The sequence below is a fragment of the Lycium ferocissimum genome, chromosome 11 (assembly GCF_029784015.1).
Source record: "Lycium ferocissimum isolate CSIRO_LF1 chromosome 11, AGI_CSIRO_Lferr_CH_V1, whole genome shotgun sequence".
Lineage (NCBI taxonomy): Eukaryota > Viridiplantae > Streptophyta > Magnoliopsida > Solanales > Solanaceae > Lycium > Lycium ferocissimum.
The window spans coordinates 55544882-55616970 of record NC_081352.1 but is presented as its reverse complement, the minus strand read 5'-3'; the positions used below and the strand labels follow the sequence as shown (position 1 = coordinate 55616970).

General features: G+C 38.6%; 1 protein-coding gene across 1 annotated transcript; it reads left to right on the top strand.

Moving 5' to 3' along the window:
* Nucleotides 1-37753: 37753 nt before the first annotated feature.
* Nucleotides 37754-58334, top strand: LOC132037449 (protein CTR9 homolog). The gene is made up of 24 exons (XM_059427972.1): nucleotides 37754-38154; nucleotides 40296-40362; nucleotides 40687-40881; nucleotides 41507-41607; nucleotides 42076-42129; nucleotides 42357-42473; nucleotides 42670-42733; nucleotides 43071-43285; nucleotides 43402-43486; nucleotides 44102-44202; nucleotides 44382-44474; nucleotides 45018-45086; nucleotides 46228-46320; nucleotides 46433-46771; nucleotides 49316-49396; nucleotides 49559-49717; nucleotides 49953-50048; nucleotides 54472-54573; nucleotides 54654-54761; nucleotides 54851-55075; nucleotides 55917-56183; nucleotides 56261-56332; nucleotides 56983-57300; nucleotides 57879-58334. Exons 1-24 carry the CDS (start codon nucleotides 38014-38016, stop codon nucleotides 58005-58007), a joined length of 3291 nt encoding a protein of 1096 aa, XP_059283955.1. The 5' UTR covers nucleotides 37754-38013; the 3' UTR covers nucleotides 58008-58334.
* Nucleotides 58335-72089: the final 13755 nt, after the last annotated feature.

Genomic DNA, 72089 nt, shown 5'->3' with positions numbered 1-72089 from the left:
CTAGTGTCCTAACTGGACACCCGTACGTACCTACCTAACAGATCTGGCGTACCAAACAGCTAATTCCGTTCAGACATACATGAATCCATACAGATATCAAATGCATCGCACGAACATACATATACATATATATATACTTAAACCTGTACAGAAGCCGTTAGGGCTACCATAGTAAGCAGAATTATTCAGATCGCAGACTCGTACTCACTTACCAGAACCGTGACAACCCACAACCCACAAACATGTCTACAGGCCTCTAACATACAGAACAGAATCAGAAGACGGGACAGGGCCCCGCCGTACCCAAATGATCATATGTACAAAGCAAACAAACAACAGAAGGTATATACCAAAAGTATAAGCTCCGGATCAAGGGGAGCGACTCCAAACAGCAGAACAAATATCCTATGCTGGCGGCGTATCACGCGGTGCGTGTCATACCGCGGGCATGTAGCGCGGCCCCCGAAAACAACAATCGGTACGAAAAATGTATCGAGTATGTAAAGCGGAAAGGTAACAAGTATAATCATAATCAAAGACAGGAGTACAGAAATATAACAGACGGAACTGTGGTTAGAATCTGAAGTACAAAAGGTAATACCTTGTCCGAGACCTCAGAAAACATAGTGCCTATCAGATCATATAATATCATGCAAACATGTATCGTGTCCCGGCCCTCTGATAAGGGACTCGGTAAGTAAAGTCATGCATAACAAAATCATGTATCATGTGTGCAGATGACGTGTCCCGGCCCTTATTAAGGGACCCGGTAATATGAAATCATGTCCGTCAAAATCATATGTCATGTATACATAACGTGTCCCGGCCCTGCAGCGGGTCTCGGTGAATAATAATCATGTGCCATCCCCGCCACCATCCCCGTATCATCACATCATAGTCATATACAAATAACGTGTCCCTACCCGGAAGCACGACGGACTCGGTGAATAATGCAAAGAAGTGCGCACGAGAACATGTCCTGGCCCGGGCTCAGTGAAAAGACATATCATGACTTGCACGAACAGAGTGATGCAGAAACATATGCATGTAAGTCCTGACTCAATAGACAAATCAAACAATACGTCATAATACGTACCTTTCGGATGACATGGCAGATTATGTCGAGGTAACTTTTGAGATTGTTCGTACGTAACAAATATATCACAGGCTCACGGAATATTCAAGATGGTCGTCTTTTAACATATGGAGCAATTCAAATGACATATCACTTCAAAGAAGTCGGACAACAATCGTAGTATATACGTAGGCCCTTTTTTGGGATGGCACGATTACCATCGAGTCATGTTTCTAGGATCATATCACATATCAAAATATATAATAGACTCGTCGTATTTATCATTCGACAACGGTACAATGATCAAAAGATTTCTTTAGGCATTGTGTAGAACTAAATCAATTAAAACCATAGTAAGAGGTCTCGGATTACTCATGGGCCCACCTCGCGAACCGAGGGTGGTGAGCTCAAATTATGGATCATAAGCCTTATGGAGTCATTCATGAGAGTTTTGGGGCGATCCGAGTCCATTTGCGAAGGTTGCATACATACAAATCACTTTGATGACAATTTGTAAGGAAACTAGTTCAATCGTACCGAAAGAAATGGGATCAATTTCGACTTCGGGTTTCGGGAGACAGAATCATATCTAAGGTTCGCGTCTGATCCTAATACGTTTAGAACATGCCAAAGAAGGAAAGGGAAGACTTTACATACCTTTGTTGTGCCTTACGCTCATCCAATTTCGATTCCTGTTTCGTCAAAAATCTGCAAATGGTCACCTTTACTGAGAGTTACTATTCATGAGAGTTAACATTTCACTCTTGGGTTTATACTTAGCTACCGAAATTTCGGCACTCTCCCCTATAAATGTGACACCCCGAGAATTTAACTCGGCTCAAAATAACCAATAACAAGCCAACAACAACACCAACAATCATAACAAAACACAATATAACACAACTAGCCCACTTTCCGACATAACACAGTAACTTCCATTCCGACTTCACATTTTCAAACCAACACCATCATACTCACATTCATTACTAATCAAAATCGTTACGATGCCATTCGGAAGCATTTCATATCATTTCTACAATATATACACAAATTATACAAAATATACAACTTTCCACCAAAGTCATAATTTATCCAAATCTTCTAATCTTCAACATACATATTCATAACATATTTCCATCTTCCAAGTTCATCAACAATCATCATAATTCACACCTTAACAACTTAATTATCATAATGACATGAAATCATACTAAAACGACATAAGCCTCTACATTCCTCTTCAATGCAAACTTTCATCATTTTACTTCCATTTACACTATAAAGATCGCAACAACACAACTAACATATTAAACAAACTTAATTCATTTCCATTCCAACTTCAATGCACCACACGGCTATACCCTACATTTCCCTATTCCATCAAATTCATCCAACTTTCATTTCCAATATAAATTCCATCATAAACACAACTAAAATTCAACATAAAATTCAACATAATCACATTATACACTAATACATATGCACGGCCACTTGCATGCATTTACTTCCTGTTACATCCCGTATTTTGAACGACGGGACGATTCGGGTTAACTATGAAAAGTTAGGATTAAGACCATTCCGGGATACGAAGTCGAGACGTTTGACCTTCGATTTTGTCGTAGGACCTAAGTGCGTATGATGTTATGGGTATGGAAAAATTAAAGAAACTTTGGGACCAAGATGGAATATGTGGAAGTTGGCCAATAATTGAAAGAAATTGAGGAAATAAAATAGGCCATGTGGCCGGCCACCTTTGAGTGGGCCATGGCCACATGGTTGGCCATTATTTGAAATTAAAAAGATGACAAAGTCATCTTATTCCATCATCTTCATTAGCTAGAAAGATCAAGAAAATTGAAGAGCAAGAATAAGCTCCCATTCGGCCAAGAAAAAAAAAAACAAGTCCAAGATTTAGCCACCAAAAAAATATTTCTTCAAGCAAACCTACTAAGTCAAGAGTGCTTATTAGCGTGGAAGCGTTGTTGGAAGCGTTGGATTGTTCGTTTTTATCCTTGGCCAACTTTGGACAAATTGAAGGGTTGTGAAGAAAGGTAAGTTCTAATCTTGTTTTATGAGTTATGGAAGGTTTATGTGTGTTGTTGTATGTTGTTTTGGATGAAATTCATGAAGACTTTGCATTTGAAGTTGAGGCCGTGTACATGGAAGGTGGCCGTGTATGTGTGTATTATGTTAAGAGTGATGAATTAAGTTTATGTGGCATGTTTGATTGTTGTAATGTGAAGAAAAGAATGAAATTATCCTTATGTGTGTAGGGTTGGTGTTGGCCGAATATGGCCTTCATGTGTGCCAAGAAATGAATCAAATTTCTTGAAGTTTTGGTTGTTGTTGTTATGTGGATTTTATGTTGGAAATAAGAGTTTAATGGTTCAAATTGGTATTGTAAGTGTTAGGGGCTAATTTGGAAGGTTTGGTGCATTTAGTGTAATTTTTATGTTTATGGAAATGGCATGGTTGGAGTATAGATTGTTGGAGTAAATCATGATTTGAAACCGAGAAATGTGTTAGAGTTGAGGTTCTCGGGTTTGGGGACCATTTCGGGTGGATTGGAGTATTTGTTGGGTTGTTGGAAATATTGTATGAATTATTTAAAGAGTTCTTGAATGTTGATTGAGTGGTTTTGGATTGATAATTGAATATGCGTTAGTTTGATTACATATTGGTTTGTAAGTATGTAATTGTAGTAAGCATAATTGGAATGTTGTTGGAATGTGTGGAGAAGAATCTTTAGTGTTCAAATATGTTTGAATTGATTATGGATATTATTGGAATGATTGTTGGTGTTGTTGTGTGTTATAGCCCGTATATTGTACGTTTGGAAATTCCAAAGTCGTCGTGGAAAGTTAAGGGTGAGACCATTTTCAGAAATTATCTTAATGAACGAGTTGTTATAAATATTATTTATGACTATTATTAGTATGGAAATATTGTGAAAGGTTAAGGGCAAGAAGAGAGATTCGCAAAATGGGCCGTGGAGATAATGCGGAAGGTTAGGGACAAAATGGTAATATTGAGGAAAGCCGAGGGGCAAAACGGGAATTTCACCCAAGTTTCATGAAAATTCCAAAGAGGCCATATTTGGCCATGTGACAAAAAAAAAGAAAGAAGGAAAAATTAAATAAAGGGATAAGATGACAAAAAAAATAAGTCATCTTTTGCTAGGAAATTTAAAGAAAATTCTAGAGAGGCATGTGCCTCTCACATGATGGGGGAAATCACATATATATATATATACATGGTCTTCTAATTTAAGACAAAAAAAAGGATGAACAAAAAAAAAAGAAGAGAGAAAGAAGAGAAAGAGGCTCACGGCCTTGGAGAGAAAGAGGAAAAAAAAAAAAGAAAAAAATTTCCAAGTCCTTCAATCTTGATCCAAAAATCTCTTTCTTCTTGAATTCTTACTAAGCTCGAAATTCTCTATAAAGTGGTATAATTAGTTTGGCAAGGAAGTATTTGTGTTGGCAAGGAGAACTTGTTGGAAGAGGTAAGAATTTAATCCTTTTTACTATGTTATGAAGGTTTGTTTGTGTTATAGTATATGGGAATGAGTAGAATTTATGGAAATATGGAAGGTTGCAAAGTGGGTGTGAATACATGCATGTGGCCGTATGTGTGTGGTATGTTGTATGGTTGAGATGAGTTGAATTTTATGTTGTGTTCTAGTTGTGGGTATTGCGGAAATTATATTAGAAATGAAAGTTGAATGAAAATTGGATGAAGTTGGAGAATGGCATGTTGGCCGTGGGTTATGTTGTGATGGAATAATGATGGAATTAATTTTGTTTAATGTGTTAATTGTGTTGTTGTGACCCTTATAAGGTGAATGAAAGTAAAATGGTTTAAGTTGGCATTGGAATGGAATGTAGAAAAATTTTGTCATTTTAGGGTGATTTTATGATATTATGGAAATGAAGTTTTCAAGGTGCAGATTATGATCATGGTTGATGAACTTGGAAGACGGAAACGTGTTACGAATAAGTATGCTAAAGATTAGAAGTTTTGGATGCAATATGGCTTTGGTGGAAAGTTTGTATAACTTGTATATTTTGTGAATATTTTGTAGAAATGATTTGAAATGTTTCCGAATTTTATTTGAATGGTTTTGGATTGGCAAATAAATATGGGAACGTTGACATGAAGTTGGAAGTGTGAAATTGGAATAGGAGTTATTGCATAATGTAGAAAGGAAGAGCATTTATGCTAAAACATATTTTGTCGTGATTCTTGGTATTGTTGGTATTGTTGTTGGTGTTGTTGTTGATATTCTGGGCCGAGCCATATTCTCGGGACGGAGTAATTACGAGAGGAGATGCTTTGCCCAAATTTTTGTAGACAAGTGAAGAATGGAAGAGTCGAAAGCAAAAAGTCTACTATTGACAATTGGTAAACATGACCATTTGCAAATTAAAGGGCGAAACGGATTCGAGATTGAACGAGCATAAGACGTCCGAAAGGTATGTAAGGCTCACCCTTTCCTTCCTTTGGCATGTCCTAGATGTACTAGGTTTGGGTCTCAGTCTCGGGGATCATTCTGTTCTCGGAAATACGAGTTTAATGTTGGTTACTATTCATTCAGTACAATTGAACTACCTTTCTCCCTTTTGTTGGAAAAATGTTCAAACTTCCATAATTTTCCCAAACGAACTCGGATTACTCTGAAACTTTCATATATGCTTTCATAGAATCTAAAGTTCGTAAAATTCTATACGCCACCTCGACTTGACCCGAGGTGGGCCCGCTAATTCCGAATCTGCTCCTATTGTGTTACTAATTTGTTTGAGCAATAGTTAAAGGAAACTTTTAGATACTCTCTCTCAATAAATCACGATAAGTGTCTTGATTATCCCTTGATTCTTATGACATAGTTTGAAGTATAAAACGATCCTAGGAAGATTATTTGGATATGACTCGTAGGCCCTCTCTGATATGAATGGTCCGATACGAATAATTGATACAAGTATTCTGATGTGAATATTCCGATATGGACATGCGGTTCGAAATAAGAAATCAGTTATAAGTAATTTAATGTAAATATTTGGCAAAAAGTACTTTACTATAAGTATTATAATATCAGTACTTTGATGTAAGTATTCTGACATGAATTACCTGATATAAACATTCCGAAAGGTATATGATATGATGATTATTTTGTGAATGATTGTTTGTTACTGGAATACGTATTTGTTTGCCGAGTTCCCAGAGTGTTAAGAAATGATTTGTATGTGTGTGATGTTATGATTTATGTGTATGTCTGACCGGGCTCGGAGTGCTGTGGTATCTGTCCGCCTCCGGGTACCGTGGTTATGTGATAATGCGTGGCCGGGGTCTTTGTGGTATATATCCGCCCCCGTGCTATGACACGCGACCGGGTGCCGTGTGGTATATGTCCGCCCCCGAGGCACCGCGATGTGCGACCCGGAGTCTTTGCGGTATCCGTCCGCCTCCGAGGTATCGCGATTATGCCACGATATGTGACCGGGGAGTCAGAGGTATATGTCCGCTCCGAGGTATCGGAGTCTTCGCGGTATATGTCCGCCTCCGAGTATCGTGGGTAAGTGACCGAGAATCTTTGTGGTATCATCCGCCCCCGGTATTTTGATGAAATATATGAGATTGGCATGTGTAATATGATGCTGTCTTTGGTATTCGTTCGTTACGCACCTCCGATTCTGTTTACGATTACGTTCGTTAAACCACCGTACTTACGATTACGATTAGGGTTACGTTGGTTATAGACCTACACTTCGAGTACGATTATGATTACGTCCGACGTACTTTTGTGCCCTATGGATGCTTTTGATTTGCACTATTTACGATCGAAAGTAAGTGTTTGGATACTGGATAAGGTACGTATTTTACGTACTTCGACTCGACCACGATTCTGTATACCAACCTCCCGCACCTCTGATCATAATAAGGCTCTGTCCGATATACTTCGATTATGAATCGTTAGTTGCATTCCCGTACATTTGGATTGGTTTATGATTTTGTTACACTATTTCCGGCTTTACATACTCAGTACATATTCCGTACTGACCCCCTGTCTTCGGGGGCTGCGTTTCATGCCGCGCAGGTACTCCCAGATGATTAGCGGCCATTACAGAAGATGTTCCAGCTGGGTTGGCAGCTCCACTTGCTCTTGGAGTGTTGCCGAGTCAGAGTTTGTATGATGTGCTTTCTGGATGGATGTTAGAGACTTTGCAGACAGTGTCGTGGGTGTTGGCTGTCAGTCTGTAAGCGGCTCCATCAGCCGATACGTTATATGTATTGGTTCTGTTTGACTACCGGTTTTACGTAATTTGAAAGCAACGAAAATTATTATCTCTGAAAGTTATATTTTGCATTTTATCTTTATTTGAAAAAAAAAAATTTAATTTACGTGCGTAATAAGAGTCTGTGGGTTCGCTCGGCTCCGGATGTGGGGTCGGGTGCCCATCACACCCTAATAAGGTTAGGGTGTGACATTGTGTTGTTGAATTTGGCCGAGTTGAATTCTCGGGGTTGGTCTATTTAAAAGGAAGTCTTTGCCCAATTTTCCGTAGGATTATGTGTTAGTTGGAGATGAATTTCTAAATGCTTGGTTGACGTTGGTATTTATTAATGTCATGTAGATCTTGGAGAGTTCGAGATATAAGTTTGATTTGGATTACCGTTGTGTGCAAGCGAGGTATGTAAAGCTTAACTCTTCTTTCTTTTGGCATGTCTTAGTTCAATATAGGCTACGATACTAGCCTCGAGGAAATTCCATTCTCATAATCCGAGCATGTCTATGATTCGCGTTTGTCTTTTGGTACTCGTATGTTGATGTGAGAAAATATTGGTTTTTGATGTTGTTGGAAAAATTGATTTTAAAGTTGCATAAAAACTTGGTTTTCAAAAGAGTTCTATTTTTAACGATGTTGAAACTACGAACGCTCATAACTTTCGGCTAAGGGCTCGGATTGCCTCGATATCGTCGTGGGAGGTTGTATGACGTGTGATGAGTATGATTTCCATAGGCGGGCCCGGCTCGGGTTGACACTCGTCCATGGGTCCCGCGACCTTCCTTTGTACCTTTATGATGACGTTTGAGAGAGTTTGGTACGACGATTTTCCCGATTCCCAAGTACGGTCATTTTACTTACTTTTTGAACCTATGATAATGATTTTATGCATATGGTTACTCACGACTCTGCTCGTGCGGTTTGTTGGTACATCGTTCGCCGGTTCCCGGGCCGGTTTTGTTGTCGTGCGCACTATGATATATTCGGTGTTATCTTGTGTTACGGTTCCGAGACCTCGCCATAGGGCCGGGTTCCGTTTATGAAGTTATCTTTGTGATATGGCTTATGAGGTGTTGTGATGATGTGTTGCGTTCGGGGTTGTACGGAGATTTGAAACCTTCTGGTGTTATGCTGTGTTATGGCGCCATCGACAGGCGGGCGACCATATTTTCTGTGCCCTTTGCATGCTTTCTATTTTGAAAATAAACGTTTGGCATTTGGAAATGTACTTACTTTCGGTACTTCTATTCGAGTGTGACCCAGATTTATTTACTATATTTTTACGCTTTGCATACTCAGTACATATTTCGTACTGACCCCCCTTTCTTCGGGGGGTTGCGTTTCATGCCCGCAGGTACAGACGACCAGTTTGGCGATCCGCCAGTGTAGGAGACCCATTCTGCTGTGTTGGAGTGCTCCTTCTATCCCGGAGCCTATATCTCGGTACATACTCATTCGTTGCATATGTGTGCGTGTGTTCGGGGGTACGGCGGGGCCCTGTCCGTCATATGATTACGTTGGTTTGTTTAGAGGCACGTAGATGTATATGTGGGTTGTGTGCCTACCACATACGGCGTGTTTGTATATTATATGTTTTGGGCCAGTGCGCCATCGGATAGCCTTATCGGCTTTCGATATATGTATATGTGTGTTTGAGTTTGAGATGTGTTTGAAGTAGCGTTTGATATTTGTATCGGCATAAGCCAGCTGTGTGTGATTCGGGTTCGATGAGCGTGTTTGAGTGCCCAACTCGGGCACTAGTCACGGCCTACGGGGTTGGGTCGTGACACTTCCACCATGCAAACTTCCATATTTCTATATTTTCTTCTTATTTACATATACTACAACGCAAACAAACCTTCATAACATAATTAGAAGGGATGAATTCTTACCTTCCTCTTCAAGTTTCTTCACTTCACCAATTCATCCAAACGACCAAACCAACGGTTATCTTCCGAAATAATTGCACCACGTTGTAGAGGGACCTTGAATTAGTAGGAATATAGCAAGAAAACAATTTTTGGAATCAAGATTTGGAGGGTTGGTTTTCCACTTCCTTGGCCGAATGGCCCTTGAGTTTGGTTCTTATTTTTCTCTTGTTTTTTTCTCCTTCTTGCCTTGTCTTGAATTTTCTAGAAAATTAATGAACCTTGGCCCCTTTTATTCTTAGCTTGTCACATGACCATGCACATGGCTTGAATTTAATTAATTTTTCCAAGCCATGGCCTACCACCCTTCTTGGGTTGGGCCAAATTTTCCATTTTTTTTTCAAATTCCAAGCCCAACTTCCTTAGCCCATGCTTGGTAATTCCCGAAACTAATTTCCAAAATTCCAATTTTGCCCTTAGACTTTTCCGTTATTTCCACATCTAAATTTTCCATAACCAACTTATGAACCAAACAAGATCAATGCATTTCATTGTCCTTAACTTGTCTCGAAAATTCCGAGATTCCCAAAGGTGAAAAATACGGGTTATAACATCCTCCCCCCCTTTAGAACATTCGTCCTCGAATGTTCAACTGACCTTATGGGGTTTCATAACACTTCGGGAGGTTTCCTTCTTTCCCAACACATTTTGGAGCTTGATCATTCTTACTAAGTCCGATTTTCCAATATTTCTTCCATCCCCTTACTAGGGCTGTTCGGGGTCCTAAATCGGATATACGGAACGAATCTTTGTCGGGACACAGACCAAACGGACGTCGGACGAGTCACATCCGAATCGAAAGTACGTAGGTACGACGATAATCATAATCAACGTTATCTTACAAAAATCGGAGCCGTACGTACGGGAGCCTATCGAACAATCTCCATAATCGAATCGTACGTGCCGAACTATATTGGATACATCCGTAGTCGGAGTCGAGGTGGTCCACGTATAGCCTCCAACGGTCGGGGGTCGGACGTTCGACGTATATCGGACGGATCCGTAATCGATCGAATATCAGACAAATCCGTATCTGAGTCGGATGTACAGAGATGTATCAAACCGATTTGCGATCAGAATTGAACATACAGAGGTACATCAGGTAGAAATATAATTGGATTCAGGAGTACCGGGGTATAGTAAACAGAGCTTCACTCACGCGCGAGAAATATGGCGTAGAGAATCGCGATCGAGGCGAACTACCTTTACTATACTTCGTCCTTTCGGAAATTTCCTTGTCATCCTACTTACAAACATCTCCAATCGCCATTCAAATTTGCTTATTTTCGAACCGTACTACTCTTCATTCTCCTCCGATCTCGTCAATCCTTAATCGGTGTAACCTTTGTAGGATCTCTAATCCCTCCACGTACTCAAATTCCACTTAAGTTACCCCAAATTCTCATTTAGTCTCCATATCCATATGTGTGAAAAATTCTTGACATACTTCCCAGGGGGGTCACCCATCCCAGGATTGCTCTGGTCTCAGCATGCTTAACTTCGAAACTTTTATGCGTTCTGATGTGTTATTGCTAATATAACTGCGTCAATTGCCCCACACGATCTTTGCCACGTAATTTAGGGCAGTTCAGCGCCTTAATAATTTTTTTCCAAAAACTTTCATAGTGGGTCCCACCCCGGTCCAAACCACACAATTACCATATTGCCCTTCTGATTCCTCAATATCTACTTCCACTTGTACTCATAATTATTTTCCGCTCGGGTTTCTAAATTTATACCTGTGGCGGGGGCATCTCGCCTCGTCCTCTTATTACGGATAATATCTAAAAATCATACACACAGGAAATTCTAAGAAACTCATATACTTATAAAATAATCAATTTCGAGTCGACACGGGAGCCGCCGCGAGAACTATGTCCATCGAACCCATCCGTCCGCCCCCACCTATCCGGCCCCCGCTATTTCCCACATCCGAATCGGAGGAATATAAATAATCGATACAATTCCGGCTCACAAAGATCCGGAACAAGAATCAGAAATCCATATCTCCGAGGTGGCGGGTAACGGGGTTCTCCCTCACAGGAGCAGCTGGCGCATACCTGAAAATCTCCTCCTCCGTCGTCCCAGAGGAATGCTCCGATGGGTCTGTCTCATGACTATCCTCCTCCGTGGAGGTAAGAGACTCTGGAGGAGTCATCGCCGGATCCTCCGAGAGATCTGTATCATAGCCACCCTCCGCGGAATCCTCTGCTCCAGGGGCCAGAAACTCTGGAGGAATAGTAGCTGGGTCCTCCGACGGATCCGTATCGTAACTGTCCTCCGTGGGATCCTCCGAAGGATCTGTCTCAATCGAGTAGCTGGGGCTCTGTCTACTTGGCCCCGGTGACATCCTAGGGGCCTTCTTAGCACCCCCATCCCCCTCGTCAGGAGCCGTCCTTTTCATCTTCGTCAACCTACAATCACCTGCAGGGGTAGGGTCAGAAGCAATTTCCCAAAATGCTGACACTATTGCTCTTTTGGAGCCTCGCTGTAGACACAGCAATTCGTTGGGAGGAACCATCCTAACAATACAGCTCTATCGCACGATCTAAGATTCCAAAAAAAGGGTAACATAACATCCTAGATGTCCTGTAGCCTCCTGTTTATAGATGTGGGGCCCAACACACCGATAAACAAGACTCTACTAGACACGGCCTATACATTCCGAGGACTGACCGCTCTGATACCACTTTTGTCACGACCCAACCCCGTGGGCCGCGACTAGTGTCCTAACTGGACACCCGTACGTACCTGCCTAACAGATCTGGCGTACCAAACAGCTAATTCCGTTCAGACATACATGAATCCATACAGATATCAAATGCATCGCACGAACATACATATACATATATACATACTTAAACATGTACAGAAGCCGTTAGGGCTATCATAGTAAGCAGAATTATTCACATCGCAGACTCGTACTCACTTACCAGAACCGTGACAACCCACAACCCACAAACATGTCTACAGGCCTCTAACATACATAACCGAATCAGAAGACGGGACAGGGCCCCGCCGTACCCAAATGATCATATGTACAAAGCAAACAAACAACAGAAGGTATATACCAAAAGTATAAGCTCCGGATCAAGGGGAGCGACTCCAAACAGCAGAACAGATATCCTACGCTGGCGGCGTATCACGCGGTGCGTCTGTACCTGCGGGCACAGCGTGCCCCCGAAGAACATCGTACGAAAATGTACCGAGTATGTAAAGCGGAAAGGTAACAAGTATAATCATAATCAAAGACAGGAGTACAGAAATATAACAGACGGAACTGTGGTTAGAATCTGAAGTACAAAAGGTAATACCTTGTCCGAGACCTCAGAAAACATAGTGCCTATCAGATCATATAATGTCATGCAAACATGTATCGTGTCCCGGCCCTCTGATAAGGGACTCGGTAAGTAAAGTCATGCATAACAAAATCATGTATCATGTGTGCAGATGACGTGTCCCGGCCCTTATTAAGGGACTCGGTAATATGAAATCATGTCTGTCAAAATCATATGTCATGTATACATAACGTGTCCCGGCCCTCTACAGCGGGTCTCGGTGAATAATAATCATGTGCCATCCTGGCCACCATCCCCGTATCATCACATCATAGTCATATACAAATAACGTGTCCCGGCCCGCAAGTACGACGGACTCGGTGAATAATGCAAAGAAGTGCGCACGAGAACATGTCCTGGCCCGGGCTCAGTGAAAAGACATATCATGACTTGCACGATGATGCGTAAACATATGCATGTAAGTCCTGACTCAATAGACAAATCAAACAATACGTCATAATACGTACCTTTCGGATGACATGGCAGATTATGTCAGAGCAGAACTTTTGAGATTGTTCGTACGTAACAAATATATCACAGGGCTCACGGAATATTCAAGATGGTCGTCTTTTAACATATGGAGCAATTCAAATGACATATCACTTCAAAGAAGTCGGACAACAATCGTAGTATATACGTAGGCCCTTTTTGGGGATGGCACGATTACTTACATTGAGTCATGTTTCTAGGATCATATCACATATCAAAATATATAATAGACTCGTCGTATTTATCATTCGACAACGGTACAATGATCAAAAGATTTCTTTAGGCATTGTGTAGAACTAAATCAATTAAAACCATAGTAAGAGGTCTCGGATTCTGTGGGCCCACCTCGGGTGAACCGAGGTGGTGAGCTCAAATTATGGATCATAAGCCTTATGGAGTCATTCATGAGAGTTTTGGGGCAGTCCGAGTCCATTTGCGAAGGTTGCATACATACAAATCACTTTGATGACAATTTGTAAGGAAACTAGTTCAATCGCGCTGAAAGAAATGGGATCAATTTCGACTTCGGGTTTCAGGAGACAGAATCATATCTAAGGTTCGCGTCTGAGCCTAATACGTTTAGAACATGCCAAAGAAGGAAAGGGAAGACTTTACATACCTTTGTTGTGCCTTACGCTCGTCCAATTTCGATTCCTGTTTCGTCAAAAATCTGCAAATGGTCACCTTTACCAGTTACTATTCATGAGAGTTAACATTTCACTCTTGGGTTTATACTTAGCTACCGAAATTTCGGCAGCACCTCCCCTATAAATGTGACACCCCGAGAATTTAACTCGGCTCAAAATAACCAATAACAAGCCAACAACAACACCAACAATCATAACAAAACACAATATAACACAACTAGCCCACTTTCCGACATAACACAGTAACTTTCATTCCGACTTCACATTTTCAAACCAACACCATCATACTCACATTCATTACTAATCAAAATCGTTACGATGCCATTCGGAAGCATTTCATATCATTTCTACAATATATACACAAATTATACAAAATATACAACTTTCCACCAAAGTCATAATTTATCCAAATCTTCTAATCTTCAACATACATATTCATAACATATTTCCATCTTCCAAGTTCATCAACAATCATCATAATTCACACCTTAACAACTTAATTATCATAATGACATGAAATCATACTAAAACGACATAAGCCTCTACATTCCTCTTCAATGCAAACTTTCATCATTTTACTTCCATTTACACTATAAAGATCGCAACAACACAACTAACATATTAAACAAACTTAATTCATTTCCATTCCAACTTCAATGCACCACACGGCTATACCCTACATTTCCCTATTCCATCAAATTCATCCAACTTTCATTTCCAATATAAATTCCATCATAAACACAACTAAAATTCAACATAATCACATTATACACTAATACATATGCACGGCCACTTGCATGCATTTACTTCCACCATGCAAACTTCCATATTTCTATATTTTCTTCTCATTTACATATACTACAACGCAAACAAACCTTCATAACATAATTAGAAGGGATGAATTCTTACCTTCCTCTTCAAGTTTCTTCACTTCACCAATTCGTCCAAACGACGAAACCAACGGGTTATCTTCTGAAATAATTGCACCACGTTGTAGAGGGACCTTGAATTAGTAGGAATATAGCAAGAAAACAATTTTTGGAATCAAGATTTGGAGGGTTGGTTTTCCACTTCCTTGGCCGAATGGCCCTTGAGTTTGGTTCTTATTTTTCTCTTGTTTTTTTCTCCTTCTTGCCTTGTCTTGAATTTTCTAGAAAATTAATGAACCTTGGCCCCTTTTATTCTTAGCTTGTCACATGACCATGCACATGGCTTGGATTTAATTAATTTTTCCAAGCCATGGCCGGCCACCCTTCTTGGGTTGGGCCAAATTTTCCATTTTTTTTTCAAATTCCAAGCCCAACTTCCTTAGCCCATGCTTGGTAATTCTCGAAACTAATTTCCAAAATTCCAATTTTGCCCTTAGACTTTTCCGTTATTTCCACATCTAAATTTTCCATAACCAACTTATGAACCAAACAAGATCAATGCATTTCATTGTCCTTAACTTGTCTCGAAAATTCTGAGATTCCCAAAGGTGAAAAATACGGGTTATAACAGTTATTATAGGCAAATTCAACCAGCGGCAAATGGTCATCCCAGCTACCTCTGAAATCAATAACACAGGCCCGCAACATATCTTCCAGCGTCTGAATAGTGCGTTCGGCCTGTCCGTCGGACTGGGGATGGAATGCTGTACTGAGACTCACCTGTGTCCCCAATCCTGCCTGAAACGATCTCCAGAAAATTAGCCGTAACCGGGCACCTCTATCGGAGATAATAGATATAGGAACTCCGTGAAGTCGCAGAATCTCCTTAATATATAGCCTGGCATAATCCTCAGCCGAGTAGGTAGTCCGGACCGGAAGAAAATGGGCTGATTTCGTCAGCCGATCAACAATAACCCAAATGGAATCATACCTCCGTGGAGTGCGAGGTAAGCCGGTAATAAAGTCCATATTAATGATTTCCCACTTCCACGACGCTATCTCCATTTCCTGTAATAACCCACCGGGCTTCTGGTGCTCGATCTTAACATGCTGACAATTCGGGCACTGAGCGACGAACTCTGCTATGTCTCTTTTCATACCATCCCACCAATATAAACATCTGAGATCATGGTACATCTTCGTCGACCCTGGGTGAACAGAATAACGGGCATAATGTGCCTCGCCCATAACCTGTCGCCGTGACCCTGCAACGTCAGGTACACATAATCTGCCCCTGTATAATAGTACTCCATCGGATGTAAGCTCGAACGGGGTCTTTTCCTTTGCCAAGGCTGTGTCTCTGTACTGTGCCAGAATAGGATCCTCATACTGACGCCGCTTAATCTCTTCTGTAATAGAGGATTCAGCAATACCTCGAACAGAAACCCCAATATCTCCAGAATCAGCCAAACGAACTCCAAGACTAGCCAACTGATGGATCTCGCGAACCATTTCTTTTCTCTCTGATGGCACGTCTGCCAGGCTGCCCATAGACTTACGGCTGAGTGCATCTGCCACAACATTAGCTTTCCCTGGGTGGTATAGAATATCAACATCATAATCTTTCAGCAACTCTAACCACCTCCTCTGCCGCAAGTTCAACTCCTTCTGCTTAAAGATGTACTGGAGGCTCTTATGATCTGTATAAATATCAACGTGAACACCATATAGATAATGTCTCCACATCTTCAAAGCATGAATCACCGCGGCTAGCTCCAAATCGTGAGTAGGATAATTCTTTTCATGTTTTCTGAGCTGCCGGGAAGCATAAGCTATAACCCTGCCGTGCTGCATCAACACACACCCCAAACCAATACCAGAGGCATCACAATAAATTACATAGCCGTCTGGTCCCTCGGGAAGAGTCAGGACTGGAGCTGTAGTCAACTTCTCTTTCAGCAACTGGAAGCTACGCTCGCAAGCATCAGTCCACTGGAACTTAGCTCCCTTCTGAGTCAGCCTTATCAAAGGCTGCGAATCGAAGCAAATTTTTCCACAAATCTCCGGTAATAGCCGGCCAATCCCAGAAAGCTATGCACCTCCGTCGGCGTCGTAGGCCTAGGCCAATTCTTTACGGCCTCAATCTTCCGGGTATCCACCCGATGCCATCACCTCCCTATAATATGCCCCGTAAATGCCACCGAAGACAATCGGGAATTCACATTTAGAAAATTTAGCATATAATTTCTGGTGCCGGAGTGTGCCAAGTACCGTCCTCAAATGATCTGCATGTTCTGCTTCTGATCGAGAATAAACCAGAATATCATCGATGAATACAATCACAAACATATCCAAGAACGGTCTGAATACCCGATTCATCAGGTCCATAAATACGGCTGGGGCGTTAGTCAGCCCAAAAGACATCACTCTGAATTCATAATGCCCGTATCGGGTCCTGAATGCTGTCTTAGGAATATCAGCCTCTCGTACCCGTACCTAATGATAGCCTGACCGCAGGTCTATCTTCGAGAAACACCTGCACCCCGCAACCGATCAAACAAATCATCAATCCCGGGGAGGGGGTATTTATTCTTGATGGTTACCTTATTCACCGCCGTAATCAATGCACATCCGCGCCGATCCATCCTTCTTTCTCACAAACAATACCGCGCTCCCTGTGGTGATGTATCGGGCCTAATAAAGCCCTTCTCTAATAAATCTCTCACCGCTCTTTCAATTCCTTCAATTCTCGTTGTGCCATTCGTATGGAGGAATAGAGATAGGCCGAGTATCCGGCAACAAATCAATAGCAAACTCTACCTCCCGCTCGGGGGGAAGACTCGAAGCTCTTCTCGGGAATACATCTAAGAATTCATTAACCACCGACCGACCGAAGAGTCGGAGCCTCTCGCTTCTAAATCATAAACACGGACCGGATGATAAATATACCCCTTTCGATCATCTTTTTCTTGCCTCGAGGTATGAAATAAACTTACCCCTCGGCGATGCTGTATTACCTGCCCACTTTATAACTGGTTCCCCTGAAAATTGGAAACGGACTATCTTCTTTTGACAATCAACATTAGCATAATAAGAAGCTAGCCAATCCATACCCATAATCACATCGAACTCAGTCATATCTAACTCTACCAAATCCGCCTTAGTACAAATGGCCTACGTATAATCACCGAACAATCTCTATAAAGGCCGGCGGCTATAACGTAATCCCCTACCGGTGTAGCTACCTCAAACGGCTCTATCGGTTCAGATTCTATCCCAATTTTATTAGCAACAAGGGGAGAAATATATGATAAAGTAGAACCAGGATCAATCAGTGCATACACATCTCAAGAGAAGACCAGTGATATACCTGTAACGACATTAGGCGACGCCTCCTGGTCCTGTCGGCTGGCCAATGCATATATGCGGTTCGAAGGACCGCTAGAACCAGGAACTCCACCACGACCTCGGCCACGGCCTGCTGGTGCCGATGTACCTCGCCCCGCAGGGCGCATAGCGACCGAGGCCGAAGATGACCACCGGCCGACCCCCCCGACCGAGCCGCGCCGCCGCACCACCTCTAACCGACGCCCTCATCGACGGTCCTCGACGGCCACAAGTAAAGCACGCACCAGTGGTACGAAAACACTCTCCAGGGTGCTGTCTCCCACAAAGGGGAACACGGAGGTCCGGGCGGTCTCCATCCGACCACCGGAGCCTCCGTCCAACCGTGAGCCTCGAAAACCTCGGAGCTCGGGCTCGCCCCCGAATATCCCGCACCCTCTCGACTCCCCGCCGCGAGCCGCGGGGGTGTGCCCCGTGCCGGGCCGGGGAGGACATCCGCTTTCACCGCCGAGGCCGCCTCGCCTCAAAATCCCCGCATCACCCGCACGATCTAGCCCTCTTGGGGACGGCCCTCGTCATCAACCCTATCGCCGGCGCCTCTCGCGTCGTCCTCCATGCCCGTGGTACGGGCTCGTATACGGGAAATATCCATACCGGCCAGCCGCCAACACCGCGCCTATCAATGAAGTACCGGGTCCCCCCACTATATATCGGTGTATCCGGCCGCCCATGTCGGCCTACATATGCAGCGCATATCCGGCCGAATCGAACTCTAAACCGTACTCCCGGGATTAGTCGCCCTCTCGCTCAACAACAGAATTTGTCTACCCTGGCCCGCCTTACCTCTGGAGGTAGGAAATGGGCCAGGAAGGCCTCTGTAAACTCACCCCATACGGCTGGAGGGGCACACTTGCCTCTAGACAAAGATCCACGACTCATACCAATTAGTCGTTACATCGTGCAACCGGGATGACGTCAACTCAACCGACTCGTCTCGAAGCACTAATCAAACGCAGGGGTACGCCGCATCCGTCGAATGAACTCATAAGGGTCCTCTCGCGGGCTTTGAAAAACTCCGTGCGGCCACGCGTCGAAAATCACGGGCCCTCGAACTGTCACGCCGGTCCGCCTGATCACCGTGCCTGTGGGCCTGCCCTGCTACCAATCTGGTCAATAACTGGACTGCCTCTCGCAGGGTCCCATCCTCTGCCCCTGGCTGGGGAGCTGGAGGTGCAGGTGCTCGAACCTCGAGAGCTGACGGTGGAGCCGCCTGCACTGGCACTGCCGTCGCTCCAAGCCCCTCTCGGGCATACCGCGGTGTAGCCGAACCGGCCGGCTTGGGCACAATATCGGTACAGGCCGAGCACGGGCCCTACTAACTCGCGGGCCCCGCCGGTCTCACCAACCGCCGTAGACTTGCCCTTCGGGGCCCGTGGCCTTCCTCGGAGGCATCGCTGAAAACAGAACATTGCGTCAGAAAGAGTCATCCTGATAACACAGCTCTATCGCACGATCTAAAATCAGAAAAAAAGATAACATCCTAAATGCCCTGTAGCTTCCTGTTTATAGATGTGGTGCACAACACACCGATAAACAAGACTCTACTAGACACCTGTCCGTAGACATTCCGAGGAAGAACCGCTCGATACCACTTCGTCACGACCCAACCTCGTAGGCCGTGACTAGTCCCCGAATTGGGCACCCAAACACATTTATAAATCCGAGTCGCAAACAGATGGCTTATACAGACAAAAATATCAAACGTTGTCTCAGATTATATCAAACTGTCGCAAACATATCTCAAACACAGCCATATATATATCAGAAGCCGACAAGGCTATCAAATGGCGCAACAGCCCAAAACATATACAATGCAAGCCGACGAGGCTTCCACGGCGAATGGGGTCGCCCAGAACATACAACATACAAACACAACAGTACAGAATGGGCATAACCCACATACATGTCCACGTACCCTAAACAGACAAATAGAATCATATGACGGGACAGGCCCCGCCGTACCCCGAACAAATATATACAAATGCAACGAACGAATATATACCAAATGCAGTTCCGGAATAAGGGAAGCACTCCAAACGACAGGTGGGTGACCTAAACGGTGGATCACCGAACCGTGCGTCCGTACCGCGGCATGAAACGCATCCCCCCGAAGAGCGGGGTCGCACGAAATATGTACCGAGTATGCAAAGCGTAAACGTAGTATACAAATCGAGTCATAATCGAAGTGAGGTACGTAAAATAAATGCATTTTCAAAATATCAAAATGTTTACTTTCAAAATACGAATCATGCATAGTAAGTACGTAAAATATGGTCGCCCGCCCGTCGATGGCGCCATAACACAAGATAACACCGTAAAGTTTCAAATCTCCGTATCCCCGTCACACATCATACACAAGATAACGCCATACACAAGATAACACCAAATATGAGCGGAACCCGCCCTCGAGCGAGGGGCTCGGTGAACCATAAACACAAGATAACACCGGAGTATATCATAGTGCGCACGATAACGTAACCGGCCCGGACTCGGCGAAAGATATAACCGTAATGCACGAACGGAGTCATGAGTAACCATATGCATAAAATCATTATCATAGACTCACATGATAAGTAAAATGACCATACTTAAAATCGGGATATTAGTCATATCATATTTTGTCACAAGTCATCAGAATTACAAAAAGAAGAGTCGCGGGGCCCACGGACGGGTGTTGACCCGAGTCGGCCCGCCTATGAAAAACATACTTATCATACACCATACAATCACCTATGAGCATATCGAGGCAATCCGAGCCTTTCTGTGAAAGATACGAGCGTTCGTAGTTACAGAACTCTTTAAAAGCCAAACTTTTTATGGAAAGGTTGAAAATCAAATATTTCAAAGACATAAAAGCCAATATTTCGTCATATCAACATACGAATTCCAAGAAACGAATAAGAGTCATAAACATGCTCGGATTGCGAGAATCGAATTTCCTCGAAGCTCGTGTCATAGCCTATTTGAAACTAAGGCATGCCAAAAGAAGAAAGGATTGAGCTTTACATACCTCGTACGCACTCAACGCTAGCTCAAACTCAAGACAAATCCAACCTACGTCTCGGGCTTCCCAAGGTCTACAAACAAGTCATAATATGCCAAACATTAGCTAAAAATATTTGGGCATTTAATTCCAATTTAGCCCTTAATTCTACGTAAATTTGGGCGATTTCCCCTGTAAATAGGCCAACCCCGAGAATTTAACTCGGCCAAATCAACAACAATAACAACAACCAACCTAGCAACATTAATAATCAATCCGAAGGGCAATACAACATTAATAACTCTCTTTTCCATCATTCAACAACTTTCAATATATTCAATTTAACGGCTTACCTTCAAGCCAACATCAACGCTTATACATTCGAATACTAACCCGAACCCATACCAACAATATTCAAAGACATTCCAAGCAATTCATACAACATTTCAAACATTCCAAATAATACTCCCACTCACCCGAAAACCGCAAACCCGAGAGCCTCAACTATAACATATTCCTCATTTCCAAATCATGATTTGCACCAACAATTCACATTCTAACAATGTCATTCTCATAATTATACAAGTTACATCAAATGAACAATAACCTCCAAATCAGTCCGCAACAATTACAACATCAATTTGAGTCATCAAACTCTCATTCTCATCATGGAATTCATAACGACAACAACTAAACGATAAGTAATATTAATTCATTCTTGGTCACACATGGGAGGTTACATTCGGCCAACATACCAACATCCACATATTGATAATTCTCAGTCATTTCTTCAAACTACAACAATTAACATACTACATAGAACTTAATTCATCACTTAAACACAACACAACATACACACACCTCACACGGCCAAACCTCATACACATGGCCTCAATTCCAACTTACTATATTTCATGATTTTCATCCATTTTAACATACTACAACATGCATACAACCTTTATAACACATGAAACATAATTAAATCTCACCTTTCTTCTTCAACTCCACAATTTGCCTAGGGTTTGCAATTGACACAACGAATGGTTGGATGACCCGAACAACACTTCCACGTTACTTAGGGACCTCAAATTAGTGGATTTGCATCAACAAAATATTTTTGGAGTGGCTAGAATTGAACTTAGTTTTTGAGGGTCTTGGCCGAGAGCCAAGCTTGTTGTTCTTCAACTTCTATCTTTTTTTTCTAAGTGTTGGAATGAACAAGGATGACTAGTTGATCATATTTTGTGCTTATATGAATATGGCACAAGTTTCCTTGGCCCACACCATGTGTTGGAGCAATAAAAATTGAACACAAATTGTGTGGGCCATTTCCAATAACCACACGGCCAAGGGCCAAATTTTTGCATGATTTCCAACTTTCCATTATTCCAATTTTGGTCCCAAATTTTCCTAATTGTTCCATGCCAACAAATTCATGAACCAATTATATCGCAAAACAAAATCAAAGGTCAAAAGTCCCGACTTTGTATCCCGGAATGGTTTTGGCCCTAACTTATCATAGTTAAACCGAATTGTCCCAATGTACCCAAAATACGGGATATAACAGACATCTTGACCCGAGTACTAGTAGAGTCCGTAATCGTGTCTAGTAGCAGTTATTCAAAGATTCTAGGTGCGATGCTTTCATGATCCGCAACAATAGGCTCTCTCTCTCCCTCTATCATTTCATTTTCTGCCTTTCTATTCCAGACATTATATTTACCTCAAATTATGTATTATCATCTTAGAACCTCTCGATTCATATTGCCAGATTTTTGGGCGTTTATTTATTATTCCGTATTTATTTATTTAAGATGCCTTTATGATTTAATTGTTTCAAATGTTTACTTTTTGTCTTACTATAATGGAAATGGTTTAAAACTGATGCGCCTACCAAGTTAGAGTGTAGGTGTGACATCCCGGACATTCGGGCTAAGGTTTGACACGTAAGATGGGAGTATAATGAACCCAACATGAGTGTACAAAGGGTTTTGAAATCTAATCAAGGCATAAGAAGAGTCTTAAGAAAAAGTAAACTCGGAAGCTACTTTACGAAGCATGTTTTCAAGTGAGTTTTCACGAGGCCTCACTTCAAGTTAGCATAATCCCTTTATTAATTGGGAATTTGGGAAAACTTCCTTAATGAAAGTTGTAAGATTGTGAAATACATTTCCATCCATATAAGGACCAGGCTAAATGGAGCATTGTACAAAAAATTATGATCGTCTTACTGAAGGGTCGCAGAGCAGCCTGCTGGACACACGTATGCGACGCAAAATGCATTCTGTGACGTATTTTGGACCAAATTTTCATCCATAAGTTTCTAGCATTCTGTTTCAATATGCTATAGCATCTGCGGCAGCAGAATGCAATCTGCGGCGCAGATGCAAACGCAGGCACACCCTAGATTCATTAAAGTCGCATTTTTTTGAATTTTTATTACAGTTTTTAGTTCTTCGAGCCTTAGCACGACTTTTTCTCCTCTCTTCATCCTCCCACATCAAGGTAAGTCTCTCCAATGTATTCCTAAGTAATTCTAACACTTATACATGAATTTTTCACAAGATTCTACGCTACAATCTTAGGGTTTAAAAAAAAACCTCCTTAAGGTTTCATGTTTAGATTGTTGGGTTTCTTCTTCAAAATTTTAGACCTTTTCTTCAAGTTTTGAAGAAATTAATATATGTAGGGTTTCTATCCACATATGGACATCTTTGTTCTTCCCCATGCCACATTTGATCCATGAAACACTGTCACACCCAGAACCATGGCCTTGGCGTAACACGGCACTCGATACCTTGCTGCATGTGACAGGGTGAACCACATGGCTTGCTGAATCAACATGAGGCATGTACTAATGCGGAATAAACTTTATAACGTGAATATTCTGGATACATGAGTTATCATAATACTAATGAAAATACTATTTAAACATGATGCGAAAATAGTGTGAAAATATAATAAGTACTGAGCCAATACTAGCTATACGACTCTGAACATCTGACATGGCATAGCTGAACTAGTCTAGACTATGAAACCTCTGACATGAGCCTGACTGCTAGCGGGACAAGGCCCCCGGCATACCTTAATTGCATAACTGACATGAAATAAATAAAGATAAAATCCCGAATGAGATGGGGCTCACCAATTGCTGATGCGTGAAAGGTCCTAACGAGCTGATCTGTCATCCTGTAAATCTGCATCGTGAAATGCAGGCCCCCAGGAAAATAAAAGGGGATGTCATTACATTCGAAGTGTATTGGTATGTAAAGAAACATAATGAAATAAGCATGGCATATGAAATACCAGAAATGAAACTATATCTGCAAGCTGAACATGAACATGAATATCACCTAACATGAATATGTATAACATGAATAAAATATTTTAAGTCTGTAAAGATACCTGTGGGAGAGCATTAATATAACAGACATGTAACCACCACATAAGCACGCAACGTCTGATCTCTGCCCGATTAGCTAAGCCATCTCGTACCTTTCCTGGGTACAAGACATGAACATGACATGAATGGATCCAATAACCCACAATGGGGAAACATGAAGGAATCGTCCTAAATGGGCGGAATGATCCTTATCCTACGTTGGCATATGTAGTTTCAGGCTGTCTGAGCCTTCTAGATAATCTGTGCAACTCCCAAAATATGAACATGGATATAATTGGCTAGGAAGCCCATGAATTAAATAAATATGATTATAAACGTCATTCGTAAATGTGATATAACATGGATATAGATATATAGTATAATTTGTATGAAAACATGGAAGCATGTAGATTTTCATGAAAATAACCATAATAGTTCATATCTTGCATTTAAGAACCCATGGAATGCAACGTATGGTTTTCATGGATTACTGACAGATTCTTAATAACTGAAAGGAAATATTAAGAACACAATAACGAACTATTAATATAAACATGGTATATCATGGTACGTGCACTTAGGGTTATCGTGAACATGTCTAGAACCCTAGTTTTGGTGAACTTTCGTATAATCATTGAAGAACATGCCGTGGGAAGAACAATAATGTTCCCACACGTAGATAGAAACCCTACATACCTTAATCGCTCAAAAACATGTAAAAAGGTCTGAACTTGAGAAGAAACCCAAAAGCCTAAATCTTGAATCCTTGTGATGGGTTTTCTTGAAAACCTTAGGTTAGGAACAATGAATTCCTATGTAGTAATCATGGATATATGTTAGAATTCACTTGAAAGACTTGAAATAGGCTTAACTCAGTGTATCTTGATAGTAGGAGGAGAAAAACTTCGTTCTAGGGCTTGAGAACATGAAAAGTGGGATTAAAAACTGAACCCACATATTTATACTTATTGCTGAGTTGGGAAAAGTACGGGCACCTTGTACGGCCCGTACAGAATTGTATGTCCCGTACCTAGTGGACGTACCTCATGCGTAAAATTCCAGAAACTAAGATTTCTCGTCTTTGAGGTAAGGCTTGAGATCTACGGCCCGTACATTATTGTACTATTTGTATAAATTATACGTGGAAAAAGTACGACCTATATAATCTTGCCCGTACCTCGAATTTCAAATTCCAGTGACTTCAACTTTTCGCATGTGAGGTATGTCTTAAAAGTACAACCCATACATAAATGTACGGCTCGTACAATATGACGTAAGGTGTACTTTTACCATCTGAGGCATATTTTTTAATCCAACACTTCCGTCTTATTTTCTAAGTCCTGAATCATGAACGTAGCTTAGTTTAAAGGTACGAGGTGTTACAATATCTCTCCCTTAGGATCATTTGTCCTCGAATGATGGTTCGTGGTTAAGAACATGACTAGACATGGCTTGAGTACATGAACGTGAAGAAAACATGACTTTGAACATAGGGATTGAACTGACATGACATGGTTTCGTGAAAACATGAAGGCAGGGACATGAGATATGAATACTAAATACATGAACGTGAACGTGAACATGAAACGTGTGGCATAAATACGTAAGGGACATGACATAGATATGGAGGTTATGTACCTTGAATGTTTTCTGCTTGCTCTTCAAACAAATGAGGATATCTGGATTTCACGTCTTCTTCGGCTTCCCATGTAGCTTCTTCAACTTTTTGACTCCTCCATAGGACCTTGACTGAGGCTACTTCCTTAGTTCTCAACTTGCGAACCTGACGATCAAGAATGGCTATGGGGATTTCTTCATAGGTTAGGCCATCCTTAACCGTTATAGTGTCAACAGGAACAACCAACGACGGGTCTCCCACACACTTTCTCAACATGGATACATGGAACACTGGGTGCACAGCCGCCAACTCTTGTGGCAACTCAAGCTCATAAGCTACTTGACCAACCCTTCACTGGATTCTATAAGGTTTGATATATCTGGGACTGAGCTTTCCTTTCTTTCCAAATCTCATCACACCTTTCATAGGTGAAACCTTTAAGAACACCCAATCATCAACTTGAAACTCTAAGTCTCTACGCCGTACATTTGTATAAGACTTCTGGCGACTCTGAGCCATTCTCAATTGCCTTAGAATCAACTTGAATTTCTCCATAGCCTGATAGACCAAATTTGGTCCCAATAACTCTGCTTTACCAACTTCAAACCAACCAATGGGTGATCTATACCTTCTCCCATACAGAGCTTCAAATGGTGCCATCTTGATACTAGCATGATAACTGTTATTATAGGCAAATTCAATGAGTGGCAAATGATCATCCCAATTACCTTTAAAGTCTCGGACGCATGTCCTCAATATGTCCTCTAGAGTCTGAATAGTATGCTCTGCCTGACCATCTGTGTGCGGATGAAAAGTTATGCTGAGGTTAACCTTGGTACCCAATCCCTTCTGAAAGGATTTCCAGAAGTTCATTGTGAATTGAGCACCACGATCTGAAATAATGGACACTGGGGTCCCATGCAATCTGACAATCTCATGAATATACAACTTGGCATAATCTTCTGCTGAATCTGTGGTCTTAACTGGCAAAAAGTGTGCTGACTTGGTAAGTCGGTCCACAATCACCCAAATCGAGTCATGTCTACGGGATGAGTGAGGTAGACCTGTTATAAAGTCCATATTTATCATCTCCTATTTCCATACAGGAATATCAATATTTTGAGCCAACCCATCAGGCCTCTGGTGCTCGGTGTCAATATTTTGAGCCAACCTATCAGGCCTCTGGTGCTCGGCTTTCACTTTCCGACAATTCGGACACTTAGCCACAAAATCTGCTATATTACTTTTCATATCATTGTACCAATAAATTTCCTTAAGTTCATGATACATCTTTATGGAACCTGGGTGGATCGTATACCTAGAATTGTGGGCTTCTATCATGATTTCTCTCTGAGCCCATCCACGTCTGGAACACATAGTTTGCCTCTATACCTTAAGGTACCATCATCTCCCCCTTGTTCAAAAGTCATCGTCTTATGCTTGTGAATCCCCTCTTTCAGTTGTAATAAGTAAGGATCACTAAACTGTTTCTCCTGCGCTTCGGCCACTAAGGAGGAATAAGCCTTGATCTAAACAACAATTCCACCATCTTTAGAGTCCAAGAGTCGAACTCCTAGGTTAGCTAAGCGATGAACTTCCATGGTCATAATTCTCTTATCTTCCTCAATGTAAGCTAAACTTCCCATGGATCTCCGACTGAGAGCATCAGCTACAACATTCGTCTTCCCTGGATGATAGAGGATATCTATATCATATTCATTAAGCAATTAGAGCCACCTCTTCTACCTGAGGTTCAACTCTTTTTACTTGAAAATATACTGCAGGCTTTTGTGATCGGTGAAAATATCAACATACACTCCATACAAATAATGACGCCATATCTTAAGTGCAAAAATCACAGCTGTCAACTCTAAGTCATGAGTCGGATAATTCTTTTCATGAGCCTTAAGTTGTCGAGATGCATAAGCTACAACCTTACCATGCTGCATTAAGACACATCCGAGACCAACTCCCGAAGTATCACAATAAAGTACGAACCCTTTGGTTTCCTCTGGTAGTGTCAAAACTGGAGCAGAAGTCAACCTCTTCTTCAACTCTTCGAAACTTTGCTCACACGCATCTAACCATTGAAATTTGACCTTTTTCTATGTCAACTTAGCCAATGGAGCTAAGATAGAGGAAAATTCCTCTACAAAACATCTGTAATAGCCTGCCAGACCCAAGAAACTTCCTATATCTGAAACTGAGGTGGGTCTGGGCTAATTCTTTACGGCATAAATTTTCTGAGAATTAACTTTTACACCTTCACCTGAATCACGTGGTCGAGAAACGCCACCGACTTAAGCCAGAATTCACACTTTGAAAATTTCACATAAAGCTCACGATCTTGAAGTGTCTACAACACTATTCTGAGATGTACTTCATGTTCAGTCTCACTACGGGAATACACCAAAATATCATTAATAAACACAATGACGAACAAATCAATATAAGGCTTGAAGTGTTCATGAGGTCCATTAAAGCAACTAGCGCATTTTTCAACCCAAATGACATGACAAGAAATTTGAAGTAACCATAACGGATTCTAAAAGCGGTCTTTGGAATATCAATTTTCTTAACCTTTAACTAATGGTATCCTGATCTGAGGTCAATCTTGGAGTAACACTGGGCACCCTGAAATTGATCAAATAAATAATCTATTCTGGGGAGAGGGTATCTATTCTTAATGTGGACCTTGTTCAACTGACGGTAATCAATGCACATGTGTAAGGAACCATCTTTCTTTCGGACAAACAAGACTGGCGCTCCCCAAGGTGAGACACCTGGCCTAATAAATTCCTTGTCAAGATGATCTTTCAACTGGGCTTTTAACTCTGCTGGAGCCATTTTGTATGGCAGAATACATATCGGCTAAGTGTCAGGAAGTAGATCAATTCCAAAGTCTATCTCCCTGTCGAAAGGAACTCCAGGATGATCTTCTGGGAAAATATGTGGAAACTCATTAACAACTGGTACGGACTGGAGAGTTGAGGTCTGGGTATCTGTATCCCTAAATCGGACTAAGTGGTAGATATACCCCTTAGAAATCATCTTTCTGGCTTTAAGATAGGAAATAAATCTACCCCTGGGTACTACTGAATTGCCCTTCCATTCTATGACTGGTTCATTAGGAAACTCAAATCTTATTATTTAGGCCCTACAACCCACTGTGGCATAACATGTAGCTAACCAATCCATACCCATGATTGCATCAAAGTCTACCTTTTCCAATTCTGCTAAGTCGGCTATAGTTCTGCAATGATAGACTAAAACTGGGCAACCCCTATAAATACGTCTAGCTATAACTAACTCTACAACTGGAGTGGACACCTCAAAGGGTTCATGCAACTTGTCTGGTTCTATCCTAAATTTCTTAGCAATAAATAGAGTTACATAAAATAAAGTGGATCCTGGGTCAATAAGGGCATAAACGTCGAAAGTGAAAACTGTTAATGTACCTGTGACAACAGCTGCATGTGCCTCTATATCCTGACGACTTGCTAAAACATACAAGCGGCTCTGACCTCCGCCTGCATTACCAGACTTAGCTATACCATGCCCTGACTAAGCTTGAGAATTTCGAGGAGCGGCTGAATTAATGGACTGAGCCACATTACCACCGGTACCCTATCTCTCTGATGGACGGTCCCTCTGAAAATAGCCTCGCTGGCCACACATAGCGTATATCCATACCCGACACTCTTCTGGGTGTCTCTTACCATACTTGCTGCAGACTGAATTATCATAAGTCTTCCGCCCTACACTAGCTTGAGAATAGGAGTATGTTGGCCTGAAATTATGTCTCTTCTGGTCATTCCTGAACCTTGGGGTTGGGGCACTGGCTACAGACGAATGACCTGTTCTTGAAGAATTTCCTGCCTCCACCTCCCTCATGACTAAAGTTACCTGCAGACTTAGCTCTTTTATTAAACTCTCTGTCTTTCTGAAGAGCTTCTTCCTCTTTCATTTTGTCCTCAATACCCTAAACAAAAGCAACTATCTTGGTGATAGTCATCATCCCATTCTAGCAGCAATATTCGCACCACCATGTAAGTCGGGTAGAAGGCCCAACACAAAGAGCCTAACTCTGGCCCTCATGTCAGGGACCATGTGAGGAGCATACTTGGCCAAAGAAACAAACTTGAGATTATAGTCATTCACGCTTATTTCATCTGGCCTGAGTCTCTCAAATTTGTAGGCCTTTGCCTTTTTGACCTCAATAAGCTAGAAGTGACCAATGAAGGCGTCTACAAACTCGTCTCAAGTTTCTTGAGACGCATCTTCCCCGCGAGACTGCTCCAACATCTCATACCAAATATGAGCAACATCCTCAGAATCGATAGGTTTCCAACTCACGCTCGTCTCGCAAGATGCATGACACGAAAGACTTTCTGAAGTCCATCGGTGAAATTTTGAGGATCTTCTACCTTAACAGTCCTTATGAACACTGGGGGATTTATATGCAGAAATTCCTTGGTCCTAGAATTGTTCGGCCCTCCACTAGCAGCCATGCTATGAGCTGTTTCATGATGTTGAGCTTGATTAGCAATAATTTAGGTGGGTAGCTGGATTGCTCCCCTAACATCCATGCTCTGTAGCACCGGGTCGCGGAGTAATCGTAGGACGACGTCCTTGTGCCTTTCGTAGCCGGGTGTTCGGGCCGCAGACACTGCATTCGATGCAAGCCCCTGAGTCTCAATGTGAACCTCCTGAGTCTGGGAGTCCTCAGCAGTAGCCCTTTGGCTAGTAATTGACGTCCTTTTGGTGTACTTTTTTTTTCGTAGGCATTGTTTGAAATATGTAATACGCACGAGTTAGAAGAATTCCTGAAAACATAGTTCTAACTGCACGATCTAGAGTATGAAAGAAGTGAGAAAATCCTAGATGTCTTGGTGGTCAACTGTTTATATGTGTGGCATACACACACATATAAATGTAACCCCACTGGACAAAGTTTCATAGACTCTCTAAGACACATGAACCTCGGCTATGATACCAAGCTTTGTCACGCCTCGAACCATGGCCTAAGCGTAATACGACACTCGGTGCCTTGCTGCATGTGACCAAGCGAACCACATGACTTGCTGAATCAACATGGGGAATGTACTAATGCAGAATACACTTTAAAACGTGAATAGTCTAGATAATATGAGTCATCATAATACTAATGAAAATATTGTTTAAACATGAGTTTGAAAATATAATAAGTATTGAGCCAATACTGGCAACACGACTGAACATCTGACATGACATAGATGAACTAGTGTAGTCTATGAAACCTCTGACATAAGTCTGACTGCTGAACTGTTTACTAGGACAAGGTCCTCGACATACCTTAACTGTATAACTGACATGAAATAAATAAAGATAAATCCCAAATTAGATGGGGCTCACCAATCATGATATGTGCAAGGTCCTAACGAGCTGATTCGTCGTCCTGTAAATCTGCATCGTGAAATGCAGGCCCCCAGACAAATAAAAAGAGACGCCAATACATTCGAATTGTACTGGTATGTAAAGCAACTGAATGAAATAAGCATGACACATGAAATAACAGAATTGAAACTGTATTTGTAAGCTGAACATGAACATGAATATCATCTGACATGAATATATATAACATGAATTAAATATTTTAAGTCTGTAAAGATATATGTGGGAGAGAATTCGTGCCTTTACCCCCAGTTTGGTGAGGTACGGGTTGCCCTATTTGCCTGCATATTCATTCCTGGTTTGTGTCCCTTATACCCACTTCTTGGTTTGTTATTCTTCATAGTTTGGTTCTCTGGTATGTGCCCTTGTTGCTGATTGTTAGCCCCTTTTTGGTTCCTCAGGGAACACATGACAAAACTTCACAAATTTCTTATAGAATAGAGGTTTCCAAGCATACTCAATAGCTTGGGTAAACTGTTTGACTGTTGGATCTGTGATGTCCAACTCCTCTAGAATGGGTTGAGTGATATCCATATCAACTAGAACCCTAGCATAGGATATTCGAGCCTGCTTCCCGGTGCATTTATCCGTAGATATAGGTTTTCCCAAACCACTGGTAATTTTGCTCAATGTCTTGGAACCCCAAAGAGTTCAAAGGCAAACTGGGAAATATAGCCTAAATTGGCATGGTATGTGGAAATTCTTGCTGAAAATCAAAGGTTGGGGTCTGTCTTTCATGGTTAAATGCCTACTATTTAGTGTGTACGGTCCAGAGTATAAGATCTCATTTCTATCATGAATATCCAAAAATCTAGCAATAAAAAATCCCTCATCATGTAGGTATAGATATGGTGTTCCCACCTCATTCCAATTTCTAGGTATGTTATTACTTATAACCGTATAGTTAGGTAGCTCACCCATAGTATAGATCACTAGTACATTATTCCACAGTTCAGTTTGCTCTTTAACCTCCCATCCTTCCAATATAATCATAATTTTCCCATTAATCACATGGGGTGGGATGAAATCCAGAGCCATTCTGTAGCAACTACCCTGTTTCGAGCAAATAGTCCGGCCCAATTTTGCGGTTAACTGTTATCCTCCTCCTCCTGCTGAATTGACTCTGGTATTTGTTGTCTCGCCAGAGATTCTATCAGAATTGGAGCTTGTTGCATCGCCTCAGTTGGAGTCTTCATCAAGCTCTCAGGTGTTACACCCTTTCCCTTCACCCTTTCCCCAGTGGTTTTCAGTGTTGTACCTGAAATTCCAGCTGTCCCAGCCCCAGCGAGCTGAGTACCGGTGGTTGTCTTCCCTTCTGGTGTCTTACTCTTCATTGTTGTTTGAGTTCCAGTTGTCATCGACTGAACAAGGGGGGTTGCGGGACTCATGTTCGTTGAAACCCTCAAACTTGCCATCATAGCCATGGCTTGGTTACCCATGGTGTTGTTAGTTGCCTTTTCCTTTGTTTGTTTGGTCGTGGTTATTTTTGTGTCGCCTTTCGGTTGGTTCCGAGGTCTTCCCCAACCTCTCTTTGCCATGAATCTGGATTATCCATGCACATTAGCAAGAAGAGCTAAAATGCGCCGAGAGCATCTCTCTGTCTTATACATTGATGCTTTGTGGGGATTTTTCTTGATTTGTAAGGTTATATGGAGTTTTAACTAATGGAGAAATGAGATCTAATATTTGTCGGTGGATCTCTAATCTTCTCAATATCTTGAAATAACTCATATGTTATTATTTGTATAAGATGATATTTAGCTCCAATATTGACAGATATGTCATTGTGGGGGAACAAACCACACTAGTTTCTTTATTGTGACTCACAGGAGACAATTGAAATTGCTAAGTAGTGTGTACAATGGAGGGAAAAAAGACACATTCGCATTAGACAAACGATGTCACACAATTGTTGAAGCATGTTGTTATTTCCTTGGCATTTGTAAGGTCCGAAAGAAATTTGGTGGATCTTTGAACCAAAAACTTGGCAAAGAGAATAATAAACTTGGCAAAGAGAGTAATCCTTGAAATGTCAAGGGGGACAGGGCTAAAGCCCAGGGATTGAGGTAATATGATGGATACCCGTTTGTGGTCAAACAGAGCCATATAGGCTGTCAATATACTCTACCTATCCTATCCCTATGGCGTGTGGTAGTGTTTTGTAAGGTTCAGTTGTACTCTTAATACATAGCTTGTTATGGTGATGCTTTTGAGACGCACTTGATGGATTTACTTGAGTTTTACTCTTAATGTTCTCATAACTCCTTGTGGTGGTGCTATTGAGAAGCACTGAATGGATTCACCACTTAATATGAGAAAGGTTGAGCTTATTTTTGCTCTTAATAATTCCATAATCTTATGGTAGTCTATGTTGAAAACAAACTTGATGGAATCACCTACGTGAGTGTAAAGGTTTGACCGCCTTTTATAAAAAAACTTGGTTTTTTTTCTAGAGCATTCATGAGACCCGAGGTATGGTGCATGACCATAAAAGCACGTTGTTAGTATCGCGGAGATTGCATAAATTAAGAATATGGTATGTGTTGTGGGGGCCTCAACTTATGTCCATTCTGTTCAAGAGTACTTCACTTTGTTGATATTAGTTGTTGCCTCATTTCACTATGTGTTAGTTCAAATCAAAAGATATTAACACTTAAGTACATGTTCCTTCCTTTTGCTCAGAATTTATTCTTACTCTTTATCTTTGCATGAGCAGAGGATTGTTGGAATTAAACGTTCAAGTATTTATTCTTGTAACAACCACTTCAATTCTTCTTATTGGCTGAGTTAATTTGCTGATTTGAATCCTGCCTTTACTCACCATTTATCCTAATTACTCTCCATTGATCTCCTCTTTGCAACAACTCTTGCAATATCCTATATATATATTTTTTTAATAAAAATATCTAATCAATGATTAGTGGTAAATGCATAATTCAAAATAGTAGTCTAGTACAGAGAATAAAAAGCAAACAAAGTAACAGCAGTTGGAAAACAGTTCCAACATGCATGAAGAAAACAATAATACACAGGGAAGTGATAGCTCCTGATCTTGGAAAATACAGGATGAGCTAAAGCCTTGGTTTGATACCATCTGTGAACACCTAAAATCTCTCACCAAGTGCTATGGAATCAAAACCACATGAGTATCCTCAGGCAACAAGGTAGTCCTGCAAGTGCCATGATCAGCTGCTGATAATCATTGACTTAAACTACTTCAAAATTTTTGTGTGAGTTTAATCCAACATTCCGATATTTAATTCTCAGTCAACAGAATGAACATCATAGATGTTGATACCACACATTGGCTGAGATTTAGAAGTGGAAATTGTTGAAGCAATCTCACTGTTGATAGTTCTGAGTATTTAAGGTGGTTATCTGTCTAACTAAGAGTTGTTGTTGTTGTAATCTGTCCTTCAGATGGTCCTTCTTCATATATGAGGAAATGAAGCTTTGTCCAGGTTCAATGTTCTCCTTACTTCCACAGGTGCTTCCTGAAAAGTTGTAAACTGGAAATTTCCTATATAAGCAGTATCCTTGGTGAACATAATAGACGCTAAAAAAAAACATCTTCTTCCTTTCATCTTCTTGAGTTATTTCCTAGGCAATTGGTTTTGAGCAACCTCCAAACTTCCTGCGACTAATGCAAGTGTTTGGTAGTGCTATGGAACCTTGGGGAGCGATCGCAATTTACATCGGAGTCGGGCCGAAATCGTTTTCAAGATAGTGGTTTGCCACGACGCAACAATTTAATTCGATAAGTTTATTCTATCCTTATTTCACTTTCCTGATTGATATTGTTATGTTTTCCAGCAAAGTATCACTTCTATATAGAGTCTACAGGTCTATATAAAAATAACAATTAGTAGAATAATTTATTATTTGAAGAAAATGTAAGTAGGGTAACAAAATATCAATTGGCAAGAAAGTGTTGGATGGTGAATTTCTTAAAAATGGCGTTTTGAATACTAACCTTATAGTTGGATTCATATAAGAAAAACAAAACAAAACAAAAACAAGAAAATAACTTAATGCATTAATTTCTAGAAAAAAAAAATTATACCTTGAATTCATGGAAACCAGTTAGCAGAAATAAAGTGCTAGTGAGCACCTAACTCTAAGCAACATAAAAGAAAATTAGATTCACGTTGAAAAAAAAGTAAAGTTTTATTAAATATAGAATCAATAGGTGGTTTTGATTAAGGGAAAATTCATGCAAAAAGAGAGATACATAGGTGTTGGGTGCAAGTGTCATGAGGGAGAGGGGAAAATACAAGAGAGGAAGAAAAAGTAATGGTTTAAAAAGAGGGGAAAATAATGGTAAAACTATGAATTTTTTACATTGAAGGATTAGAGTTTAAATTTCCAAAAAAGGCAAAACGCTTAGTTTTTCCTTTTTATTTACTTAAAAAATAATATAGATATACACAAATTAAATCAAATACCACCATCATATTTAACTAACCACACTGAAGTCTCACATATGCTACAATTAGGAATAATATAGAAAATTTAAGCATAGCATTTGACACTTATCCAAAAATAGAAAGCCATAAAGGACGATTTTTGCTATGGATTTACCAATCAATCAACTATTCTAATTTCAAACTAGTTGATATGATATATTTAATACTATCTTTATTCAGATTTTCAACCACAATAATCTTTCCTTTTTTTTTTCTTTTTTTTTTCTGCCAAGTTCTGACCAACTATATTTTACAAAACTGAACTAAACTAAAAATTTAAGCCATCAATTTATAAATCTAAAAAATTAAAGCAATTATTTCGAAAGTATATGTGTTAAGTATAAAAATGAATTTTCTTAGATGATAAAATTATCGCAAATTAGAAAAATTCTTACTCAGAAGATGCAATATTTAATTTTTACTAGACTAAATTATTATTATTATTATTATTATTATTATTATTATTATTATTATTATTATTATTATTATTATTATTATTATTATTATTATTATTCTCCTTCTATCCTCCCTCCCTTCCCACCCCTACCTCCAAGAAAGAAGAAATCATTAGATGAGAAAATGATTTTTTTAAAAGTGAGGCCTAAACTAAACGAAATGTTCCATCTATTCCCGTTCATTTGTTTATTGCTCTTTCAATTTCGTCAAAGCAGAAAACTTTAGGAATATTTCTAGGACAGACACACAAATACATTAGATAAAACATATTTAAAGTAGAGAGAAATAAAAAGAATTCACTGCACGTTTACACTAACTCAATTATTACGAAAATTTATATTATTGTACAATTTCAATATTTGTTTGCAAATTTTCTTTACATGAGGAAGTGTATAACTTTATATCGAGACAAATTTATTTTGCTGTTTACCATTTTTCCTGAAGGAAAAGAATATTTATTGTTAATTTATTATTTAAAAAAAGAAGCAAAAGGAATATCGATATGATGACTTTATAGTAATTAATTTCTCCATTTGACTATAGATCCAGAATTAGGTCGCCTAAATCTTTATCTTAAGAGATTTCTCTGTCAAGAGAGTAGTGAATAAGCACAAAAAGATAAATTGTACTAAATATATATATATATATACCATTTGTATCTTAAAGTCAAATATTTTTCTTTTTTATAATATAACAATTCTACACAAATATTAGCTTGAATAATATTTTTATTTTAATAGGGTGTTAAGTGTTTAGTTTAAAAACTCTATTGGATGAAAATTGAATGTAAAAAGTTCATATGTACTTAAGTTTTATAAAATTAAGTGGTTAAATATTTTTGTCGAAAAATTATTATTATTAATAAGATATATCAATTACTAATAATAATTTTTTCCACTTTAAATATGTAAATTATAAATAATTCAGTATATAAAAAATTATTACTTTTATTTTAATTTACTCATTATTATAAGCGGGTCCGTCTGTCATGACTTCCAAAAAGAATAAAGGTAGCTTCAAGAGAACAACAACCATCCATTGCGAGAGAGATTCCAATTCCGAATATGCTATTTTATGTCACTCGATGACTTGATTGGGAGTCATTTCAAATTATCTTAAATTTACTTAGTCAGTTAGATAAACATTTTTGTTATGTGAGATTTTCATTACATCAGGGGTTTAAATATTTTTAGAAAATATGAATATGATTTTTATTGTATATATGGGTAATAAACTTTACATTTTAAAATATATGAACTGTTGCAATTGGGTCATACTATATGGGTATTTCGTGTAATTTACCGGGGGAAAAAAATTCAAAGGACACAAGAGGAAACACACAAATGAGGATTCATAAATACATCTCACTGTGTATAATCTCCAAAAATAAAATTAGAAGAGCACCTGGTAATAATAGAACACCCATCACTATGTTCAATTAACCAGCCAGCTCGAGAAAAAACACACACACACACACACAGAGTCATATATATATGTATATGTATCGGTTGCTTACACAATCTGATGTTTTGAACTTCTCCAAAGTCAAATTTCTTCTTCTTCAGCCACATATATAAATATTATTCTGCAGAAAGAAAGCTAGGGTTTAGTTTTGTTATTGGTTGAATTTGAGGTGAAATCGAATGGCGAGTGTGTACATTCCAGTACAGAACTCAGAAGAAGAAGTTAGGGTAGCATTAGACCAACTACCTAGGGATGCTTCTGACATTCTTGATATTCTCAAAGCTGAACAAGCTCCACTTGATCTCTGGCTTATTATTGCTGTAAGTTCAATTCAAACACATTTATAAAAACAATAAATTGGGAAAATTATGCCACGTAGCCCATAATTTTACCCAGGTTAGCCCATTGTTGTGTATAATCACCTTTTATACAAGCTCGATAGATATATCCCCCACGTATAATGTTGTATATTGGGCTACGTGGCGTAATTTTTTTTATGTTGGGCTGTATATTTTTGAAAATTTTCGCCTTGAAATTGGGAAAATCATGCCACGTAGCCCATATTTTGAGTTTGTTACCCAGTTTAGCCCATGTATCAACACATTTTATGCACACTTTTATACAAGGTTGATACATTGTGTATAATGCTTTCCTCCCAGGTTTGTATAATATTGTATGTTGGGCTACATGGCGTAATTTTTTTATGTTGGGCCATATATTTTTGAAAATTTCCCACAAAAAATTGTTCTGGTTGAAATTTCACATATAGGAGATTTATGTTGCTTGGTGAATTGATTTCTCAGATGGTCTCTCAACTAATAGTTATTATCTCAGAAAGACACTTTCTTTGTTAAAAGAAAATTGGAATCACGAAGAAAGGTGACTTTCTGAGATAATAACTATTAGTTGAGTGGCCATATGAGAAGTCAACAATTCACACCTACACAATTGGGAAGATTACACTCTATGTCTACTGGGAGAAAATATTTACACTTCGTAGCTCATGTTTTGAGTTTGTTACCCGGTTTAGCCCATATTTTGTGTACCCCCCCCCCCCCCCCCCCCCCCAAAAAAAAAAAAAAAAAACCCACACACACACCCCGACAGGTATAATAAATGTTGTATATTGGGCTACATGGTATAATTTTTTATGTTGGGCTGTATATTGTTGAAAATTTCCCCAAAAAATAAAAAATTGTTCTGGTTTATATTTTATGCAGAGGAGAGATTTATGTTGCTTGGTGAGTTGATTTTTCATATGGTCACTCAAGTAATAGTTATTATCTCATGAAGTCACTTTCTTTCTTGAAGAAAAACTGGAATCAAGAAAAAAGGGTGACTTTATGAGGTAATAACTAGTAGTTGAGTGACCGTCTGAGAAATCAACCAGAGTTTTGTTTGACCTTTTTTGGTTGAAGTTTGCTATTTGTATATGTCTTTACATCTGTTTTAATGTGATTGTTATGAGAATTTCCTGAGCATTGATAGAGTTTCTCGTTTGGGTATGTTCAATAATGAACCTCGGAGTTATGCGTGTAGGAGAGTTATCTCTGTCCTAAGGCTTGCTTGCTTTACAGACCTCACTTGAAATGGCAAGGTCTGCCCAAACGAGCTCCAATGGTCTCAATCTATTCAAATTCGTCATTAATGGGTCCAAATTAGTTTACGAAAACTATTCCCATAATTTTAGGACCCTTGGGGTTAATATCAAACTCTTGGTCAACTCAAACCCGGCCCTCGGGTCAACAGTTCGGATTTCGAAATTGAATCCGTGGAAATGTGACCCATAAGTTGGGGAACTCATTACAATAATCAAAATCTAAATTTGATATCGTTTGCTAACCAAAATCTAAGGTTTTCATAATTTGGGATTAGGGCTAAAAGTGCCCACTTTATCCCTTAAATTTCTTTAATTTGTACATATTCCCATGGCTTAGCCACCTGGCCTTGACGATCACGACTGGCGCGCTCGCAGTCGTGAAGGAGGCACCAGAATCTGCCAACTCCAAATGCCTACTAAGGTGTCGAAACACCCCCGAGCCTCTCGGCTCCAAACCCGAGCACGCCAACAAGTCCCAAAATATGATATGGACCTACACAAAGTCTCGATCACTCAACATCACGCTAAAACTCAGATATAAGGGTCGGGTTCCCAAAATTAGCTTTCAAGCTTTCCAAAACTAGATTGCGTTAAAGAACCTTCCCGAGCCCTTTGGGTTTCGACCCGGACTATCCCACTAAGTCCAATAACACGATACAGTGCTAACCAAAGCATCAAATCACATAAAAGATATATATGCTCAAAACAAGGGTTCGGGTTGTTATAGTTGTATTGGGGATAAGAGCAGTTTTACTAATCTAATTAGATAACGTGCATGATAAGACTCGTGTTTCACAACATTTGTTTTTTGTGTTTCTAAAAGTTCTCTATTCCTCCTCCATTCTATGGTGGTTTTCACAGAGGGAATATTTCAAACAAGGCAAAATCGATCAGTTTCGGCAGATATTGGAAGAAGGTTCTAGCCCAGGTACTTATTTGTGTTTATACTAGCTGATTGACTCTGACACGTTTAAGCGCATTGGATGGGTATTTATCTGCTTTTTATTACTGTTGCCTTTTCATCTTTCCTTGAGCCGAGGGTCTATCGGAAATAGCCTCTCTACCTTTACAAGGTAGGGGTAAGGTCTGCGTACACTCTACCCTCCCCAGACCCCACCTGGTGGGATTATACTGGGTATGTTGTTGTTGGATGGGTATTTATCCACTCTCCTTGAAAAGTCGGAGAATGTGTAGTTTCTGTCTTTCCTTCTTTGAAAGAAACTAATTCCTATTGCACATTGTTATGGTGCAGAGATTGATGAATATTATGCAGATGTGAGGTATGAGAGGATTGCCATTCTAAATGCATTAGGTGCATATTACAGCTATCTTGGGAAGATTGAGACGAAACAAAGAGAAAAAGAAGAGCACTTTATAATGGCAACCCAATATTATAATAAAGCATCCAGAATTGACATGCACGAGCCCTCTACGTGGGTTGGGAAAGGTAAGCACTATTTGATTTCTTTATTGAAGATATTATTGCTTGAAAAAAGTAAATCAATGCCTTTTTGTGGTTGGAATTTAAAATCATTTTGCTGAGGTGGAGCAATTTATATTTAATTGACAGCTGTAACAGATAGAATATTTGTTTGATAAGGCTCTAACATATATAGGATTTCACGGAGATGGATTATTTTACTTAATTGTTTGGTTAAGTCTACAGAATGTTATTTAACCTAGGCTTTCAAACTTCTAACTTGCCTAAAATTACTTTTTTTTACAAGGAGGGTTGCCTGATATTACTAAAAACGTATGGGTTAGGCCATGTAAGTTTGCTTCATTAATTATCTGCTATTAAATTTCTAATAAACATCTGAATTCCGCCCCCCCCCCACCACATTCACTTTGGGGAAGAGGGTTGGCTGAACTTCTGAGGAGCTTGTAGGCTATGCCAAGCATGTTGAGTTCTGACCTGTGTTTGAGGAAGTGAGTTTTTGATCGTGCTTGTAATAAAACCCTACTTTGCCAACACTTTCTTAGAATATTAGGTTGTATAAGCTGGACTAAAAAGGTGTAATAGTATCCATGTAATTTTTTACCAACCAGATGAGCATTCACATGATTTACAGGCCAGCTGTTACTTGCCAAGGGAGATGTAGAGCAGGCATTTGCTGCTTTCAAGATTGTACTTGATGGAGATCGTGATAATGTTCCTGCTCTCCTGGGTCAGGTAAAGCCGATTCCATGCTTGTTTTCGTTTCAGAAACATTTAGTATGTTAAATTTTTACATGGCATTAAGAAGTTAAGAACTACGTTGCTTATAAACATGATGCTGGTGATGTAAACCCTGCAATATGCTTGGAAATGAAATTAACCTACTGTGCAAGAACTGTGATGTTGATGACCTTGGTGACATGTTAAGGATAATTAATTGAAGAACTGCAGCTTTTGAATGATGTATTGCTTCTTGTGCTCTGCCGCACAAGAACTGTGATGTGGATGACTATGGTAACATGTTACGGATAATTAACTAAGAACTGCACCTATTGTATGATGTAATTTTTCCTTATAAAACAATTGTTTGAAGTAATTTTTGCTTCTTTGTTCTCCGCTGCAAAACCCTTTGGATGTGCTAATTCCAAGCCTTAACATCTTGTATCGACTCTCATGACAACTGCTTACCCCAATCTTTTGCAGGCCTGTGTTCAGTTTAGCCGTGGACGATATTCTGATTCACTGGAGCTATATAAGGTTCATCGTCTATCCATTACTATTGATAGGCTAATTTTCTGGCCTTGGATAAGAGAATTGGCGTAGCTTCCCCTTCATGCCCAAAAAAAAAAAAAAATAAAAAAAATAAAATTGGGAAACATCAGAACAGATCTAGCATGTATAATGTTATATAGCTCTCTAGATGCTGTTAGAAGGAATGATATTGACTCTATGTTGCCTTTTTGTGGCTCATGTGTATTTGGTAGAGGGCCTTGCAAGTGTATCCTGAATGTCCTGCTGCGGTAAGGCTCGGAATAGGTCTCTGTAGATACAAATTGGGCCAATTGGAAAAGGCGAAGCAGGCATTTGGTCGTGTCTTGCAGGCGAGTGGAGAATTTTGCATTTATAATGTTGTTATAATCATTGTGTTATTCTTAACTGATGAACACCCCGTTGGGGCGCGACCCTTCCCTGTTCCCTGACGGAACACAGTATGCTTTGTCACTCCCCACCCCTAAACCCCCGCCATTTTTATTTTCAACTGATATGACTTTCTTGTAACTACTTCTGAAACTATAGTTAGATCCAGAAAATGTGGATGCTCTGGTGGCACTAGCAATTCTGGATTTGCAAAACAATGAAGGTGAGTTCTTCCCTTAGATTGATATGTTGAGTCTGTATATGTGATATGAAGTTAATTCTGCACATTCCAGGCAGGAGATACACTTAAAAGTCAGATTGCTGTAGAACCTTGTAGGAGAAATAAGTGACCCATAAGATTAAGTTTGCTTCTTCAGAGAAAATTTGTTCTTATCACTTGTCTAGAGAGAATCATTGTGAAATACTCTTATCTTGTTTAGAAAGCTCTGGTTGAGATTTCTCAGGGATTATAGTTGTGCTAGTATGCTGATTTTAGTTATGTAAAAATGGAGTTTATTGCAGTAGTGTTGTCTAACTTGGTGTCAGCTCTTTATGTACAGCTTCTGGTATTAGGGGAGGAATGGAAAAGATGCAAAGAGCCTTCGAGATGTATCCTTACTGTGCAATGGCTCTAAATTATCTGGCCAATCATTTTTTCTTCACTGGTCAGCATTTCCTTGTGGAGCAGTTGACCGAGACTGCACTTGCTGTAACCACTCATGGACCAACTAAGTCTCATTCGTACTACAATTTGGCACGCTCTTACCACAGCAAGGTCTGAAGATGCACAACTCTTTGATCCTTTTCACACCAGTAATTGGGTGATCCTTGTTTATGATTCCCCTGAAGCTTTATTCTAATGATATTTATTTTTGTTTCCCATGACTTAAGGGCGACTATGAGAAAGCTGGAATGTACTACATGGCGTCTGTAAAAGAAAGCAGTAAGCCGCATGAATTTGTATTACCCTATTATGGTACGTATTTTTCTTCCTGTTGTCTGTCGCTAAGTATTTGCTATTATTTCTCTTTTTGAGGATTGCATTACTTTGAGTGTCCATTGAGAACTTGTTGTGATCCAAGATTCATAAGTTTTAATCTATGATAGATGGTCGAATATCAAATGAATTTTTCAGTAGGTTTCTCTAATCAGAAGGTGTAGCATGAAAAAAATGAAAAAGAATAGAGATAGGGAATGGAGAAGAATTGCCACGCTTTGGGGAATCTTTCTTCCAAGTTGTCCTGGGTGGCTAAGCCTCTCACAAGCTTAACAAGTCTGAAACTGAAAAGTTGTTTCCTTATAACCACTTTGAGCCTCTATATGACTGGGATGATAAATTCATCAGATGTTGGAGGATAATTAACATAATTGCCAAGAATGATACTTATAAAAAGGTGCTTCAAATGATGACATTCCCTTACCAAAATGCACACTTCTTGCCTCCTTTGAAACATGTTAAATGGTCAATTGTGGTGATTGGGGGATGTAAAGTGCCACAAAAGGTTTTAGGCTGTCAATTGATAAATAAAACTTGCCAACTAAATCATTCTTTTTCATCTATTTTGTCATTCTCTTTGCTTGTCTAAGTTAGGATTGGGACAAGTACAGCTGAAGTTGGGAGATCTTCGGAGTTCGCTGGCTAATTTTGAGAAAGTCTTGGAGGTTTACCCTGAAAGTAGTGAGACAGTAAAAGTGAGTTGATACTTGATAGAGTACTTTGTTGGGACTGGATATTGTCAAAATTTTATTATTATATGAGAAACTTGATAAAATTTTTCGTTCATTGCTTTCAGCTTTGACTATTGTCAACATTTTGTTTTTGTTCTTTGAATAGTTTATCCTTTTTTTTTTTTTTTTTTTTTTTTTTGCAGGCTCTTGCACACATTTATGTGCAGCTTGGCCAGACAGAGAAGGTTCAGGAATATTTGAAGAAAGCCACAAAGATTGATCCTCGTGATCCCCAGGTATTTTTATGTGTGTAATGCATAGCTAAGAGCGCAAGTCACTATCTGAATGACTAAACAAATACCAGCTAACGAACTGAACCCCCACCGATAACTAAGATTGCTCGGGGTTGGACAGTCTATCAAATGCTGATTAAGTGTGGAGGATATAGGTTGTTTAAGAAGAGAGAGTCGTGTGTTTATCTGTTATTTTATGTAATATCTTCTGGAAGGCCTTTGTAAGAACAGGGAATTAAAGACGGGACGAATAATCTTTAACACAAAAGGTTTGAAAATCTAAAAAATGAAGAAACAAAGAAGAAAATCTAAATGCTATTGTTCCATCTTATATCACGGGGTGTAATGCTTTCATCCATTTAAAATTAGAGTACGATGGTGACCTAGGTCTCTCTTCTTTTTGGTATATTACGAGGATTTCCCCAGCATTAATAAAATCATTTACTTTATCAAGAGATTTTGGACTAGGATGGCATGATGTCTTAAGTGAGATACGGTTCTCTTCCTGAGATCCTGCGTTAGTTATCTTCTCATGCTTCCTTGCAGGCCTTTTTGGATATAGGAGAACTGTTAATTTCAAATGATCCTGCTGCTGCTTTAGAGGCCTTTAAAACAGTAAGGCCCTTGAATATTTCCATTTATTTCTGTATATTTTCTCATTTCACTTGGTTATGCTCCCAGTAGCAGAATGTACTTCTGGGTTATTGAAGGAGTGACGAGGATAGCAAGTAGAACTCGGTTGAGCCGGAAAAGTTTCTTATTCTACTCACTAAAAAAAAGTTTCTTATTCTACTGATGAAAAAAATAAAAGAAAATCGGTATTCTCGACAGAAACATCTACAAATTATACAGTCTTTCTGATCTTCAATACTTCGAGGATCCATCTCACTTTGACTTTTTTGCTCTCTTTCTCTCTCTATCTAAGTCCTATCTTTTTAAAAATTACTTGCTCCCTAATTTTTTTCTGCTCGGCAAATTTGCTTCCTGGTTATGTTGTTGGTAAATTTGCTTCCTAATTTTGCGTCTTCCAAACTTTGGAAGTTGCTCAAATTTAATTCATCCTTGTTTCTTCTTAATTTTTTTTTTTTTTTTTGGATTGCAAGTCTACTATTCACTTCCATCTGTTCAAAAAATGTCTTATGCACCCAAGGGTGTGCCTAGTGGTCAATGAAGTGGGTTGAGCACCATGAGGTCTCAGGTTCAAATCCCAGCAGAGACGAAACACTAGGTGATTTCTTCCCATCCATTCTAATCTTGGTGGATAGAGTTACTTGGTACCTGCTGCTGGTGCGAGGTGGTAGGTATCCCATGGAATTAGTTGGGGTACGCGCAAGCTAGCGCGAACACCACGGTTATCAAAAAAATAAAATAAAATAAGTCTTATTTTCATGTCACAGATAATATAACTCTTACTTTCCTGTCGTTATTAGTTGTTGGTAAACTTATTTATCAAAAAAGTTGGTTGTTGAAAATACTTGTTCGTCTAATTAAAGACATTATAGTTTCACATAGATGAATACATAAATGGCATGTTTTATATGCAAGTAGCGGCAGATTGGGCATCCAGGATTGCTTGTTGTAGTTACTACTTTGTGTAACATCAGTGCTGTAAATTTGTCTTGATGGTACTATGAATTTCTTAGGGTGGATTGAAATTTGTGCCACAAAAATCATCATATTTGAAACTGTTCATTAGATTTTAACCTCTGAAAGAAGATTTTTGTATACTTAAGGTAAGACCTAATCAATTTTGCAGGCATGTAATTTACTTAAGAAGTCAAATGAAGAAGTACCAATAGAGTTGTTCAACAACATTGGCGTGCTCCATTTTGAAAGGGGAGAATTTGAGGTTTGTAAAGTTCTTTTTTGTCATTGACTGAGCTGCTTTCATGTTTAGATTTTTCATTGCATTCAATAATGGTATATCAGATCACTAACCTTTACTGATTAATGATTTCCAGCTTGCTACACAAAGTTTTAAGGAAGCTTTAGGTGATGGCATATGGAGTAGGTTCCTTGATGCAAAAGCACGATCTGATGATCCAACTTCTGAAGGGCTTTTATACCCCAACGGTGAAGCCCAATCTGATCTGTTTAAAAGTGCACAATATCCAATCGATGCCAGTGCATCTGTTCGGCAATACAAGGACTTCCAGCTATTTCATAGACTTGAGGAACAAGGAAGTACTGTGGAACTTCCTTGGAACAAAGTTTCGACACTCTTTAACATGGCAAGATTACTGGAGCAGTTGCATGACACAGAAACCGCCAGCATCTTTTACCGCCTTATCTTATTTAAGGTATGCACGCATGTCCAATTGACGCTGTCACATTGATTATGAGCTGACTTATTGGTGACACATTGATGAACTTTTTTTCTTGTTTGTTACTCCCTCCGTCCCATAATAAATGTCACCTTAGCCAAAAAAATTTGTCCCATAATAAGTGTCACCTTAGGAAACCAAGACATAAATTGACTAGTTTTTTCCAACTCTACCCTTAGTCAAAAAGTGACAAGTTAAAGTTACATCTAAATGATGATTGGAAAAGCCACATAGTAACTTGGGTATTGTTGGATTCTTTGTCAAAATGATTACTATTGTGCATGCTCCAATCAAGAGGGAAAAGTAATTTATTTTTATTATATAGGGGTAATTTAGTAAACTTCACATTCCATTATTGGTTTCTTAATATGCGTGTTTTTGGCTAAGGTGACACTTATTATGGGACGGAGGGAGTATATGATTAAGATGGTTGGACTTCTGAGAAGTAGTGCCCTTCAATGTTTTCCCTATGTATTCATAGATTGTTATTGGAAGGTCTGGGTTTATATCAAAGGGAAAAAAATAAAATAGTATGAGCTGCGTAGGTAAAAGACAGAAGGAAAACCTCAATCTAAAGATTAACTACTAAAAAGGCATGAGCTGTCACATCATGATCAAAATAATGTGAGATGGTATCACTATGTTGATTGAATGCTTAATTAAGTATAAGTTGCAATTTAACTTTACCAGTTTCAAAAAAAAATAAAAAAAATATATATATATATATATATTATTCGTTGCAATTTAAGAATAAAGGCCAATAACTTCTTAGGGTCAGGTCAACACAAGAAGTCTTTGTGTTTTAAGATTTTTGTTTTTCTTTTGAAATTCCATAATGTTGTTGTACTTTAATCAATTGTTACCTAAATGTCGATGGCAGCATCTTAATTTAATTCTCAATTTAAAAAAGAATGACACTTCTTCCTGCACTTTTGAAATTCTTTCAAGCTATAAAGATTGTGATATATAGAAACTTTACGTAGTCTCGAAATAAATTTTATACAACAAAAGAGAACAATGCTTGAATTCACATTGAAAATTAGATGCAATCATGCTTGTACATGGAATCCCGAGTTTTTTTCTTCTGGAACAAAGGAAGCATTAATTTGAATTCCTTAAATTTGTGAATTATTTGTAGCATTTACAATTGGTGTATAGAAGGGTGGAGCCGTGGAGCAACGGTAAAGTTGTCTCCGTGCGGTGTATTGGTTACAGGTTCAAGCTACGGAATCAACCACTGACTCTTGCGTCTACATAGACTGCATATATCACATCCCTTTGGGTGCAGCCCTTCCCCGGACCGTACGTGAATGCGGATTGTTTTGTGCTCTGGGGCTCTGGGCTGCCCCTTTTTATCTACAATTGGTGTATAAAATTATTAAACAAAAGACTTTTGAGTTATTTATCAAAAAGATGTAAAATGGAAGATCAAAATTAAAGAATATGAATACCTTCATAGATTCATCAATTTTGATTGTTGAGCCAATAAAAAAGTGAATTCAAACATTGCTTTCAATTTTGATGGAAATAACAAATTTCATCTTTTCAAAATTTGGTAATCTTCATTATAAAAAGTGAATCATTTAACAATTTCTATATAAAAATTATTACTAGTAATTCTTTAGGAAGTCAATTGATTGTTTATATTTTGCAAGCTTAATGAGAAGCTATCTTTAAATAATATGATAGTCACATGCTTTTGGGTATATCAATAAATGTTTATGAAATCCTATAAAATTTGTTACATACAGAGTGGTTGCATGAAGTCAATAGTAATAAGCCGTAATGGTGGTGACGGAGAACCTCCCCAGCTTAATGGAATGCAAAAATTTCTATTTCCTCAGCTGCTGCCTTTGCCACTACCTGCCCAATGTAACCATGAACAAAGGTAGAGAATAGCATAAATAGGAAGATGATCCCTCTTCTCTTAATGAGTGATTGAAGAAAGAAGGAGAGTGGTGGCTTGTTTCTCCCGGAACATCATCAGAGAACAAATTTAGGGAGGGGGTGAGAACATTCTGTTGGTTGCACTCCTTAAATTTCGGTTCTCCACATTTGGATATGAGATAGATTAATATAGAGAGACAGATCTTTATTGAAATGGATAGATCTATTATCTAATTATATATAATTATCTGAGACAATAGATTTTTCAGTAATAAGTTATTGATAAAATATTGTAGATTCGTAATGGGCAAATTTATGACTTGAATCAATCAGGGCTTTTCAACATGCTAGAATGTAATTCAACCAAAGGGTCACCCTCTTTTCATGCCCTACAGATGGCCTTGTATAACTCTGATGATGGTGCCTCATTAGCTGTAAATAACACCATTGAAGGATGGGTTTACTGTCCGAAAATTAGTTAAATGATTTTCCTCTGTTTACAGTTTGAAAATCAGTAAGAAGACGCAAATAACATGAATGTTGTGGGATGTTATATAGCTGTTGTATCTTTTGCACTTTGTCTTTATGTCATCATTGGCAATCCCATGGTAACCTCTTTTTCCTAAATTTCAGTATCCAGAGTATGCAGATGCTTATCTGAGGCTGGCTGCCATTGCAAAAGCCCGAAATAACGTGCAGCTGAGCAATGAGCTGGTTGTTGTTCTCTCCTTGTATCCATATTGGCAAACAATCCTCTGTTAATTCTCAATTACCGAAAAACCCCTTCTACAAAAGATTTCCATTGACCGTGAATTGGTGATGCGACCCCAACTTGTTTGGGACTAAGGCGTTGTTGTTGTCGTTGTTTGTTTTCAGATTACTGATGCGCTCAAGGTGAACGAGAAGTGCCCAGATGCGCTGCTAATGCTTGGTGATTTGGAACTTAAGAATGATGACTGGGTTAAGGCAAAAGAAACTTTTCGGGCTGCTAAGGATGCGACTGACGGAAATGATTCTTATGCTACTCTTTGTCTGGTGCATATGCTTGTTTAAAGCTGATTAAATTTCTCATTTCATGATTTTTTGTTATTAGTTTGTGATTTGCATGATACCCACCTTCGGCACGTTTTTCTTGTCACCATATTGTTTCTGCTTGTTTCTTGATTTGGAAAAAGTAGTGACTTATCACTACAAACTTATGTCCTTACTATTTCAGCTTATAGTAGAACCTGGAACATCAGCTTATTATATTTTTTCCTGTATTGTAAAGGGAAATTGGAACTACTTCGCGGCGATTCGGAATGAGAAAAGAGCTCCGAAGTTGGAAGCTACTCATCTGGAGAAGGCGAAGGAACTTTATACAAAGGTATTGTTTTTCTCCCAGTGACTATTTCAAAACTCAGGTTCCACCCCAACCAGGAGGATCAACACTATTCCCACTTACCCTCCACCTAGTGTTTGGTGGTAGAGGTCCTCTACCACTATAGCAAACCTCACTCATCTAAGTCAGTTTAACATATAATTGTTGTGTTGAAGCCAAGTAGTACCTGATATGTTTTGACAATAGGCTTCAGTAAGATTGTAGTATCTTCGAGGAAGACGGAAAAGAAAAAACCATGATTGCACTTGAGAGTGAATATTGCCTTGAAATGATTACCAGATTATCCAGCTTTAAGTAGATGATGTTTGTCAAGTGAATTCATTTACTGCAACTTGGAGTTTTCATTTTTAAGTTTCTCTTATTGGGACCTTTGTATCTCCCTTGACTTTTCAAATTTGTTCGTCCACAAGACACAGTGACCTTTCGCGATTCTTTTTTTGGTTGTGTTAGATAGTGTATATAATACTATGCTCAATGTCCCACATTGGAAAATAGGTGTTTAGTACTATGTAAAGTACGTATATACGTAAGGCTTAGTGTAAGACAGTTAAGTGACACATTTCAATTATATTTTTCCCATGCCTTTATTTCTCATATGGTATCAGAGCCTTGGTAAGGTATCATCGCTGTGAAAAAACCAGCGAGTCCGGGACAGTCACTGTGCCTTCTTTTTGGTGATTTTTCATGCAGATTGCGTCACTCTTTCTCCGTTGGGTGTTTTGCGAAAACTAATACCACCACTAGGTTGAGGAAACTCCGGTGAGAGAACCCTAGGAAACCCCGTCATGTGTCAGGTGAACCTCTCACTCCGGCAACGCGTCTGACACACGCGCCAGGCACATGAGACTTTTCTAGGCCGTCTTCCAACTTTTCTAGGCCATCTTCCAAAACAGATCTTCTTTCCTTGGTTCGTCCAAGATTTTCGAGTCATCTCTTCTACTGTTCTGCAGATTTCGAATCGCCGAAACCCTAATCCGGCCACTCCAGTTACTTTTCCGGTGGCTTTGCTGAATTTCTCCTTCACTGTGGCAATCAGCTGATGCTTCTACACCTTCTTCAACTTGTTTTAAAATTTTCCGGCAACCTCTAGACAAGCAGCAACTTGTTAGCCATTTTTGGCAAGTTTTTCAGGTAGATCTGATAGTAGATCTAGTATTTGTCTTTGATCAGCTTTAAAAATTTGTGATTATTTGCTAAACTTTGGTTCGACTCTCTTTAATCCACCATGTCTTTCGGGTTTTATTGCTTTTGGCTCCAAAAACACGGGATGTGGAAATTTAGGTTTTGTGATTACTTCGGAACCCTTATGGGAAGTTCAAACTATTTGACTTGGGCTTTCTCAGTTGAGTCGTGATGCAGAGGTCAGTGTGTTCAAGATCACTTAACGAAAAAAACTATCCATGGAGATAGACCAGGCTCGAGCACATAGGAAAATGTTGATGCTCAATTATGTAATAACCTGCGGCGATCTGTTGATTCCAAGTTGATGCCTCTATTCATCCATTTCAGACATGTTATTCAGCTTGAGAAACATGCCTGGACCACATTCCGCTGTAGTTCTGATTCGTGCAGAGTATATGTTTTTCATTAGTTCATTATGTTATTTGGTGTCCTAGCAGAGTCGGTTCAACTTTAGGTTTCCTTATTTTGTTAGTTTCATTGATGATTATTCCAGATGTAGTTGGATTTTCTTAATGAAAGATTGCTCTGAGTTGTTTTCTATACTCTTAAGACTTTTTGTGCTGAAATACAAAATCAATTTGGTGTTTCTATTCGTACTTTTTGTAGTGATAATGCCTTAAAATACTTATCCTCCCAGTTATGACTTCTCAAGGATAAATTAGCTCCTCATGCTCTCAAGAATGTCTTCCTTGGTTATTGTCGGGTTCAAAAAGGGTATTGTTGCTACCCTCCTGACCTTCATCGGTATCTTGTGTTAGACGATGTCAGATTTTCTAGCTCGACCTTACTTTACATCTTATTCTGATCATCCTGAATCTCTAAGGTCTTGCCTATACCAACTTTTGAGGAATCTATTGTTACTCTTACGTCCGCAACCACAACGCCAACCACTCCTAACTTATTATTGTCATTTGCATCCAGTATAGGGTTCACCTTATTCACGTCCTACACCAGATTCTGTACCTATTGCGAACTTGTCTCCACCTAGTAAACTGAATGTACTTCGAAAAGGTATATGGTCCACTCATAATACCAATTCCTATTATACATTTTTAAGTTATCATCATCTACCATCACCTGATTATACTTTTGTTTCATCCTTGTCGTCTGTTTCTATCCCTAAGTCTATAGGTGAAGCACTTTCTCATCCACGATGACACAAGCTATGATTGAAAAGATGTCTGTTTTATATGCGAGTGGTACTTGGGAGCTTGTCCTTCCTTCAGGAAAGTCTACCGTTGTCAAAGTTGTTCTGGACAACCAAATTGATCGGCTTAAGGCTCGTCTTGTTGCCAAAGTGTATAGTCAAATATTTGGCTTGGATTACAATGATACATTCCTGCTGTGGCTAAAATAGCATCTGTCCGCCTTTTCTTATTCAGGGTTGTTGTTCGTCATTGGCCTCTTTATCATTTGGACATTAAGAATGTTTTTCTCCACGATGGCCTTGCTGATGAAGTTTATATGGAGCAACCACCTGGTTTTGTTGCTTAGAGGGAGCCTGGTGGTTTGGTGTGTCGGTTGCACCGGTCACTCTATGGTCTGAAATAGTCTCCTTGAGCCTGGTTTGGTAAATTCAACATAGTAATTCAATAGTTTGGGATGACTCGTAGTGAAGTTCATCACTCTTTGTTCTATCGGCATTCTGCTCCAATCTGTTTATTAATTTGGTGATTTTTATTGACAATATTGTTATCACCGGCAAGGATCAGGATGGTATCACTTATTTGAAGCAACATCTCTTTCAGCATTTGCTGACTAAAAATCTCTGCGGGTTGAAGTACTTTTTAGGTATTGAGGTCACTCAGTCCAGATCAAGAATTGTTATTTCAGAACGAAAGTATGCCTTAGATATTCTTAAGGAGATAGGAATGACGGGGTGTAGACCCATTGATACTCCTATAGATCCAAACGCTAAACTCCTGCCAGGACAGCAGTTGCCTTTTAGTGATCCTTCAAGATATAGGCAGTTGGTTCGTAAGTTGAATTACCTCACAGTGACTACATTTGACATTTTCCTCCTATGAGTGTTGTAAGTCAATTTATGAATTCTCTGTGTGATAGTAATTGAGATGCAGTTGTCCGCATCTGCGATAAATAAAATCAGCCCCAGGCAAAGGACTACTCTTCAAGGATCGAGGCCATGAGCAGATCGTTGGATATATAGATGTTGATTGGGCTATGATCAACTTCAATTTCGTATTTTAGTAGGAGGTAATTTGGTGTCTTGGAAGAGCAAAAAACAGAATGTGGTTGCTTAATCTAGTGCAGAGCAGAATATTGACTATTGAGCACTACTATAGCAACTTGTGAGCTAGTTTCGATCAAACAGTTGCTTAAGAAAGTTAGAATTTTGAGAAATCAGTCAGATGGAACTTGTATGTGATAATCAAGCGGCCCTTGCGTCAAATCTGGTATTCCCTCGAGAGGAGTTAGCACCTTGAGATTGATTGTCACCTCTCAGAGAAAATACAAAATCTGTGAAGTCAAATGGTCAGCTTGCAGATATTTTCACCAAGTCCCTCATTGGTTCTCGTATTAATTACATTTGTAACAACTCGGTACTTATGACTTATATGCACCGGCTTGAGGGGAGAGTTAGATAATTCTTGTATAAAATACTATGCTCAGTGTCCCACATTCGAAAATAGGTATTTTGTATTGTGTGAACTATGTATATAAATAGGGCTTAGTGTAAGATAGTTATGTAACGCACTCAATAATAATTTTCCGTCCCTTTATTTCTCACAGGTTGCCTGTCCGATATAATGTCACTAAAGTGTCTCAATTGCACGAATTGAATTCATCAGTTATCTGTTGAATTAGTTTTTTTTTTTTTTTTTTTAAAGAATTTTTGGAGATTAAAAGTTTACTGAGTTTTGTGTATCTTTACAGTAAGAGCATCGAAAATTGCTGTAAATGTGCTGAATAAGATAACGATGTAACTTAATATTATTTGTACATTAGATTTCTTGTTTTAGCGTATGTGCCTAGGTGTTCTTAATGAGATATTGTATACGTTAAAAGAAATAAATAACCCTATTAGATACATTATATTTGATGCGTCATCGGTTTGTTTTGTATGCCATACAGTCTTTTGAAATAGACTTCATTCTGTGTAAGCTTCAGACTCCCTTTCTGGACTTTTATGATTTTTTTTTTTGAGAATAAAATTCTTGGTTGAATAGTTTCACTTAACTGATGCCAATACTGTTCATTCTGTCAGGTTCTCTTCCAGCATAATGCAAATCTCTATGCTGCAAATGGTGCTGGTGTTGTTTTGGCAGAAAAAGGTCAATTTGATATTTCAAAGGATCTTTTCACGCAGGTCTGTTAACTTTTCTACTTCTACATGTAGAGGCAAAACTCGAAGTTTATGTAGTGTCTGCTGGACCTTCATCCTTGTAGGTTCAAGAAGCTGCCAGTGGAAATGTTTTCGTCCAAATGCCTGATGTGTGGATTAATCTTGCACATGTTCACTTTGCTCAAGGGAACTTCGCGTTGGCTGTGAAAATGGTATGTTCTTACGCTCTCTTCATTTTTTAGCTATTTCTCATGTTTGATATTTCCACAGCACTGAATGTGTCAATGCCTTGTTCTTGCAGTATCAAAATTGCTTGCGGAAATTTTATCATAATACCGACAGTCAGGTGCTTCTTTATTTAGCAAGAACACATTATGAAGCCGAGCAGTGGCAGGATTGTAAAAAGACTTTATTAAGAGCCATCCACTTAGCACCTTCAAATTATACGTTGAGATTTGACACTGGTGTAGCACTACAGAAATTTTCAGCCTCAACGTTACAAAAGACCAAGCGGACTGTTGATGAGGTTCACTGCAATGAGCTTCTCCTTTCTTCCTCTCCTTCCTCTTTCATCCTCTCCCTTGTCAAAACCAAAATGAATGGGTTTCTCTGATTTATTCCCGCTAACTGCTCTTCCTTATTGACATTTTTAAATATATATCATATGTTGTAATGATTTCATGATTTTCTAGATAATGATTTAGTTCCTTTTAACTGCTCTTCCTTGTTCACGTTCTTAAATATATATCATACGCTGTGATGAATTCGTAATTTTCTAGATAAGATGCAAGTCCATCGTGTGTACATAGGATAACTGTTTAACAGGTCTTTAATGATATGTTTGTGTCACGTATGTATATTGAACCAAAATAGTCTGTGGAGCCAAAAGAGATAGATGCAGGGGAGTAGCACTGCTAGGTTTAATGAAACAGCTACTAAAAACATATGGACATACCCAGATCTGAAAGAGGAATAGAGCCTAGCTGAATACCAGGAAGAAGAGTCACGATATTATTTGTGACAACTGAGTCTGAACTAAACCCAAGCTCTTAAAGTTTTAGTTGGAGAACCAAGAAGGGGGACTTTTTCAAGTCAGGTTACCAGTGCCTGGTTGGAGTAATGTGATTGCTGCACAGTCTATTATGTCCAACTGGTTGATCTTAGGGAATATAGTTGATCTAAGCCAGGATTGTGTTGGCACCACCTAGGTTCTCATATTTTGATACTTTGACTAGATGTATTATCTGATTACTTACATTACCTAGTTTGAGAGTGCAATATTGTACCATACATTATACAATTAGAAGACAGACAAAGAAAAAGGGGCATCCCTAGTTCTTATGTTCGTATTTTTTTTTACCGTGTAGGTGAGGTCAACAGTTGCAGAGCTGAAGAATGCAGTTCGCTTATTCAGTCTATTGTCTGCAGCTTCAAATCTTCATGTTCATGGATTTGATGAGAAAAAAATTGAAACTCATGTTGGATACTGCAAGCATTTGCTTGAGGCTGCAAAAGTTCATTGTGAGGCAGCTGAGCGTGAAGATCAACAGAATAAGCAGAGACTAGAACTTGCTCGTCAGGTCACATTGGCTGAAGAAAATCGTAGAAAAGCTGAGGAACAGAGAAAATATCAAGTTAGTTCTCTATATCATTGCATCTTATGATTATAGCTTTTGCTGCATACTTTTACTCACATGCCTTTTGGAAACAGCTAGAGAGACGAAAACAAGAGGATGAACTCAAGCAAGTGATGCAGCAAGAGCAGCATTTAGAGCGTATGAAGGTATATTTTGTCGTTGTCACTGCTATCACAATTGTTGTGAGGGCACATCAGCTTTATATACTCAGAAAGTTATTGTAATACATTCTGAGCACCAAAAGAAGAAAATTTACACTATCTTCACATAAGCAGCCTCACTTTCTCCAAATGCAAACCATTGCATGTTCTAGTCCTTGAATTTCTCACTTTGGAAAATAGATTTCATTATTAAGAATTATTCACCTGAGTACTTTTGGATAAAAGGAGTGAGTTGGTTTAAGATTATTGAAAAAAGAAGTGGAATTTACACTATTTTGATTAACTAAAGATTGACAGATTTATTTTCTTGTTTAGTTGATGGCATACTGTCTTAAGTATGATAAAAATACTAAAATAGAAGCTATAGCACTTTCAATGATAACATATGGAAGGTGTAAACTTATCAAAGTTTACAGAGTGCTTGAAAGTTGTGCTTCATTGAGTATATATGCCGTGAAGTTGCTTTAAGAGAATATAATCTGCTTAGAAAATAGTTGTTGATCTCTAAACAGCAATGTGAAACTTGTTTTTTAGTTGGTTTACGTATCATTGCTGTTCATCTTTCTTCTCAGTCCTCCAGAAATAAGAAGTTTTCAGTTGTAACCAAGTTTAAGACTTACATATTTTGCCTCTAGGAACAATGGAAAAGCAGTAATCCTGCCTCTAAGAGAAAGGACAGGCCCCAGAATGACGATGACGAGGGCGGGCATGGTGAGAGGAGGAGGAAGAAAGGTGGGAAGCGGAGAAAGAGGGACAAGAAATCTCAATACGAATCTGAGGAAGCAGAAGCTGAGATGGATGATCAGGAAGAAGTGGATTATGTTGACCGTAACAGAAATTATGAAGAAGAATCTGATTATCAAACAAATGATCATGATGATCAAGCAGAGAATAATCCACAGGATCTACTTGCAGCAGCTGGACTTGAAGATTCCGATGCCGAGGATGACACTGTAACCTCTCTCTCTCCTCTCTGTGTATATATGTACTCTCCTTCCACTGTTACATGTTTAGTTCAAGGGATGAAGAGGGTAATTTGGAGTTTGCTTGTTCATCTTATTGGGCAAATACCTTTTCCCTGTAGGTTGTTTGGTAGAACTGGAAGGGATATAAAAGGCATTTACTTCCTCAGTACCTATCTAAACAAGAAAATTAAACCTTTGTGACTCCTCTTTTATTTGCCCGCCTCTCCTCTTTCCAACCAACCAAAATGTTATGTTGCCAGAACAACTTTAGACACCAAAATAATTCTCAAGGAGCAAAATGAGAAACCTTTTAACGTTCATCTTCCCATATGAACAGAGCTTCTGTTTATATCACATTCAACTCTTCTTAGTCAAAGGAGATCAAAGAGCTTTTTGTTTCAACGGACCTTCTGCAGTACCTTTAAATTGTCATGTAGATGTGGTAGAGTAATATTTGAAATAAAAAACTACTTATGACTAGTTTCTTTTAATCTCTTATGCTGGACTATATTGCAACTCCTGCATAGAATGTTTTGGTTAGTGAGCCACTTTTCGGATTGCTGAAGGTTGCACCTTCATCAAATGCAAGTCGGCGAAGGCAGGCACTGTCAGAATCAGATGAGGATGAGCCATTGCGGACGCAAGGAAGTGATGGAGAAGGTGGAGAAAATGTTGCTGTGGATGATGATGAATGAAGATGGAATACCTCTACAATTCCTAGTTTGGTTGATGACAAGATTGCCAATATTCCTTCCCTTTGTGCCAAACACAGTGGGATTTCTATTTGGCTCTTTCTTGGCCTGGCTGCGTTATAGATTTTGTTTCCTGAGCTAGACTAGCCTGTGTTATTTATAGGAAGAAAAGGTAAATGTAGCTTAAGTTATAGACAAACGGCTATACTGTAAAATGCAGAAGGTTTATAGACAGTCATTTCTATTGATAAAGTGTTTCGCGAAATGCAAAGCTAGAACCCCTATTGAATGGGTTTTGTTATTCTTCCCTAATCTAAACCTTTATCTATCTATATCATATTTAAAATGGAAACCCCAAAATATGAAAGTTGTTTCAAGCCAACGTTTCATATTTTTTCATTAACACTTGACAATCAACTCACTATCATCCCAAAATAAGAACGTAGTTTTGGCGGTTCGCCCAAAGTTCCACTCCTGAACTTTATCGCTGCAATTGCTAATATTAAGTATCAATAGATGGTGTGTTCATCTCGGGTGAATTAACATGATATGCCAACAAAGAAATCTACATTCAATCATCATCGTTTTATCATGCTCAAACTATCAAAGCATTTTTGTGATGCTTGTTCCCTTGTGGTCCTGTCTGGATGCGTACGGATTGATTTTAAATTTGCATAATTAGAACTAGGGGTGTTCATGGTTCGGTTTGGGTCGGTTATTAATTAAAACCATAACCAAACCAATTTAGTTCGATTTTTAAATGTCTAAAACCATAACCAAACCAAATAAAATAATAACCACCGGTTTGGTTATTGTCGGTTTGGTTCGGTTTGGTTCGATTTTCGGTTTATGACTAGTAGTCATAGACTTATCCGTAAAACATTAAAAAGTTCTAAAAAGACATGTCTTTTTTTTGGTTCAAACGATAACTTTTATTTATAGTTTAAGGTGGAACATACATCATAGAAACATTTTTACTATTAGTGATAGTGTAGTATTCAAGTTATCCAAAGTTGCTAAACTATTACATATAGAGCTATAAACTAACTTAGTAGTGGCTGCACCATTTTTGTCATCTTAATACACATACCTGGAAATAAAGTAGAGCATAGGAGATTTTAATTGTTGTTACAAACATACATATTAATTAAACATAAAGACTACCTAAAATTAAAATGAAAATATATGAAATAAAAAAACTTTGTGTAACGATCCCAAACTTTGAGGTAGTACTTGCATTTTGCCCTCAATTCTCCCATTTTATTAAAAAAACTTTGTGTAATGATCCCAAACTTCAGATGTTTTTCTATCATTATCCCCAAGGCTAGGGTCTCGACTACAAAGGAGTTGTTCTTTCTCGTTTTTAGGAGGATTACCCATGGAAGAAATATTAGGGCAATACCATGTACGCTTGAGTTAAAAGAAATGCCGATGTTATGAAGTATCTTCTATAGGAACCTCCAAATCTACAACCTCTGTCCTTTTCATATGAAAAACATTAGAAGTTTAGGACCCATTTAGACAAGGAAAAAGAAAAGTATAAATTCGAAAAAAAAGAAGAAACAGCCTAAAATCAAATGGCTGACAAAGAAAGGCTAAAAATTTAAGTTAAAGATATTAGACTCTAACGTGAGCTTTTGTTAGTAGGTTTACACTTAACACTTAAAGAGTTAAAAGACTTAAAGACATGGGCTTGGACCTTAAAAACATGGGCCTTAAACAATCATGTGAAATAAGTAAACCAAAAATCAAATTAATGATTAAAAGGTATAAAATATTTATAATTATTTATGAAAAACTAATATTATACATATAAATAATTATAAAATTTATGTATATAATTTATCGGTTTGGTTCGGTTATTTATTCGGTTATTTTTTAATAGAACCATAACCAAACTAAATATTACCGGTTTTTAAAATTTAAAACCAAATCAAACCAAATGTCGGTTTTTTTATTCGGTTTGGTTAAATTTTCGATTTGGTTTTGGTTTTAACCAAAACCGTGAACAGCCCTAATTAGAACATGTCTCTTATGTTAGGCCTAGCCATGTTTTGATGTTTAGTTGATAAAAATAAGGCATCGAAACTTTTCTTTGTTCACATTGATTTGTGATATATTTTGGTTTGGAATTAACATACGGCAAAACTCTTTATCGCCTTACGTTTAGTGGCGGAGCTAGAATTTTAAAGTAACGAGTGCTTTATCTACTAGAATTGCTACAAGTACAAAAGTATAAGTGTGCAACTATATTAAATTTAATGGTATAGATATTTGACAAGTATCTATCTATATAGAATAGGAGAGGCAAAATAATTGTAGGCTGATAAGTGTCATAACCAGAAAAATCCTAATTTACAAATACATTTTTTTTTAAGAGAGCTCCTTTTGGTTTAGACTTGCGGATGAAAAAAATAGTCCATATTTTTAGGACCAGTTAAAACTCTTTTCCACTTCTAAAACTGCCCACAACCACAACTACATGTAATTGTAGGACTCTTTTCTTTGTTAGTTTCTGCATTTGAATAATATTTAAAATATTTCAAAATTAATTTAGCAGTTGAAACCGTTCTTGGATGAATATCACAAGGTTTAATCTATCAAAACCCTTTATCCATCGTGCAAGTGATTCCCTAAAGCCCGTTAACCTCCGATATTTTTGCCTATTGGAGTACTACAAATGTTGAATTCAATTTGGTTAGGAATCAATAAAGTATTTGAAGACCTTTTGAGATGAGGATTTGATACACCTATCTAAGCCCATAGAGAAATTTGATATGGTATTTTTTTATTTTTTACATACGTTAACAATAGACTACTCCATTTGTTTTCTTTCTTTTCCAGTTTTTGTTCTTTGATATTTGTTCTTTCTCGGAAGAGACATATGTTCTTTATTAGCATTTTTTTAAATAAAATTTCCACTTTAACTTCCTTTGTGCTTTTTGAACGGACTAATATAATGTTTAGGAGTATAGTATTGCAGGTAACACAAAAAGATTACTGAAGTCTTAAAAAATCTGTGATTATGGCTTGACATCATATATATAAGGTGACCTTGATAAGCCATTAAGACTTTCGTCTATGGACTATTTTATAGTCATATTATGGAGAGAGAAAAGCATAAATACTTCATAAAACGCTCATGTTTAGGGTGTGCAGATTTTGTATCTTAACTTTTAAATTGTAAATGGATTGATGGTGGAGAATCTTCTACTTAGTTATCCTTTGATGCTTAGGAATATATATATATAGTATTGCAGGTAACACAATGATTATTGAAGCCTTAAAACTTCTATGTTTGTGGCTTGACATCATATGTATGATGAGTTTGATAAGCCATTAAAACTTTCTTCTATATATGGATTATTTTATGGTCATAAAACATTGAGAGACAGAAGCACAAATGCTTCATAAAACTCTCGTGTTTAGGGTGTGCACGTTTTGTATCTAAACTTTTTAATTGTAAATGGATTGATGGTGGAGGAGCTTCTACTTTGATAATTTTGATGTTTATGAATATGCTATTGCAGGTAAAACAAAAGGATTGTTGAAGCCTTACAAGTTCTATGATTTTAGCTTGACATCGTATACAGGGGCGTATGTAGCATATTGGGTGGGGGTTCAATTGAACCCCTAACTTTCAATGCGGAGCATAAATTTATGTGTAAAAATTTATCAAATTGCAATAAATAGTAGACATGAACCCATAACTTTTAAAATATAATGAGTTCGACGCTAAGAATGTTAAAGGATTGAACCCCTAAAGTTTGAATCACGATCCACGTCTGATCGTATATAAAGTGAGTTTGATAAGCCTTAATAATTTCTTCTATCGATATATTATTCTATGGTCATAAGTTATTGAGAGAGAAAATACAAATAAGTCATAAAATGCTATAATCGTGTTTAGCGTGAGCATATGAATTTTGGATCTTAACTTTTTAATTGTAAATGGATTGATGGGGTGAATCTTCTACGTAAATAGTCGTCTGATATTTAGGAATATGGTATTGCATTAAACACAAAAAGATTTTTGAAGCCTTAAAAGTTCTATACCTGTGGCTTGACGTCGCATAGAAGGTGAGTTTGACCTTAATTGTTTTCTTCTATGGATATATTGTTCTATGATCATTAATTATTAAAAGAAAAGATCACAAATGATTCATATAATGTTGCGATCGTGTTTAGCTTATGCAAACTTTGTATTTTTAACTTTTCATTTGTAAATGGATTGATGTGGGAAAATCTTTTACTTAGACATATGTCTCATGATATTTAATTGTTGGCTGATGCTTTACAATATTATGAAGCGTCGCAATAAGTACATTTTTATATACATTTTGCAGGAAGAAATTTATGAGTTGTTTATGATTTTTGCATAAGTTGAAGGCTTGGAGCAGATACTAAAAGGCGATGGTCCATTGGTATGTCTGCCTCCAGTGATAATGCTTAGTGGTTTGTGTATGTTTCTATAATTATATAAAGTTGATTTTTATACTTTCAAAAATGAAAACCGGAGGTATCTGTTGGATTATTATATATTTTTGGACAGGAGAAGAGAAGAATTTTCTGCAACAACATAAATCCTTTTTGGAAGTTACATTCACATAACTTTGAGTCTTTTGTAAAAAATAAAAATAAAAATAAAATAAATAAAAAAAAACTAATTCATATATGTGGTTAGAAAGGAGGCATCGTGAATAACATGGTCGGAATAAGTAAATACAACTCTTGAGTAAGTATTCCACTAAAATATTATAATAAATTTATAAAATTGATGAATAGTGAACACTAGAGTAAAAGTTTGACACTAAAAGAATTTTAGGGGTAAGAAAGTATATGTTATTGTTATATAAGAAGTGTGTGGACAAAAGGTTATATAAAGTCAATGGACAAGTTAATATAAAGTCATATTAGCAATGTAATAAACAAAAATAAAAAGCCTAATAAAAGTTAATCGACAATTTAATATGAAGTTATATTAACGGAACTCCTCTGAAAAAGAAATCAGAGGTGCTTTGAGAGCAAACAGAGCTGTCTATAGAAGTTCAAGATGAATTGCTTAAGCCTTTATTACTTATGATGTCAACAATTAGTTTTAGGGCAAACAGAAGATATTTTTGATGTTTTAGATTTACTGTAAAATGAGGATCTGCAAGGAAAGAAGCTGTAAGATGTAATTTTTTGAAGGGGGACTACACATTGGATATAGTATACCTATGAATATATACATTAATTGTTACCATTCTCAAAAAATAAAATAAAATGGAACATAATAATTATTCCAGGTTGATATGGTTCACTTCTTTTAATTTTGTAGAGATTTTAGTATTAGGTATAGTGTATTCAAAAGTAAGATGGTAGTTGAGATTTTGGTAAAGAAATATATCTAACATACTCAAATAAGTTAGATTACAATACGATATGATTATTATTTTTTGTATTGACCGCGCATCGCGCGGGTACAAATACTAGTGATTACTAATATCATTTTAAAAGATTACTATTTTCACTTGTCCTCGGCATTTTCACATTTCTGACTAATGGCATTATTAGTTACACTATATTTATTTCCAAGATCATAATTCAGGTAAGACTAGTCCTAGATTGTACGTAAATTAAACTTTTATATATTACACAGATAAATAAACATAAAGTTCTTTTTAAAAAGAACTTAAAATATATTAAAGTGACCTTTGTTTAAGCTAAAATTTTGGTTATTAGGTTAAGCAATTAAATTTACGAATTAAGGTCACAAGCAATATGACTATACCAAATTTAGTTGATCCTTTGATAATGTAACGATAATGAAAATAACTTAATATGATAATAAAGTAAACAATCTGGCAGAAATGATTAAAAAAAAAAAGAGAAGATAATTCTTATTAATTGATCCGGGCTGGTTGATAGCAAGCAGTAGTGTGAACAATAATTTTGCTAGACTGTTTGTATATAAATGTGTATATTACAATGGAGGAAGAGGGGGATATTTATAAGATAGTCTAACCCTACCTAACTACGTGCACCTCTCCTACATGTTTCAGGGAGAAGGTCGTGGTTGTCGGACGTAATAAGATGGAACCCTAGGTATTTCGGAGTTGGCCAGTGTTGGAATGAAGATTGTCCGAGTACCCTGGGCCTTTCAAATGGATCATTCCAGGACACCGCTATCCTGTATAGTCAAAGCAAATCAAGGACCAAGTTCTCAGATGGTTAAGAGTTCTTCAGTTTTTGGTCAAGCAGATACTGATTGACTCGGGGTAGAGTATGAGCTTCTCCGTACGTGTCCGGTCAAAGTGTCTTCATCTTAAACATTTATTAATAATGCAGACAGTCCCCCCACTTCTTAGGCAGTCCTCGGGAGGGAGCTCTCTGGGAAGAGTAAAATTTTAGGCTAGAATAGAGACACAACCACCATATTACTCTTGAATCTAAAATGCTAGATGTCTTTTCAACTTCACATCTGTAACACGTGGTGAGAAGATGTCATCATTTATTACCGAGGCAATGATGACCCTTTTCTTATACCATCTCCCCTCACCTATTCTTCTTCTTCGCGTTATTCGCCTTTTTGCTAGAGATTTCATTGTTTTTTCTTTGAATTTCTTCTTAAATCCTTGCTTTCTCAACCCTTCATTTCCAAATTTCGTTAGCTTTATCTTCATTTTTTCAATTTTGGCAATGACATCTTAGGGTGAGGACCTTCAACACAGTCAACACTCTAGCACCACAGGCTCTAACGCCATTGAGAGGTAGTTTCTGTTGGCTCCCGTCAAAGAGGTGGAGGAAGCAGACTCAATAGCGTTGGTGAGGAAGGGAAAAAGCACCGGTAACAAGTGCTTTCCTAGGAGTAAGGGGGCTGACCATGATCTTAATCCAGAGAGAACCATTTTGGATGTGATTCCCAATGAGTTGGACTTCTTGACAGACTGGAAGTCTCTGGGCAAAATCGCGAAGCAGCTCGATGACCGGACAGGCCGGCGGATGAGTTCTCTCCTTTGATACAGTTAGACCACCTCCCCTTCGTTCGGACATATTGTGTATGGGAAAATGTACATATTCATGGCGTCTAGGAAGGCGGCCGAATTATCGACCACCGCAGCACTTTTCCATCGTATACACATCTTTGTGGCTCAAATAGGTCCTCAAGTTTGGAGGCTCGTTGCATGCCTGAGCCACCTTGTTGGCATGGCCAGAGGGTCCTTCACCCTTTGGCATCTTTGCACCTCTATTTCCCTAAGCTTTACCGGGGTGACATGTTTATGATGAGCACTCGGGGTAAATGTTCCATCATCTCTAGTAATGATGATGATCACAATCGGCGATGGTATGAGAGGTTCATTTTATGTCGACTAGGGAGCTTGTAACATTCCATAAATCTGAGTTAGGTGTGAATGTTTAAATGGTATTAAGGTGACAATTCAGCTATATGAATCCTTTTGGGATGAATTTGGGTAAAAGATAGTTGTTTTAAAGTCAAATCAAATAGCGAAGTTCATAAGAGCTCTTAAATTTGTCTAAGTCTGAGGTACGTTGCACTTATGCCCAGTTTTTGGGTAGTTGCGTTAGGAATTTTACTTATGCCCAGTTTTTGGGTAGTTGCGTTAGGAATTTTAGAAAACTCAAAACATGAAAGTTGTTGGTCTTTAAAATACCTTTCCAACCATATATTACAGAGCTCAATAGGAGTTCTGTGCTAGGAGTTATGCCCATTTTACTGAGCATTACGTATTACGTGAACTGGCTTCAGGTGCGCGATCGTGCACCGGAGGTAGTGTTACTGCCTTCGCTGCGCTATCAGCTGCGCAGCCGCGCATCGAGAACGACACTTTAAAAGCCTAGCTACGTGATAACCCTTCCCCTCTTCTTTTTGGTTGACTTTTTGGAGGAAAAGAACCCTAAGGACCTCTATCAAACTCTAAGGTAAGTTCTTCCTCAAACCCTGTTGATTTTAGATCAATTTAACATCAAATTAACCCTAGTTCATCTTTCAAAACTATAGATTCTTGAAAACCGAAGAAAGAGAAGTTGAAGAAGACTTTGGGAAACTTCTTAATGGTATGTTCTATGATTCTTACTGAGATTATTGAGGGGGATGGGACTAGTGTAAGGTATTAGAAACAAAGAAGAATCCACGGGGGACTCATAGGGGATTCAAGAACACGTTTTTGGGCACGAAAAGCCCTAGTTTTTTGATAAGGGTAGGAACTCTTAGAATTTGATTAAAGTTCTAATCTTTATCATTATTAATCATTGTAGAGTGATTGTTGAACCTCGAAAATACCCGCTTGGTAGAGTTATAGAGGGAATCGAGGGATGTCTTTTTTTTTCGAACATACTTTTCAAATGTTAAAGTGGTTCTTTGGCAAGGTTTGTGTGCGTGAGGGACAAGCCCACATTAAACCGTTATGTCTACTATATTATATATATGTATACATGATTTTCCCTTATCAAAGGATGATTGAAACTGAAATATAAAGCTTTGATTTCGGAAAGCTTGGATATTTCATGTGTTTTGCTCTATGAACGGATTGTGTTGAACTTGAAACTCATTTAATGACTTGAAGTTGGTTTATAAACCCATTAATGATTTGATATATCCCTACTAACGGGATGATGAACATAATCCATAATGAGTGATTCGGCTTCTATTCTAAGATTGTGATTTGGCTATTTTGTCATGATTTCTATTGTTTGTGTTTGACCTAGCTACTTGGGAGGAAGGGTAGTCATTATGGATCCTAGTATGGTTTGCCTAGCCATTCAGGAGGAAGAGTGGCTATCGAGGGTACATAACCCCGATGTGGTTTTGCCTAGCTATTCGGGAGGAAGGATAGCCATCGAGGGTGACCAACCCCGATGTGGTGCTTCTATGCGGTTTTAGGGAACCCTAAGTGGTCATCCATTTTTTTTATTGATTGGCCTGTATTGGCATGATTGTGATTATCGTGACTGAAATGATGATGATCTTGAGTTCATAAATGGAAAACGTAATTCTGATTAATGGCATAATGGATTGAAACTGATCTATTCTCCCTTAATGGTTTTCACGGATGATTCCGCTAAGTTTGGTGACTTATTTTTGTAACACTCTTTAAATTCGAGTTAGGTGTGAATGTGTTAAATGAGAAGTAATGTGACATTTTAGGTATATAAAGTCTTATCAAGATGAGTTTGGGCGGAAATAGTTGATTTAAGATCAAGATGAGTAGTGAGGTGCTTAAGATTTGATAGAATCGTCTAAGTTTATGGCAAGTCTGACTTCCAGCCTACTAACGTGAAAATCCGTTAGGAATTTGAGAAAATATAAAACATGAAAGTTGTATCCATTTGAAATACCTTTCCAACGATATATTGTGGAGCTCAAACGGACATGTGAGTATATAGCTATGACCGTTTTACTAAACTGCATTAGGTTGTGACGCAATCTGCGTTTCGAAGGTTAAATTCGCGCGCGGCGCAACCTGTGTTTCCCTGGTTGAACACCAAAAATCACATTTTATTGTCACAATCTGAATTCAGTTTGCATCCAGTAGGTCACACCTGCGTTTCGCAGGTCCTGCTCTGCTATAAAAGTACAGATCGTGAAATTTTCAAAAATTATTCATTCCACTTTGTTTTTGGCCGACTTTTTGAGAAGAAAAGACCCTAGAGCTTCTCCAAACCTTAAAAGGTGAGTTTCTAACCATCCTATGATTAAACTATATCAAAATAACAAGGATTAACGCTAGATTATCATTCCAATACATAGATTCTTGAAAATCAAAGGAAAAACAGTAGAAGAGGACTTTGGGGGGATCTCAATAAAGGTAAGATCTTTGACCTCTAATGGTGTTTATTGAAGGGATTGAGACTATTGTAGGCTATTAAAAGTGATTAGAATCCATGTGATACGATCCGGAATGGCTCAAGTGCTCAATTTTATCCAAGAACTTGTGCTAGAAGCGGAGACACGGACTTTCAAGCTTTAGAAGCCATGTTCATGGAGAATGAAGCTATGGAAGCACTTAAAGGGAGTCATTTGAGGGCCTTCAAGCTATGGGAGATAGCATGAGAGAAGAAGTCAATAGTCCAAGGCCCAAGGCTTGCCTCTTAAAGTGGCTACAATTGCAAGCTTGGGTGATTCAAGGCCGGAAGATAGCTATTCGCAAAGGGCTATTTGTGCAAGTGACTACTTTGCGCAAGGAGGGTTATGCTTGCAAGAAGGCCATGCATGCAAGGTTTATTAGGGGGCTATCTACGTAAGGAGAGACGTGTTTGGCCATTGAAGGCCAATCCTTGAATTGAAAACTACACTAAGAAGACTAGCCAAACAAGACCCTTACTTCATTAAGGGTAGCATTGTAATTGCCTATTATTCTTTTTTGCTTAGCTTGTATATATAGCTTGTCTTTCATTTGATTATACTAGATTGGATGAATTATGTATTGAATACTCTAAATGAGTGATAGATTGTTTGGCTTAATAGCCCTTAGGTTTAGACTTAGTTAATGGTGGATTCCATTGTTGATTTTGAACCGATTTCCATTGATTTCATAAAGGGTTGTTCATTTGTGGATTCAATTGAATTTCTCTTGCCTTGATTTCAAATAGTATAGGTTCTTTGAATTGAATCAAATTGATAGGGTCTAGGTTTCATATACTTAGGTTTGCTCATAGGTTCATTATTCATTGGGTCTTGCTTTTATCCTCTATTTGTCATTCCCTTTTCTTCAATTCTCATCCTAATTTCTTGTTATCCTTTAATTCTGTGTTTTAGTGTTGAATTGGTATTTTTCCCCCAATTCAAATCTTATCACCATGGGTGAATCATATGAAAGAAAGAACATGAATATTGGCTTAAAAACCCTAGATTTCAAAAAGGGTGGGGATTCTAGGCAAAAGGTGTAAAGTTCTAATCTTTCTTATCTAAATCAATTTTAGAGTGATTGTTGAACCTCCGAAAATCCGTTTGGTAATATTATAGTGGGAATTGAGGTTATGTATTTTTTCCGAACATATTGTTCAACCTTTAACAAAATAGTTTCTTTGGAAAGGTTTCATGTGTGTGAGGGACAAGCCCTCATGGAACCTTAGGTGTATTATAATATATATTATATTCATAATTTTTTTATCGAAGGATTATTGCAACTGATTTCTGAAGCTTTGAACTTTGAACATGATTTACCGCTATAAGGGATGCTTTGAACTTGATTTCTGAAAGCTTGGATATTTCATGTGTTTTGCCCTATGTACGAATTTTTATTGAAAATGAAACTATCTAATGACCTTAACATGGGTTCTAAATCTACTAATGAATTGATGTACCCCTACTAACGGAATGTTGAACATAATCCATAATGAGTAATTTGGCTTCCATGCTATTCGACATTATGCCATGATTCTGTTGTTTGTGATTGGCCTAGCTACTCGGGAGGAAGGGTAGTCACTATGGATCCTAGGGGGGTTAGCCTAGTCATTTGGGAGGAAGAGTATCGAGGGTTCGTACCCCAATATGGTGCTTCTATACAGTTTTAGAGAATCTTAAATGGTTATCCTATCGTTCGATTGATTGGGGCCTGTATTGGCATGTGACATACTTTGGTTTCCTGTGAGCGGCTTGTTGATATTCTTGAGTTCAGGATTGAAAAGAATTAAATAGGATAAACGGCAAAATGAGTTAAAGTTTATTAACTTTTTCTTAAATGATTTCCATTGATGGTTATTAAGTTTGATGATTTATTCTATCTCTGAATTTCATACTACTTTAATTGACAATGTTTTAACGACCCTTATTATATTATTTTGTTACATTAACTATTGTCTCAGAGACACTCATTGAGTACCAACACTCAGGGATACCATTGTTGTTTTTGATGGTATGTCAAGTAACGTTGAGGAGCAAGTTCGTGACACGCGTGCGGACTAGGAGAGCTTGCTACTTCCAGACTTTTGGTGAGCCCACAACCTCGTGGGACACCCCTATCTTACTTATTATTTTTAGATTCCAGGTTGCATCCCGATGTTAGACTATGCTTTATTTATTATCTTAGAGGCTCTATCGATGAATGTTAATACTGTGGGTAGTTGTTGAAGTCATTGTTTGACTCATTTGGGATGTTACTACATTTTATAAGGACATATTTATATTAGACTTCCGCTGATTTTATTTCATAATGGTGACTATGATCTTTTAGCTATTTATAACCTGTTGGACTGAATGGTGAAAGATTATTAAAAGGAACTTGATGTCTATTGATTCATAAGGTGCTTCCAATGTTGTTTATAGCATCAGATGCCTGTTACGTCCAGAGTCGGGTTTGGGGTGTGATAGTTTTATCTCTGGATTTCAGAACTGCTTTATTTACACGGTTTACTGCTTTATATTATATTATTTTATACAAGTTATTGTCCCGGGACACTCACTGAGTACCTAGTACTTAGGCATACTATTGTTATTTTTGATGGTGTGTTAGGTACCGTTGAGGAGCAGCAAGTTCGTGATACGCATACGGACTAGGAGAGCTTGCTACTTCTAGACTTTTGGTGAGCCCACACCTTCGTTCGTGGGACACCCTCTATCTTACTTATTGCTTTTAGTTTCCGAGCTGCGTCCTGAAGTAGACTACTTCTTATTCATCTTAGAGGCTCCATAGATAGATGTTGTTTTGTAGGTATTGGTTAGAGTCGTTGTTCGACTCTCATGGGTATTGCTACGTTTTGACAATCTAATTATGACAGACTTCCGCTGATTTTATTTCTTGAATTATGAGCATAAGTTTGTTTAGTTATTTTATAATGTCTTTTAATTAGTTAATGAAAGATTATTAAAAAAGGACTTGATGGTTATCGATTTATAAGGTTCTTCTAGTGTTGTTCATATTATCAGATGCCGATTATGTCCAGGGTCGAGATTTGGCGTGACAAGCTTGGTACCACAGCCTAGGTTTAGATATGTACTAGGATTGTCTCAGGAGCCGTGTCTAGTGGAGTCTCCTTTATGCAGACTGGCCACCTGTATGGAGGTATGACTACCAAGGCATGTTAGGAGTTTCTTAATCTTTTGATTCTATATTGTGCTGTAGAGCTTGAACTTCCTTTAGAATTATTTTGAAGTGTTCGTTATATTCGTGCCTCGTAGAAATGGCCTTAACTCGTGTGGGAGCTACTAGAGAAGGAAGTAATGGTTCTTCTGATGCATCAACCGGTGGACGACCCGCCCAGATCGCTACCCACACTACTGCTCAAACCAATGTTGAGGCTAAGAACGGGGATGGAAACCAAGCACCACCTCTGGCTCCACCTGCTCCTGCGGCCCCTACTACAGGTATGATTGAAATTGGATCAATGCAGACTGCAATCCAGATGCTCACCACCCTGGTGGCATCTCAGCAACAACGTGGAGTTGGGATTCGACACTAGGTGGTGGAGAAAGACTTAAGCACTTTTTGGGGCTGAGTCCTCCCAAGTTCTTTGGTTCGCGAGAGGAGGATGATCCTTTGTACTTTATAAATGAGACTTTCAAGGCTCGAAAGGCGATGGGTGCTCATAGTTATGAGGTTGTGGAATTCGCAGCATACCAATTGAAAGATGTTGCGCATGCTTGGTTCAAATTGTGGGAGACGGAGCGGGGTAATAAAGCTGCAGCTTCTACTTGGGCTGAATTTGAGAAGTCATTTATGGATAGGTTTCTGTCCAATGAGGAACGGTTTGCTATGGCTAATAAGTTTGAGAAAATTGAGCAGGGCACTATGTCTTTTCGTGAGTATAGCTTGACGTTTACCCGTCTAGCGAGGTATGCAATGTATATGATTCTGACTGAAAAGCACAAGTTGACTCGATTTGTGCGTGGTTTAGTACCACGTATCAAGTCTGCATGTGCTGCTACTGTTGCTATGTCTGCTACTTGCAATATGAGAACTGGAAGGGTGAAGAGAGGTTAGAAAAGGAACAAATTAAGAAGGCCCGATCTGTGGATAATTTCAATTGTTCACAAAATGGAGGGAAAAGAAAAGGGTATTCTTCATCTGCGCAGACTGGCACTTATTCTAATGCCAGCATCCCATCCAGTGGACAAGGACAGAGAAACACAATCGGAACATGTAT

Bases quoted from the DNA above. Each gene is read 5' to 3' on its own strand.
- LOC132037449 (XM_059427972.1), top strand. From the start codon at position 38,014: ATGGCGAGTGTGTACATTCCAGTACAGAACTCAGAAGAAGAAGTTAGG. The intron at 54,574-54,653 runs GTCTGTTAACTT...TCATCCTTGTAG, and splicing joins CAAAGGATCTTTTCACGCAG to GTTCAAGAAGCTGCCAGTGG. The intron at 55,076-55,916 runs GTTCACTGCAAT...TTTACCGTGTAG, and splicing joins CCAAGCGGACTGTTGATGAG to GTGAGGTCAACAGTTGCAGA.